Raw genomic sequence first — 71,056 nt, forward strand, 5'->3', positions numbered from 1 at the left:
GGTAAGGCAGTAGTGACTGCAGACCACAGTGAGGACAGGTCGGGTGGTGAGAAGCCATAGGACTAGGGATGGATTCTGACGCCAAGGCCAACACGATTTTTTGACACACTGAATATAGGGTGTGAAAGAAGAGGCAAGGATGACTCCGGGATTTTGGCCTGAGCATCTCAAAGCACGGGGTAGACCCTTAATGAGATGGCGAACACTGTTTGGTGGAGCATGCTTTTGTTTTGTTTTACGTTGGACCGGGAGCCCGGTTGGGACATGTTAAAGTTTGCGGTGCTTATTAGTTATCCAGGTGGGGTGGGCAGCCGGATTTCGAAGCTGCCTGGAGAAGTGACTTTGTGCACATCTCTAAAGCCTCAGAAAGTAAGACCCTGCGGAGGTACTTCTAGAAGTAGCCACGTTCCCCTCCCTTCCGCTCTCCCCAAGGACAGAACATCCCTGGAGGGCAGCTCGTCGGGCAGCATCCCCTTCAGCTGGCAAAGCCCTTCATTTTCCTCTTTAGGGAATGGCGAGAAAAATGAACAGAAACGACGTGCCGCAGCAAGGCCACCCCCCAACTCGCTGTAGGGAAACGACGCCCGTTAGGGTCGAAGGGGAAACCGACTCCCTGCCTCCCGCCCCGCGCCGCACTAGCTCGGGCGGTGGGCGGGGCCTGATGGGGGCGGGGCTGCGGCTCGAGCGCGCGCTACAGAGGGGGGCGTGGCCGGCTCCTCGAGCGCATGCTCCCTGCGCAGCGGCTCCCTCCCTCCTGCCCCTCCGCGGTGATCAGCTGGTCTGTGCTCCCCTGACGTGAGCCTCTGCACGTCACCGCCGAATGGCAGCCTCCAGAAAGGCACCGCGAGTAAGGTGAGGGGACTCTGCCAGGGAGCCGGCTTCCGGGCAGCGCGCGGCTCCCGGCCCGGGCGCGCGTGTTGCACCCCGGAGGGTAGGGACGAGCGGGTGAGGAGCGGCGGGCGGCCGCCAGCTGTTGGGCGAGGGCCCCTGCTTGCCCGAGCCCCCGGAGCGGGAGCAGGGAAGGGAGCCACGCAGCCCGGCAAGTTCCGGTGCGTTTCCGGCGGGGCCGCGGGCACCCCCGGCAGCCAGAGCCCGCCTCCCGGGCGAGTGTCCGCGGAGCGGCCGTCGCCGCCCCCGGCCCGGCTGGAAGGCCCTGCCGTTGCAGGAAGTCGGCCCCTGCTCGCAAGTGCCGGGGTCCGGGGAGGTGGGTGAGCCCTTGCCCTCGCTCCACTTCCCCGGGAATCTAACCCTCACATTGCGACCCGGACAGTACTGACACGTGCAATTTGCTTTACTCATCTGTTACCGCCACAGAACCAGGCAACCGCGGGCCTCTCCGTACTCAAATGGTTTCAGAGGCTGTGTAAAGAAATACTTGGGCATAATCTCCAGGAAAATCTCCCCGGTAACCTGTCCTGGGTTCTCCCTGGCTACAGAGAGGTCAAAAGGATAATGCCCGGCCTCACATTTAAACACGTTTCAGTCTCTTCAACCCCCACAACCACGATATACTTATCAGAGCAGCTAACAAAGTGGGAGACTGAGAGAGACGTTCTGAGTTTACAAAGGCCAGAAGCCAAACTCCCCGGTGATCCACACGGGCTCAGCCATCCTCTGACCGCTTCAGACTTGAATGAACACGCTTGGCAGCATGGCCAGCTCACTTACTGAACACAGACCATGGCTTGTCCCTTTGTTTGTGAGTGGACAGATCCCAAGCTGACCTTGACCTGGACTTGACCTTGCTACACATGTTAGGGATGAGTGCAGAACCAAACCTGCCCTGTGGAAGGGTGTGAAGTATGGCAAACCTGCATGTAGAAGGAGCTGCCTGTATGTTAAATGCTGGAAATGGAGCCAGGCATGTGGATAATGATGAGTTAGGCCCTAGGTGGAGATGAACCCTTTGAGGACCAAGGTGATCTTTGCTGGATTTATAGAATCACAACATTTTAGGGGCAGAAGGGTCCTTCAACATCAGCAGGTAGAGCCTCCCTAACCTCACACAACAGCCCCCTGAAAGACTGAGAGAAGAGAGCCTGTTTGCCCCAGGCATCTCCCCTAGTGGCGGACTTTGAGTGCTATTCAATGTAAAATGACTCAGTTTAGGTGATGGGAACTGAACTCAAAATTGACAAGTAAAAAGGGGTTGAGCTGGCTAGTGCAGCTGAGTCCAGGAGACTGACATTGGCATCAGATTTGGCCTCTCTTGGCTGTGATTTCTTTAGTGTTGGCTTCATTCTCAGACAGACTTTCTCCTCATGGCAGGTTATGATAGTTCTAGGCTGACAGCCCCAGCAGAAATAGAGCCTTCTTACCTAGTGGTTGGAGCAGAAATCCCACATTTCATTCTCACTGGGCTGACTTGATCCTTATGTCTATCCCTGAGCCAGTCATTGTGGCTGGAGGGATGGATTGACCAGGTCTGGGTCCCAGAACTTGATGGGTGAATGCGTGAGACTCATCTCAACTCTGTGGACTGAAAATGGAGAAGAGACATTCTCAAAAGGCAAACTGATCAAAAGGAGGAGGGATGGATTCTGGCTAGGCAAATACAACATCGCCCACTTCCCCACCTTAGAACTTGTTCCATTCTACCCTTGTCTCACCTCATGAGGTGTGATTGAACATCTTAGTCCTTGTTTTGCCCCATCTGGAGCAATAGACATGTGTGATTCTCATCTTGGACTGGGGGAGGGTAGAGGATAACCAGAACCCTCATGGGATTTCTTTAAAAAAGAGAGAGGGAGAAAAATACGCCTTAACTGTTTTATGCAAAGATTGAACAGGAGGTTCTCTGCACACTTCTTTCCTCTTCACCACCTCATGGCACATCATGACCTTGAGAAGGTATAGGCTAGAGAGGCCCTGGGAAGGGGAAGAGCACGGAGCTGGCCGTTGGGAGGCCTAGACTCTAGTTCTAGACCAGCTCTGTCACCAAATAGCTGTGAGGCCTTGAGCAAGTTGTTTGATCTCAGTTTCTTTGTCTAAAGGAGGGAGCTGAGTTGGATGGTCCCTGAGGTACATTCTAGCGCTAACATTTTATGACAGCTCTGCTTCAACTGAGAGCCTGAGAATGTATCTGTCCAAGTAAGTGAAGGGTGGATGGATCTTGGACTCTAGAGACTAGGTTATGACAGAGGCAGGACAGCTGATGTTTAGCTGCTTCCTGGCTCCTTTGATCCTGACAGGAGGGGAAGGTGGTGATGCTTGCAGAGAGAGCTTGAACTCACATTCTCTGGGAGCATCACCTGTCAGCCCTGATTTCTGGTCTTGACTTTGCAGCTACTGAGGAGTATGGGCTGTGGCAAGTTATCTTTATTTCTTCTCTTGTAAAGGGAACAAATAGAGCTACGTCTGAATAATCTCCCTCCAGCTCTCTTGTCCTATGTCTGAACTAGTCACTGGGGCCAGTTAAATTTGAATATATACAGAAAATGACTTCCTTGGCTTATAAACGTGCATATGAAGTTGAGGGAAATCAGGTGAAAATGTGATTTGTTTCTCTGTCCAAGAAAAAGTTTTCTCATTTTGTAAAATGTTGTAACAGCTTTATTGAGATACAGTTTATATATCACACGATTCACCTATTAAAATATGCAATCCAGGGGTTTTTAGAATATTCACAGAGTTGTACAACCATGACCACAGTCAATATTAGAACATTCTCATTACCCACAAGGGAACACTGTGCGCATTAGCAGTCACTCCTCATTTCCCCCTACACCACCTCAGCTCTGGGCAACCACTAATCTACTTTCTGTCTCTGTGGATTTGCCTATTCTGGACATTCCATATGGAATCATAGAATATATGGTCCTTTGTGGCTGGCTTTTTTTTACTTAGCATAACATGTTGTAGCATGTATCAGTACTTGATTTCTTTTTGTTGCCAAATAATTTTCCATTGTTTGGATAGACCACTTTTATTTATCCTTCCATCAGTTGATGAACATTTGGATTGTTTCTACTTTTTGGATATTGTGAATAATGCTGCTATAAACATTTGTGTACAAGTTTCTATGTGGACTTATGTTTTCAGTTTTCCATACCTAGGAGTAGAATTGCTAGGTCATATGGTAACTCTATATTTAATGTTTTGAGGAACACTGGACTGTTTTCCAAAGCCACTACACCATTTTATATTCCCACCAGCAATGTCTGAGGGTTCCATTTTTCCACATCCTTGCCCATACTTGTTATTGTGTTTTTTTAAATTTTTTTGAGGAAGATTAGTCCTGAGCTAACTACTGCCAGTCCTCTTTTTGCTGAGGAAGCCTGGCCCTGAGCTAAGATCGTGCCCATCTTCCTCCACTTTATATGTGGGACGCCTACCACAGCATGGTGTGCCAAGTCGTGCCATGTCCGCATCCGGGATCCGAACCGGCGAACCCCGGGCCGCCAAGAAGCGGAACGTGCAAACTTAACCGCTGTGCCACCGGGCCGGCCCCTTTTCTCTCATTTTCTGGGTTTTTTCTCTTTCTTAATGATATCCTTTGAAGCACAAGTCTTTAATTTAATGCAGTCCAGTGTATCTATTTTCTTTTGTTGCTTGTGCTTTCGATGTCATGTTTAAGAAATCGTTGCCTAATCCAAGGTCAGGCAGTTTTATGCCTATGTTTTCTTCTAAGAAATATTTATGTCTATGATCCATGAGTTAATTTTTATATATGGTGGAGGATAGAGGTTCAACTTCATTCTTTTGCATGTGGTTATTCATTTGTCCCAGCATCGCTTGTTGAAGAGACTATTTTTTCCTCCACTGAAGGGTTTTGGCAGCTTTGTCAAAAATTAGTTGACAGCAGATCTGAAGGTTTATCTCTGAACTGTCAATTCTCTTTTATTGATCTATAAGTCTTTCCTTATGCCAGTACCACACTCTTTTGATTACTGTAGTTTTATTAGTTTTAAAATCAGGAAGCGTGAATCCTCCAACTGTTCTTTTTCAAGATTGTTTTGGCCATTCTGGATTCCTTGCATTTCCATATGAATTTTAGGATCTCCCTGTCAACTTCTGCGGAGAAACTAGCTGGAATTTGGTAGGGATCCTATTGAATTTGTAGATTATTTTGGAGAGTATTGCCATTTTAGCAATGTTAAGTCCTTTAATCCATGAACATGGAATGTCCTTCCGTTTATTTAGGTCTTCTTTAATTTCTTTCAACAATTTTTTGTAGTTTTTAGAGTGTAAGTTTTATACTTCTTTTGTTAAATTTATCCCTAGGTGTTTGTTGTTTTGATGCTATTGTAAATGAACTTTTCTTAATTTCACTTTTGGGTTGTTCATTGCAAGTTTATAGAAATACAGTTGATTTTTGTATATTGATTTTGTATCCTGCATTCTTGATGAGCTTGTTTGTTAGTTGAAATTTTTTTGTGTGGCTTCTTTGGGATTATCTGTATTCAAGATAATGCCATTTGTAATTGATATAGTTTTACTGCTTCTTTTCTAATCTGGATGCCTTTTATTTCACTTTCTTGCCTAATTGCCCTGAATAGAACCTCCAGTACAATGTTGACTAGAAGTAGCAAGAGTGGACATCTCTGTCTTGTTCCTGATCTTAGGGGGAAAGCTTTAAGGATGATGTTTGCTATGGGTTTTGTCATATTCTTGGTCAGATTGAGGAATTTCTCTTCTTATAGTTTGAGTACTTTTGTCATGAAGAGATGTTGGATTTTGTCAAATGCTTTTTCTGTGCCTGTTGAGAAGATTGTGTAGTTTTTGTTCTTTATTCTCTTGATATTGTGTGTTACATTAATTTTTGTATATTAAACCAATCTTTCGTTCCTGGGATAAATGCCACATAGTGATGGTGTATGATCCTTTTTATATATTACTGGATTCAGTTTGCTAGTATTTTGTTGAGGATATATGCATTTATATTTATAAGAGATATTAAAGTGTTTTGCTTTTCAATGAAAGAATATGTGATTCCCCTAGTAAAGAATATCTTCTTCTGTCCAGTGAAATTAAAGTAGCAGCCTTCTGAGAGCAGGACTGGAGTGATTGGTGAAAATGTCTCGTATTCTGGTTTTGGCTATGTGGTAGACTGAGCTAATGTGGACCCCTCACCACCTACTAACTCATAACAATGTGGTAAAATTATAACAAAATTATCTTTAAGTTCATGGCTGAATAAAATCCAAGACCCTTTCTGTAGCCTACAACAGGCTCCTTTTTATCTCTCTAATTTTGTCTCCTAACCACTTACCTTCACATCTCCCAATACATGCAACTGTGTCACACTGGCCTCTTTGCTTTCCCTCAGGTATACCACACATACTCCTGCCTTTGGGCCTTTGCACTTTCTCTTCCTCTTTTCTGGAATGTTCTTCCCCTAGACATCCATATGGCTTGGTCCTTCAGTTTTTTTAAGGTCTCTGCCTGGCAACCTCATATAAAATAACCTTTCCCCTTACCTCTCTGACACTCTCTTCCCCTTGCCCTGCTTTACTTCATTTCATGGAGCACATACTCACTCTCTGACAGACTGTATTCTTGTTTTGTGTCTCTTGCCTCTCTTCCTGTATCCTTCCCTCCCAGCATCCCTCCCTGCCCTCCCCAACGTAAACCTCTTGAGGTTTTGTTCCCTGTTTTGTCTAGAATGGGGCCTGGATTATAGAAGATTCTCAATAAATATTTGTTGACTGAATGGACCTGAAAGAAAGACAGGTTTGTGCCAGAAATTTAGGGGAACTTAAAGCCTAATTGGTAGCTGGTAAGCTGAGCCTGGGGAGGTTATCAGACACTATAGGTCTTCATACCTGGGTCCAGGACATCAGATTATCCCCGTATGAGGACAAGAAATTTGTGGGCAAATCTCCTAGCTAAGAAATTAAAGTGAAAATTAGTCTCAGAAACAAATAGTAGTGACACTAGTTCTTGTACATTCCAGGACGCATCTCATTCTCATAGGTAAAAGTCTCTACTAAAGATAAGCTTTTAATAAAAGATTACAGAACACAAGGAATGACCCACCAAGATGGAGCCAGCAGACCGAGCAAAGTTGAGGATTACTATCCCAAGACCTTCTAATGGAAACTCTGAAATGAATTATAAAATAAGGGCCTCAAATAATTAAAGCTAAGAGAAGGAATGGGAGCCATAGTGAAAGAATAGGACACCAGGAAGAAAGAAGAGACTAGTTTGAAAAAGGACCAAATAGAACTTGTACATGTGGAAACTGTAGTCATTGCAAATAAAATCTTTTTAGACTAAACAGGAGATTAGGCATAGCTAATTCATGAATTAGAGACTAGGCCTGAGAGGATTTATGTGCCATGCTGATGTTTTATGTGAAACGTTTTTTTTTTATTTTGTTACTGACGCTGGGGTGAGAGGTCTTCCGACTCACAAGGAAAACTGCTAAGTCAAGTCGATGTCCTCTCTGACTAAATCTTGCCACGTTTGCTGTGGTCAAAGTCTGCAATATCCTGTTTTTTCCTCTTCTTAAGGGCGAATCACCAGGATTTTCTGCTGAAAAATTTAAGAATAATTGAACCTAACGAGGTGACACATACAGGAGACCCAGGTGTGGAAACAGGTAATAATTTTGCCTATTAATTAGATGGAACATCTCAAAAGGATTGTAGGTCCCCCCACCCAACCCCAAACTGGAAGAGAAAAGAGGGTAAGGGATTAATAATTGATCATGGCTAGGGGTATATCTGGAATTAAAAACTATTTTGTCCTTTGGCTTCCTGGGTAGTTGGTTACCATTTCTGTATATTTACCACTTTTTTTAGGTAGTATGTTAGAGAATTATACTTTTTGCACTTCCTACTCCTGGGGTGGTGGTGGTGGCAATAGGTTATTATTGAAAAAGTCCTATTCCAGCTTTTTAAATCTCTAATATAATCCTTTTATTGGCTACCTTAGAGATTAGCTTTCAATTTGCATCATAAGATTATGAAATGAGAAAAGTTTATAATGTATTATTGTGCTTTGTAAGTTGAATGTGCATTCAGGAAAATCTTTTTGGGGGACCTTTCTGGAATCATACCCTTTTCCCAGAACTGGTTAGTTGTCTCATTGGGTTGCCAGAAACCTGAATTCTGAAAAGTGGTGTATTACTGTATTTCTACCCCTCTAAGCCAGTGCTTTTCTATGGATTACGCAGGAGAACCACAGCGTTTCCTTTTAGCTGACTGAAAAAATTGATCCCTTGAAGCACATAAGAAGCCATGACTGATCTCCCTTTGGAAGATCAGTGCTATCATTACATGCAATTTTAGGTCCTTTTCCCTTAAAATTATAGATGTATCCAACACATTTTGGGCCATATTAGGTGGGAGGAGAAGAAGAAGGAAGAAGGAGTGGGAAAAAGAGAAAGTAAGGAAAAGGCAAAAGTAGTAGAATCGTTACATTTAGAGTTTGAAGAGAACTCTTTCTTTTTATTATATATGAAGAAATAGAGGTTCGGGGAGCTTCAGCTGTCTGAGATTGCATCCTAGCCAGAAACTGGAGCCCACTTATTTTGATTCCATAGACCTTAGAAGCCTTTAAGAGAGTGTTATGTCCCCTTTATGTTATGTCCCCTAGATAGTAAGGTGTGATAGAGCATGGACTTGGGAATTGGATAGACTTTGGGTCCTGGTTCCTGATGATCCAGTTGACTTGGGCGAGTATTTAACTCCTGTTCCTTTGTCTGTAAAATGGGAATGGTGAAACTTCCTTTGGAGGATTATTGTGAGAATTAACCACTAATATATATAAAGCTTTTGGCACTTGCTCACCACCACTAAAGCTATTGTTGCTGGAAGAGCAGCTTGGCATCTGTGCATGTGTTAAGATGCTGAAATTGGAGTAAACCAGCCCCTTCTATTCTTATAGCAAGGCATGTAGGAATCTCAGCTGGTGCTTCAGATCCAGATTCAAAGACTATTTCTTGAGCTCCTCCAAAGTGCTAGATGCTGTGTCTGGTGCTTTCACATGTTGTCATGTTAAATTTTCCTAGCCCACCCAATGAGGTAAATAGGGTGTGCTTTTCATGTACTTTTAAGCAGTGAAAAAAATCTTTATTGTTTAGGAAGTTTAGGAACTTATTTCTAAAAGCAGACCCACATATGCAAGAGACTTTTAAATGAGTCATTCTCTTTAAAGCATGATTTAAAAATACCTGGCAGTGTATGGGCTAATGTTACATCATGGACTAGGCTTGTTGCTCTTGGCTTCCCATTTTCCTGCACACCCTGATTAGCTCTTGGCTGCTTCTAACGTATCTGGAAAGTAATGGGAATGAGCAGATGCTATAATATGGCATCTTCTAAAATTCTAGCTTGCTTCTTTCACTGAAGAGTCATTACAGTTTATTATGTTGAGTCTGAAAAGGTCATAGACATAAAATTGTGACATTCATTCAGCCGTCTTTGTATGAGCATATGTGTGTCAGGTGCTGGGCTACATACGTGGATTTAGAGATGAGGATGACATGGTCCCTGTCTTAAGGAAAAGCAATATATACACCTGTTGCACTATTTATCACATTGCTTTCATGGTTAGTTGATTGTATATCTAACTCTAATAATTGCAAGCATATAACATTTAATTTGTGTTTACTGTTTCTAAGTTCTTTACATATAATAACTTATTTAATCCTCATAAAAATTACCCTACTGAGGGTTGCCAGCTTCAGCTTTCATCTTCTCCATCTTGGCTGCCTTTTCAACCACCGCTACCTCAATGACTGGGTCTTGTAATTGCTTCCACGTTGTCCCCTCCTCAGCGCTTGCTGCCCACCCATTCAGTCATTTTCAAGGCTTGTTGTCCTTGTGGCTACAGCTGCCTCAGCCACTTTTGCCCATTATATCCACCTCACTAGTAGTTGTCTCCACTGCCACAGCCCATTGCCTCAGCCACTGCCTGTTGCTGTCTTCTCTGCCTTTGCTGTTGCTGCCACTGCCCCTTACCACATCCTAGCTGTTGGTTGTGGTATTGGGAGTTCTTTCATTGTATCTGATAATGATGACAAAGAAGTGGCTGCATTTGACCAAGGTCACCGACCAAATGTGAAGAGCATGAGATGAGGCAGAAGGAGCCAGGGAAAGTGTTAAGAGTGTTGATTGGGTCACGTCGCATTGTGGAGGGAAGTGTGAAAATGCCACTGTAGTAGAGTGAAGCTGATGATGCTGGTGATTCTGAGGAGGCCAGTCAAGAGGAGGAATGTGATAATGAGGCAGGAGATGGTGACGAAGGTCGGAATGTGGTGATGAGGAGGCAGGTTATGGTGACCAGGAGGCAGAGGATGTCTTTGCCTGGCTCTGTTTGCGTTTGGTGGTTTTCCGTTTGTAATTGAAGGTTTTGTGCTTGCCATTGGTTCTGTTGACTGTATTGATGAAGTCAGTGACTGATAATGTTGATACATACTACAGTCAGTGCTGTAAACACCCAGTCAGTGCCATCAAAATCCTTAAGTCAGAATGTGCTCAAATAGAAGCCAAATTCTATAAGGAAATTAATGATCTTGAAAGAAAATATATTGGCTTCTACCATATATTTGCTTTTGAAAATTCCAGATGCTCAGGCTGCACTCCAGACTAATTAAATCATAAGTTCCCCAGGTAGTTCTAATGTGCAGTCAAGGTTGAAATACTGCTCCAAAGTGCGTCTACATTTTGGCTTGATTCTTTTTAATGTTAACTTGCTCAGAAATGTGGTTTGGAAATACAAGTCTATTCTGAAGCTCCTGAAAGATGTCATAATAAAGTTTTCAGATGCTGGCAAGCTTATGAGGTCACAATAGGCTTCATTTTGAACCCACTGGAGATGTTGACCTACAAACTTCAGTCAGATCAGATACTTCTGATCCCTCTTTCTAAAATAGGCAAGAAATTACAGGTTCAGTAGATCAGACAAAAGGAAAGGGTGCCCCTCTGAAAAGTATTCAGCAGCAGCTGTAATGCAAGGAACATGGACGCGTTTGAGTTGTGAATAGGACCGTTTCCAGTGACTCTCTCTTTGAGTACTTCTATCCTTCAGAGACTCCTGAGGTAGGGCCCTGAGGCTGGCAGCTACAGCTGCTCTTGCAGATTATGATTGGGGCACTTTTTCAATGAGTCCTAGGATCAGTATGGTACCTTATAGGGGAATCTGTTGGAGATAACCATAATGACTGAGGCTTCTGTAGCTTAAGGTGCTGGTGGTGATGGAGAAGCAGCAGATGAAAATGTTAAAGAAAAAGAACCAAAAAAGGATCTGTACCTAACAGAGTACAAGCCACAGTGAGTCAGGGTGTCAGTCCTTGAAGATAACTTGTAGTATAATGGTCTCAATGTAACTCTCCATTTCTTACAGCATTGTGCATTAGGATGTTTTTGGTTAAGAAAAGTATTATTTATTTGTTTAAAAAATGGGCTGGCAAATTCAAAACACTGATAACACCAAATACTGGTGAGGATGTGGACCAATAGGAACTTTCATTCATTAATGCTGGCAATGCAAAATGGTACAGCCACTTTGGAAGACAGTTTGGCAGTTTCTTACAAAACTAAATATACTTTTACCATATGATCCAGCAATCATGCTCCTTGGAATTTACCCAAAGGAGTTGAAAACTTGCGTCCACACAAAAACCTGCACATGGATGTTTATAGCAGCTTTATTCATAATGGCCAAAGCTTGGAAGCAACCAAAATGCTCTTCAGTAGGTGACTGGATAAATAAACTTGGATACATCCAGACAGTGCAATATTATTCAGCACTAAAAAATTGAGCTATTGAGCCCTGAAAAGACATGGAGGAACATTAAATGCACATTGCTAAGTGAAAGAAGCTGGTCTGAAGAGGCTGTATACCATATGATTCCAACTGTATGGTTTTCTGGAAAGGCAAAACTGTGGAGACAGTAAAAAAGATTCGTCATTGCTGGGGGTTGAGGTGGTGGGAGGAGAGATAAATAGGCTGAGCAGAGAGGATTTTTAGGACAATAAAAACTGTTAAACTGTTCTGTATGATACCACAATGATGGATACATGTCATTATACATTCATCAAAACCCGTAGAATGTACAGCACCAAGAGTGAACCCTAATATAAACCATGGGGGATAATGATGTGTTAACGTAGGTTCATGTAGATTATAACAAAGGTAGCAGTCTGGTGGGGAATCTTGATAGTAGGGGCGGCTGTGTGTACAGAGGGGTATGTGGGAACGCTTGACACTTTCTGCTCACTTTTGCTGTGAACCTATAACTGCTGTAAAAAATAAAATCTATTAGAAAAATGAGCTGGAAAAGCTCGTTCTACTTGAATTCTAATAGTATATGAGATGTAGTAAAATATGTATGATCATTGTTCTATAATTGGCTTTTTGTGAAGTTGTTATGTACCCATGGGACTATAGCTATGATCTAGTCATCTATCTACCTACCTATCTATGTCATATATCTGTAGTTATCACATAGTATGATTTACTGGAAATGTTCACTGATATCAATATTTTTTGAGAACTGGTTTTTTTGGAAGAACCAGCTAAAGTGATTTGATAGTCAGCTTGCATCATCTGTGCCTTCATCACCTAGAAGCTGTCTTTTGTACTTTTTCTCTTTTGATTTTGACTACTTAGAAATTAGTAAAAGTTTAAGGATTTCTAGTAGGACTACATTAATGTCCCTAACATTTTCTTTTTAATGATTTTTGTATTTCTGTTCCTATTTTGTATTTTCTAGAGCTGGTGACTCCAGCGCTAGTTTTATTGGGATGATAGGCTCCTTGGGACCCCTGGGACTTCTTGGGGGCTCAGTTTGAAAACCCTGGATCTCCTCTGCTCTTAGTGAATTTTAGAGGAGAACACAGAGCACTGAGGACCTGGTCCCCTTCTCCATGAGGTTGCACAGCCCATTGATAGTAGGTATTCACTAGAGCACATGACTTAGACTTTTGACTTCTAGTAGACTGACCTTTCTGCTAATCACTAATCTGTGGTTAGCTGTTTAACAAAAAATATAAAACATTTTTTAAAGCAGTCAAACTGAAGCAGTAAAGCACAAGAAGAAAATAAAAATCACTCCAAATCCCTGTAACCAAAGGTAACCACTAATTAACACTTGGGTGACTGGCCTTCAGAAAGTTCCCTCTGCGTATACACATACAGAATTTTCAGTAAGTAAGAACAATCTATGCATGTTCTTTTGTAATCTGTTTTTAATCACCCACCAGTGTTTTGGTTTTCTTGCTAGTTAAATAGAGGTCTGTGTAATTTTTAATGTTTTCATAGTGTACTCTTGCTTGTATTGTAGTTCATTTAACCAATTTATGTGTTTTTCCCCATTTTTTATTACTATAAACAAAGATGAACACATACCTTTGTGCATCTGTTTATCTCCTTAGATAAAATCCTAGAAGTGAAAGAGGTAACTGATATTTGGAAATGATTATTAATAGCTCAACTTTTCTTGCCACAAATGGCTGTTTGGAAGTGATATTTAAGAACTGTGAACTTCAGAGTTTCTGGCAGCTTTGCTTTTGGTCTGGTGGTGGCGTGGTCAGTTTGAAGACCCAGCTGGGGGTGGGGTAGAACATCGCAGATGCTTCTCTAGGGCTCCCTTTAAAGTAGTCATTGAGTTGCATGGGGCAGGCTGGTTTTGGAATAAACTTTCCTGTTGTTTCAGACAGCAGAATGGCTCCAAAGGTAACTTCGGAGCTGCTTCGGCAACTGAGACAAGCTATGAGAAACTTGGAGTATGTGACAGAACCTATCCAGGCCTACATCATCCCATCTGGAGATGCCCACCAGGTACTGAGTGGAGATGGGTCACTTATGGAACTCATCGTCCTCTCCTCTCTTTTCATTCTTTTCCTCCAGCCCCAGTGTGTTCATAGGATTCTAGTTGTCAGTCCACAACTAAGCATGTCCTCCAGGGCTTGGCACAGGGACCTTGTCTGGTAGATTCTCACACAGTACTTGTTGATTTGGCCCTGGCTTCCTTGTTTCCAGTAAATATAGCCAGCTTTCAGTAAATTGTGGGAGAATTAATGGACAAATAAAGGGACAGAAGTCTGGACCTTTCTGTCGTTGACATACTTTACCTCATCTTTTCTGTCACATCCTACCCCCAGCAGAATTGTCTGTCCTGCTTCCCTTCTCCCCATCCCTACTGTCTCATCCCTCTGGGACATGGCCAGAAGAGCAGCCAGAAAGTCATCATGGATCTCCATCCTAGCAGGATTTAGGGATGATTCTGTGTATCACTCCCACCTTTCCCCCAACTGCCACCTTTGATGGAAGCAACTCAGTAAGTGCCTTTTTACCTCTGAGAACACTAGTGATCGAAATGTGGGAGAGTTGGGTTTGGAGAGGTGGAGACTGCATGTGATGGGGCTGAGGGGCAGAAGGATGAAAGAATTCTAGTCTACTCTTTTAGGATGTTGTGTCAGCAGGTGTTTGAATGCCTACACCATGGTCATGGTACTGCAGGGTTACAAAGATGAATTTAAGATTGAATTCTGCCTTCACTGTGCTTATGTTTAGTAGAGAGATGAGACAGTATACGAAGTGCTGTTCTTCCAAAGAGTCATCATCTGTACATGTATTTTTTTTTTACAGCCTTTGCGTATGCCTTAGATATGGTACATGACACAAAGATGAAAATGGTCCTGGTCTCAAAGCGTACAGTGTAGTAATGCAGTTAAGATGTGCAAACACGTCTCTATTGCAAAGTGGAATGTGGAAATGGGATCAGTGAAATCTGGACAGAGGTGTGAAACTTCGAGGGTGAGAGCGGAGGATGATGAGGGCTCCATGGGCAGGAGAGGCATTTGAACTGGACCTTGAAGGATGAGTAGAGTTGATAATTAGAGGAGGGGGAAGGGATTCTAGACAGGAGGATTAGTAAGGGCAAAGGCAGAGAAGCAGGGAAGCTTGGAGTGCTTTTCAGAAACAACATGGCAAGTTCCCCTGGCAAAAGCCCGGGAAATAAAGAGCAATAGTGGGAAATATGGTTGGTGTTCTAGGATTCTTTAGTTGCAGGTAACAGAAACCACCTGAAGGTACTTTGAGCAATAAAAATGGTTTATGAGGGTTTAGGGGCAGGGCCACTGCACTGGCACAACTCTAGGTTGTGAATGGTGGTCCCTTGAGTTGTGCAATGTCAGGGCCTCAGATAGGGTGTCTCATGGAACCCGAGGGCTGGAGTGCAGCTGGCTCTTATGAAGAACTTGGATGGGAGGAGTTTCATCTTTTGCTGCAGATCAGTTTCTCTCTTTCTCAGGCAACAAGGTAGATTGTAAATTGCTGGCCACCCAACAGTTCCCACATGTATATCTCTTTATTTCTTACTTTCAAGATACTAGGTTGAGCTAGAACCTTAATCCCAAATCCAGAGGCCTGGATGAGGACTTGATTGGCATACTAGCTTGGTGTTTACCCTTGGTCCTGGTTAGCATGTGTGTGTGTGTCTGTGTGTCTGTGCATACGGTATATGAGATAGCCTGTGGCGCAGATGTGACTGATGAGGGTCCACCCTGATGAAGAGGGTAGCAGATAAGAGTATCACTATAAGTTGAGCGAAGTTCCCAAAAGATGTCCACTTCACTTGGCCTCCTTTCTGCCCTTCCCTAAAGGTGCCAGACCACATGGTAGTGACAATATCAGGCTGTTGTTAACCTGGGGACAGCATCAAGATTGGACTCCTGCCTGGAGACATGAGATTGCCTGGCCTTAAGGGCAAATGAAGGGCCAAAATGGATAACCAAAGGGATTGGGTGATTTGAGTCAACAGCATGAAGTTCAGGATGCTATGATGTTTAGAACGATGTTCCCCAAATTGTATTCTACAGCATTCCTGTTGGGTCTTGTAAGCTCTTTTGCAAAAAATGTATTCAGTAGTCAAGAAAATAGTGAAATGAGTTGAGCCCTTTTTTTGTGTGGTAAGAAAGTTTAACATAAAATTTATTATCTTAACTATTTTAAGTGTTTAGTACAGTAAACTGTATCCATGTTGTTGTGTAACAGATCTCTAGAACTTTTTCATTTCACAAAATGGAAACCCTGTACCCATTGAACAACCCCCCCCCCCCACCTCCCCGGCCAATCACCATTCTACTTTCTATTTCTAAAAATTTGACTACTTTGGGTACCTCATGTAAGTGAAATCATGTAGTATTGTCTTTTTGTGACTGGCTTATTTCACTGAACATAATGTCCTCAAGCTTCATCTATGTTTTAGCTTATGATAGAATTTCCTTCTTTTACTTTCTTTTTTTCTTTTTTTTTTTTTTTAAAGATTGGCATCTAGGCTAACAACTGTTGCCAATCTTCCTTTTCTTTCTTTTTAAGGATTGGCACCTGGGCTAACAACTGTGGCCAATCTTTTTTTTTTCTTTATTTCCCTGCCCCCCCCCCCCCCCCCCACATAGTTGTGTATCTTAGTTGCAGGTCCTTCTAGTTGTGGGATGTGGGACGCCGCCTCAACGTGGCCTGACAAGCGGTGCCATGTCCGTGCCCAGGATCCGAACCCTGGACTGCCGCAGCAGAGCGCATGAACTTAACCACTCGACCACGGAGCCAGCCCCTCTTTTTTTCTTTTTGGAAGAAGATTAGCCCTGAGCTAACGTCTGCGGCCAATCCTCCTCTTTTTGCTGAGGAAGATTGGCCCTGAGCTAAAATCTGTGCCCTTCTCCCTCTATTTTATATGTAGGACGCCTGCCACAGCATGGCCTTATAAGTGGTGCATAGGTCCATGCCTGGGATCCAGACTGGCAAACCCTGGGCTACTGAAGTGAGCATGCTAACTTAACCGCTACACCACCAGGCTGGCCTCTGGATTTCCTTCTTTTTTAAGGCTGAATAATATTTCATTGTGTGTATATACTACATTCTCTTTATCCATTCATCTGTTGAGAACATTTAGGTTGCTTCCACCTCTTAGCTCTTGTGAATAATGATGCAGTGAAGATGGGTGTGTAAATATCTCTTTGAGATCCTGTTTTTGATTCTTTTGAATATTTACCCAGAAGTGGAATTGCTGGATCATATAATAATTCTATTTTTAATTTTTTGAGGAATCACCATGCTGTTTTCCCACCAACATTGCACAAGGGTTCGAACTTCTTCACATCCTTGCCAACGCTTATTTTCTGTTTTTTTGTTTTTGTTTTTGATAGTGCCATCCTAACAGGTATGAGGTAGTAGCTCATTGTGGTTTTGATTTGCATTTCCCTGATGATTAGTGATGTTGAACATGTTTTATATGTTTCTTGGCCATTTGTATATCTTTGGAGATAGGACTATTCAAATGTCTATTCTTTGCTCATTTGAACAGTTTCTTAACTGCGGGACTTCTCAGGACCTTTAATATACTAAAGTGCTCTGTACAACTCCAAGGAGAGGATGTAGTATTCAGCATTTTCCAGACTCAAATGTCCATAGAATTCCGTAGTCATCTCAGAGGTCGTCTAGGGGACTCAGTGTTCCATGGAATTCCTTGGTCTATTGATCCACAATTGTGCTTTTCATATCATGATGGGTTAGAACTTGCTCCTCAAAGAGGTGAGAGGAAGGAGTGATCAGTGTGTGGAGAGGACAGACCACTAGAAATGAGGGTTTTGCTTATAAAAGTGGGTGAAGGGGGAGGTGAGAGAGTATGAGGTGTGGGTATAGGAGAATTAGAAGATTGAGCTGGAAAAGAGGTTTGTGGCACATGAAGAAGCTGTGAGGGCTGAGTACATTAATATTAGATTTAGTAGGCAGGGGGAAGGTGAGGAGAGACTGGTGAGGTTTAGGGTCAAGCTGATAATGGAATTCTTTCGTTCACCTCTATTCTCTAGAATAAACGAACAAGGTTCACCATCTTCATAGGAACAAAATTTCACCTCCATTAAGGACTGGATGAGTAAGTAGGTTGGCCCACACAACTTGGGCCTGAGTCGTAGTAGGAGGCATAGGTAGCAGAGGAGCTGGGCACCCCTGCCTACCCCCCATTTAAGAAGGGCAGACCCTGGCCTTGTCCTCAAGGAACTCCATTTTTCTTCTCCTGCCTGAGCCCCTCTGATGGGCTCTTCCCCACCTCCTGTCAGTCCCAGGCCTCAGTCTTTGGACTTGTGCTCCATGTTACGTGGATTCTCTGTTGGATTCACCAGTGGTGCTTTTCATTTTTCGCTTTTCAAGCATCAGGCAGTTGCCCTGGGCTGATTTGATTGCAGCTGTCCTATCTCATTATTGAGCAGAATGGTGGTTCCTGTGGCTGGAGCACCTTATGGAGCAGTTGGTTTGGGGTCTTCTCCTAGTCCCTGATTGGTCATGGTTCTCCAGAGAGACAGAACCAATAGGATATACAGATGGATATCTATATATAGAGAGAGATTTATTCTGAGGTATTGGCCACTGCAGCATCAGTTGCCCTGGTTCTCAGGCCTTGGGGTTTGGACTGGAACTACACCGCTGGCTCTCCTGGTTCTCCAGCTTGCAGATGGTGCCAGTGATGTAAGTCTCCATCTGAGTCTGAAGGCTTGAGAACCAAGAATGCTGATAACCGAGGGCAGGAGAAGATGGATGTCGCAGCTCAAACAGGAGAGAACAAATTCGCTCTTCCAGCGTCTTTTTGTTCTATTTAGGCCCTCAGTGGATTGAATCATTTCTACCCAGGTGGTAAAGGTGACTTTTACTCAGTCTACCCATTCAAATGTTAATCTCTTCCAGAAACAACCTCACAGACACGTCCAGAAATAATGTTTTACCAGCTAGCTATCTGGGGAATCCCTCAGTCCAGTCAAGTTGACACTTAAAATTAACCATCACAGCCCGCTAGCACACTGTTGACTGAAATTGAGTCTCTCCTCTGAAAGGGGTCTCACAGGCTGTCTTGGAGCCCCAGCCAAAGATTCCTCATAGTTCTGCTTTACTTATGACCCTTCACCTCCAGCGGAGGCCTCATTGTACAGGAAGATTTGACCTGTGAGTATTGCTTGAATTATAAGTTAAAGGTTTCCCGTTAAGGGTGTGTTAGAAGCTTTGTAGTGTTGAATTTCAGTTTCAGTTTTCTTTTGTGAGGAGTCAGGCTACAGTCTATCTGTTTACTAGTAGGGGAGTTCTTGTACCCAAGCCAAGCCAAGCCAAGCTTATCTTGATATTGGTCCTGGGTGCTGTTCCTGAGCCAACTTTTTTTTCCTCATCATAAGACTGGTTTTTGGTCCAATCTCCTGATTTTTAAGAATTCCCTGTCTTTGACATTCGGGTGGGGCCTAATACACCCACCCACAGCAGTTCCTTGTTAAACTTTGGGAATGGCAGTGAGGCTGGCCAAACCACAGGTGATGTTCCAGGCTTTCCCTCAGTGCTTCATCTCCTGGTAATGATCCTGGAATATCAGAGTTGGATGGCTCCTCCCTAGACGAGGAAACTGAGGCTCTAATCCCAGAAAAATCTTTTCCAGCAACATCCTGAAAACACAAAAAGTTAAGCTTGCTTCATATTAGCTGTCACTCTTATAGCAGAAGTCACTGTTTAGGCTTCACAAACTTGTATTATTGTACTCTTGCTGTCCTCCATCCCTTCACCCCCATCATTTTTCTTTTTAATCTTTAACTGTCATTTCTATTGGTGTAGTTTAGCCATCTGCCTTGCAAGGTAGGAGAAGTTGTGTTGTGTTTGACTGGCGCGTGTTTCATGACTACCTGCTCCGGGCTAAGTACTGGGGCAAATGCAGAGGGCAGGCGGTTAGCATATAGGTAAACATGTGCTCTGAAGACTCTCTGGGTTCAGATGCCAGATTTGCTGCTTAACTAGCTGCTTGACCTCAGGCAAGTTATCTCAAATTCCTAAGTGACGGTTAAACTCTCTGAGTCTCCTTTTCTCATCTGCAAAAAGGAGATAGTGACATATCCACCCCCTTGGGCTTTTGTCAGGTTAAATGAGTTAATAGATGTAAATGCTTAAAGCATGTCTTTTACCGAATAAAGCTCATTATATTAGCCGCTATTATAGTTATTATTACTATTATAGAGGTGAATGAGGGAAAGCATCCCCTTAAAGAGATTAAAGAGTAGATAAGCCACGTCACAAATTCTAATACAAAATGGAAACTGGTAATTGTCATAGGAAAGGACTAGATCAGCGCTGTCCAGTAGAAATACGTGAGGCACACATGTGATTTTAAATATTCTCATAGCCGTATTACAAAAAGCAAAAAGAAACAGTGCAGTTAATTTTCGTAATATATCTTATTTACCCCAATATGTCCAAAATTATCGTTTTAATATATCATCAATATAAAAAATTAATGAGAGATTTTACATTCTTTTTTTTTCTCCCCAAAGCCCCAGTACATAGTTGTATATCCTAGTTGTAGGTCGTTGCAGTTCTTCTGTGTGGGACGCCGCCACAGCATGGCTTGATGAGTGGTGTGTAGGTCCACGCCCAGGGTCTGAATTGACAAACACTGGTGAAGCTGAGTGCGTGAACTTAACCACTTGGTCTTGAGGCCAGCCCCTACTTTCTTCTTTTTTATACTAGGTCTTTAAATCTGATGTATATTTTGCATTTACACATCTCAAGTTAAATATGAAATGTTCATTGGAAATATTTGATCTGTATTTAGATTTCACAAAATTTATAGTTGAAAAAATGGACTTACATACCCAAGGTGTTCTAAACATACTTAAAACTTTTCTAATAACTGAATTTGAGCACAGTTTTAAAATTCACATTTAAATTAATTAAAATAAAATTAAACATTCAATTTCTTGGTCACATTACCCACATTTTGAGTGTTGAGTAGCCACGTGGTTGGTAGCTTCTGTAACGGACAGCACAGATTTAGTTAATGTGTGGACAGAATTCATAGGTGAGAGGGCACATTTTAAGCTGGCAGGATCAAGGAAGGCTTCATGGAAGAACTCTGTTTAAACTGAATGTGGAAAGGTAGAAGTTAGATGCTTGTAGATAGAAAGGTACAAGAAATACCATGAGCAAATCCATGGTAATAGGAGAATAGGAATAATGATACCTTGAAAAAGAAAGAAAAATAAGGGCCTGGTTAAGGCCACTCATGAGTGACCCGTGACTGGTCATGGGTGGCCTTGACCACCGGAGTCAGGAGTTTAGGTTTTTGTCAGATAGTAGGGACTCATTGAGGGTCTTTGAACAAGAGAGTGACATGATCAGTCAGAGGGAGCAGTGTTTAGTATGGCTTGGGGAAGGGAGACACTGGGAACTGAGAAACCTTTAGGAGACCATTTTGGGGTCCCAGAGTCAGGGTACAGAGGGCCTGGACTTGGGTGCTGACCTAAGGAGCAGAGAAGAAGAGAAGGGTTTGGAGGAGAAGCAGTAGAACACAGATGGAGTGTGGATCCTGCAGGCAGATGGCAGAGGGGATTGGGAGGTTTGGAACCTGAGAGTGTTTGTGCTGCCGTCTACAGAAAGGAATGAGAAGTCTCCATTCCTTGTTTTGATTCCTGTGGAGAGGAGGGGCATAGTTGGGGTGACTGTTAAGTGAGTTTCTGCCAGTACTCTGAGGACAAAGAGGAAGGCTTCATGTGTGACCTGCCACAGCAGCCTCCTCAGTAATAGAGAGGCTGCTGTTCTCTGTGGCTCTTGTTCCTAATTGTTTCATTTCAGGCTAGATTCAGGGCTGATGGAATTTCTCCTATGGATAGGGGAGGGAGGGAGTTGGAGAAATGAAGGGGAATCTTGAATTCTTTCCTTTGTGTACTTTCCAAAACACAAATACACACACCCACACAGTGTTCCATGCTACAGAGAAAACGCACCCCAAATGCATAATTGCGCAATGACTTGGCACTTCAGGGGTCTGCTTCTCTTTGTCCTCTGCAACTCTAAGGGTTTTTTCTTTGTAAACTCAGCACAAGTGTTGTGGTATTAATGAGTCTGGGCCCAGGGGGACTTTTACAGTGAGGATTTGTCCATTCTCTCTGGGAATCTGGATACTTTCATATATCATCTAAATCAAATGTTGAGATGTGTGGGTACCACTGGCCTCAAACCAGGAGAATCGTTGGTTGGGGCTAGAGCTTTGCCAGCACCAACTTGCAGAAATCTGAATTCTTCATCCTCCCATCTGTAAGGCCCCATATTTCCACTCTTAGGCTCAGCTTAGTCAAAGGGTCACGCTCTGTCAGGGGTGACTCTGCCAACTTGAGTTTTTGGCTGTTTATGGTTCCTCCTACTGGAAGACATGAGTCAGATTTTCCCAAACTCTTTGGATCCTACTCCCATTCCTCCTGGAGTCGGCTTCCTGTTTTGTTTTGTATTTCTTTAACAGGCTCTCTCCTGGGGTAGAGTAGTGATTTTTATCCCAGAGTGATTTTATCTATTGTATTAATTAGAGTAATGCTAAGTGTGTTAACACAGCTCAAAGTTTCAGTGGCCTGGTATCATGGAGCCTTATTTCTTGTTCATGTAGCAGTCTAGAGTAGGTGTTCCTGATTGGTGGGTGACTTTCTTCTACTAGGAAGAAGGTGATTCAGGGATCCAGGCTCTTTCCATCCTTTGGTGCCACCATTCCAGCAGGAGGAAGGGGAAGGAGTATGGAGAGGGCATACCCATTTTTAACTTGCCGTGACTCAGAAATCATCTCCCACCCACATTCCATTGGTCAGAATGAGTCGTGTGACCTCAGCTAGATGTAAGGAAGCCTGGGAAATGAAGTTCTGGATGGGAAACCATTTTCTAGTAACTGTACACTAAGGAAATGTTTGGTGTGAATGTTTGGACAGCTGTCTGTTTTTCCCACATACCTTGACTAGGTTTCATTTAAGACAGAAGAAAATACCAAAGACTGGGAGTTACCTGATATTTAGAAACAGGTAGCCCTTGTCTTCATTCACAGTCTAACCTCTGGGACTTCCTGTGGACACACAGCCATTTAGTCATTTGGTTTTGTTTTTGTTAAGAACCCAATATGTCTGAGGCCCTGTGCCAGGCTCATGGCTTACAGGGGTGAAGGGTTGGAGAGGTGGAAAGATGTCACGCCAGCATGGGCCCTAATAACTTTAGACACGCTTATTTTGACACTCAGCCATCATCCTTGCTTGCCCTATTCCATCTGCGTGTGGCCATGTTGGCCCACTCTTCTTAAAATCCAGCTCTGGTCGTGTCATCACCCCCTCTTGAAGTTTTATTCTGTCTCTAGAACTTGCAGGATAAAGTTCAAGCCTCTTAGTTGTGATGTGTGAGGTCCTTGACCATTGTCTTCAGCCTGCCTTTGGCAAGAATCTCTGCGGCCACTCCCTTCAACTTTCTGCCCCAGTAATCAGGCTTATTAGCTCCCTGTCTCCCTACAGACCTCTTGCTTCTGCACTTTCTCACACCTTTCCCTTCTCTGGATTGCCTCCTGCTTCTCCTCTCCTATCTGTGGTGGCCCAGGTCAAAGCTCTGAGCTCAGCCTATCCATGGATTCAAGGCAGATCTGAGCATCCTTGAAACGATAGCAAATACCGTATCGCATATTCAGCATAGTTTATGTGACTCTTTATTAGGGCTAACGTTTCATGGATATCTGACTTATTTTGCTGGCTGATTGTCTACTCTGAGAAGAAAACTTTCTTATGTTTCCTGTGGAATCTAACTCATTGCCTGGTGCATTACTAATAAGTGCTGCAGTTTATCAAAAGCTTAGTGTGTGCTAATTGCTTTATGTCACAACTCAACCCTCCAACGTGGGCATTATTATCATCCCCATTTTACAGATGAGGAAGTTGAGCCCTAGATTTACCCAGCTGGTAATGGGGGGAGCCAGGCTTGAACATAGGTTTGACTCTTGAGTCTAGGAGAGTCTATTTTGTGGTTGACGCAGGTAGAGGTAGATACGGAGCATACTTGTGTTGCTTGTTCTCTCAGAGTTCATAATCCAGTTGTGCAGACCAGATGTGCACAGTCTCTGTACAGAATAACAGGTTGCTTGGCAGCATGGCAAGGGCCTGGGCTTTTCAAAGTCAGACCTGAGAGATCAAATCTCGACTCTGCCACTTGGAGCACTGGTGCCTTGGGGAAGTAAGTAATTTACTCTGAGCTTCATTTTTTTTCAATCTGTAAGTGGGGAGGATGATACCTTCCAGATCTGCTGTTAGGATTAGAATTAGAGGAAATGAATATAGTTACTGGCAACTCATAGATGTTTAACACATCTTAGCCAATATAATTGGTTATCATCATCGAAGGCAGGGCATGGATAAGTGCCAGTGTGGATGGCCCTGTAAAATTCAGAGATGTGGGATGTCTCTGAAAGCTGGAGTGGGTTAGAAAGCTTTGTGGAAGAGGGCGCGTTTGAGCTGGGTTTTGAGAGGTAGCTAAGGCTTTTCTTTCCCCCCAAAGTTTACAGATGTGCTTTATTTGGCTGTGTATTATTGATTGTTTGAATTAGATGCCAACATTTAAAAGCTGGGTCATCTCTCATAACACACATATTTTTAGCTGCTCCTGAAATACTGAAGGTTGGCAGTGTGTGGCCTGCATTCCAGCATGACAGGAATCATAGCTGAGTAGGAGCAGCTCTCTAGGAAAGATACCCCCTTGTCCTGCTTTGCTTGTTCGGTTTACCTGCCTGTATGCTAAGTCATTTAAGTTTGAAACCTCGGTTATAATCCCTTCTGGTCCTTTCCTATTGGATAATGTATTAGTTTCTTATTGCTGCTGTAATAAACTTAGTGGCTTATGACAGCACAAGTTTATCATCTTATGGTTCTGGAGGCTTGGAGTCTACAGTGGGTCAGCAGGGCTTCGTTACTTCTGAAGGCTCCAGGGGGAGAAGCCATTTCCTTCCCTTTTGTGGTTTCTAGGCTTGTAGCCTGTCCTCCATCTTCAAAGAGATGGCTAAGGTTTTAACTAGGTTGCAGGAAAAAGGCTCATCTCTCCTTCTGCTTGTTCATTTATTCAGCAAATATTGGTCGAGGACCTACTTTGTGTTAACTGTGCTGTGTACAGGGACAGTGACAAACAAGACAGACAAACACCCTGATCTCATGGAACTTACATTCTGGGGAGTGGGAGGAGGCAGGGCAATACAATAACAATGTCAAAAAGTTCATCAAGAAGAGAAGCATCTAGAAAAATATGCTATACAGAGAGGTGAAAGAGGCCAGGTGGCTACTTGGTTGGGTAGTCCAGGCATATCTCACTGCAAAGTTGATATTTGATCTGAAATGTAATGTTGAGAAGGAGCCATGCCACGTTCCAAGAGAGACTTTTATAGGCACAGGAAGAGATGTGCAAAGGCCCTGAAGCAGGAATGAACTTGGAAAGTGGGTGGTGTAGCTGGAGCATTGGGAGTGGCAGGAGAGTGGGAGGAGAGTTCTGAGAGGACAGCAAGGCCAGATCAAGTGGTGCCTTGGAGACTGGAGTGGGGTTTGGATTTTATCCTAAATATGATGGGAAGCCATTGGTGGGTTTTGAGCAGAATGCTAACATGATATGAGAGAGACAGATATTTTGAAAAGCTCCCTCTGAGTGAATGTGAAGAATGGATTGTAGGGGCAGTGGTCCAGGTAGAGATGTGGAAGCTTGGACTGAGTGCTGGTATTAGAGATGGAGAGAAATGGATGGTTTTGGAGAAAAAGCCAACAGCTGTGCTTCTTTATGCCTTTTTCCTGTCATGCTACAACTTTGGTTCATTTTAGACCTTTTGCTCTTCTTTAGAGAGAATATTCCTGGGCTTTGCCAGCTTCATGGCTGGGGGAAGAAGAGTGGGAGGCCTGGGCCCAGTGCTTGTTTGGCTTCTGCTGAGCCTGTTGGTGTGGAGGTGACAGCTTCAGTCAGCGATGTCTTTCTGGCATGTTGACCACTTTAGGTCATGTCTAGACATTCTTGCCCCTGACCTCATCTTGATCCCAAACCAGACATGTCCACCTGCTGTTAATTCCACCTCCCTTTGGAGAAACCCGCCTCCTGCCTTTGCTGATGGGCAGCTCTAGGTAAATCCCTGTGGGTGCCCTTTGCCTCTGCTCAGGCTTGCCCAGATAGGGGTGGGGCATTCCCCAAGAACTGTGTCCCTGAGTGGAAGAGTCCAACTGGGCCAAGATCAGCAGTATCTTCTCTGCTGGCCGTTTGCCAGCGTCCTTGCTGTGTGTCACAGGTGGGAGAGCCCCAAGCCAGGGGAGCAACCTCCTTGTTGGTTGCGAGTGTTATCTCTGTGTCTTTCCCATTGTGCACTATGATTTTTAGCACAAGACTTATTTTTACTTGTTTTTTCCCAGCCTCTTTGATGCTTTTTCACCATTCGGGAAGGAGAGGTTAATAAGCTCTCTTCCATTGCGTGTACACAGCACTTTCAGGTTTCTGGTGAGCTGTTTTAAACATTAACCTACTGTTCCTCACAACTATCCTAATAGAAGGGTGAGAACCCTCCTCCCGCCCATTTTTGCCTTTTTTTTCAGTCTTGCTCCCAGTGATTCTTGGGTTAATAACCAAATGAGGATTCTACAGTTCATAAATGATGCTGGTGACCATTTCTTTCTGTGTCCTTAGTGCTGTCCATTAAATGTCCCTGTATGTTTTGGGGATAAAACGTGTACCTGCTGTTGCTTTTAGCAATCTGAAATGACCCGTTTTAGAAACGAGGAACTGAGGCTGAGAGAGGTAATGAGAGTTGTTTCAGACCACATAGCTGGGCTGCTAGAGGGCAGGTGTGGTCCAGAGCCCTGTCAAGATTCTTTCCTGGCTCTTTTAGCATCTCCAAGGTTACTGGTCCTGTGGCTGGTGTGAGGCTGTGATTGCAGCTGCCTTGGTAAAAGGGGCATTTCTCACCTACACGGCAGGAATGAAACTTGGGCACCTTTGTATTCCTATATCATGTTGGCCAAATGCCTTGGGGTCTATAGCAGTGTCATTCTCTATGAAACATTCTTAATCTTATAGCTCGGGAGAAACCTGCTAACAGTAGAAAGAGCAGTGGCTCTGGTCTAATCAGACCAGATCCTGGCCCTGCTATTCGCCTGTCAGAGGGCAAGTTACTTACTGATTCTGTCTTCACACCTTGGTTTTCTCATTGTCCTGGAGAGGCGTTATGACAATGAGAGATGATTTGTCACATGGGGGCAGCATGGCCTAGGGCTTCAGACTCGAGGCTTTGGAGCTAACTGCCCAGATCCAAATCCTGCCTCTGCTGCTTACTAGCTTATGACTTTGGGCAAGTTACTCAACTTGCTGTGCCTCACTGGCTGTTACCAAAATCTGCACGCCTGGGCCTCCTACCTCTGCCCAGGAATGAGAACCTCCTACTTTCTTTAGTCCCTAACCCCCTTCCATTCAGAGGCCAGGGATTATCAGCTGGGAAGGACCTGGATTTGGACATGACGTTTAATTTTGCTGAAGCCTCCTGGGTTGGAGGAAGTGTTTCCCCTGGTTCCCTAACAGGAAGGGACAGGATCAGTGTGGGAGCAATTGGTGATGCTGCTTTGGATGGAGACAAACAGGAAGTTCAGAAACAAGCTAATACCTGATTAGAGAATTATTGACACTTAAAACAGAAATACAGCCTTACTTTTCAGAAAAATAACAGATGCCTAAATGTCAGTGGCAAAGAAGGGAGAAGGCTCTTGGTTTGTTTTTTGAGTAAGATCCCAGTGAGGAAATAGAGGCTAAAGGCTCAGCTCTTTTAGCTTGTAATTAATAGGGTCTTCTGCTGTGTGCACTAATTTTTGTTTTCTAAATGTTCAGCTTGCCTTTTCAGCTAGACTGTCAGTTCCTTGAAGGCAGGTGCCAAGGATTCACCAGCCTTCTTAGTCCCTCCTGGGCCTATAGTTGACACGTGACTGATTAAGGTCCAATTTGTCGTCCTGTTTGTTTTCCAGAGTGAGTACATTGCTCCGTGTGACTGTCGACGGGCCTTCGTTTCCGGATTTGATGGCTCTGCGGGTGAGTCGCTAAATTCGCTCTCTGTTCTTTATATACTTTTGTTCAACTCCCAAAAATAACTGTCCTGAGTTTCAGCCTGTGATTTGAACCGAAAAGAAAATGCAAACGAGACGTTCCCCATTGAGCCTCTGCAGAAAGGTGTGAGTTCCCAGCATCCCCCATCTCCCTAAGGTCACCTTTTAGTGACTCTTTTCTCTATGCCTTTGCTTTTAAGGTTTTAAAAAATTTTTATTTAAAAAAATGTTTTTGAACTTTTTGTTGGATATAACATACATACAGAAAATCATATCAAATAAACTGAATATACCTGTGTAACTAGCATTCCAAATAAGAAATGGGACACTAACAGCACCCCGTAACACCCACCTTAGCTTACTGGTCCTGTGTAATTCTCCAAGTGCTTGGCTTTGGTTTTTCTGGTTTCACTTTCAGTTTAGATGACAAAGGTTAACGTTGGCCTACACTGGTGCCCCATCCTAACTTTTCCAAAACTCTTGTGCCCTTGAGATTTAGGGTCACTTTCTCCCCTCAGACTCCCATCCCTGAAGCTAGGTAGGCTTGGTGAGTGCTCCTCTCTCTCACAGTTAGCCCACTGCTTCCTTTGATGTAAGTGGTTTTGTTGGTTGGCCCGTCAGGATTGGTTTTGCCTGACACCTCTGCTGAGAGCCCTGAGTTCTGCCAGGTCCCTGGGAACTGAAGGCAGGCAGATGTGGGAGGCATGAACTTCCTGCTGGTGACTGCAGACTCACCGTGAACTCTCACAGGGTCTGGTTGGTCTGTTTTGGGAAAGGCGAAAGAGCCCCTTTAGGGTGTCTGGTGGAGCAGATCACTGTGATCACTGCACAGGAACCATTTCCACCTCTGTCTTGCTGATTATGAGGCCATTTTGGCCATACGTCTGCAGTCCTCTGTTCTGGCCTTGACTCATGCTGTACAAGTTGGGTACTAGGCTGTCTCAGGACTGTTTTCTTCAGAGCTTGACCCACACCCGGTTCTCAGTGGTGGTGTCTTTTCTTGCCTGGAGGTTTCCTTGGAGTCAAGGCCCCATCTGCCCCACTAGAGTAGTGGTAGGAGGCTTGGAACCACACAGGACCTGGTGCCTCTCACTGTGCTTGCCCGCCTGCTGCCATTTTGTGCAGCTTCTGGGTGATTGTCTGAAACTTTTCTCTTTTTTTTTGGTCCCCTGCTCCAGGCACGGCCATCATCACAGAAGAGCATGCAGCCATGTGGACTGATGGACGCTACTTTCTCCAGGCTGCCAAGCAGATGGACAGCAACTGGACGCTCATGAAGATGGGTGTGTAGAGGCATGGCCAGCCCAACCTTAGTTGGGCAGCTTTAGGAAGGGACCCTAGAGCTCCTCAGGGTGTCTGGATCGTAACCCTTGTGTGAGGTCATGGACCCTTTTAAGAATCCAAGGTGTCTTAGTGTGCTTGGGCTGCCATAACAAAATAACACTGGCTGGGTGGCTTAAACAACAGAAATTTATTTTCTCAGTTCTGGAGGCTGAAGTCCAAGATCAAGGTGCTCCCATCATCAGGTTCTGGTGAGAGTTTTCTTTCTGGCTTGCAGACAGCTGCCTTCTCACTGTGTCCTTACGTTGCAGAGAGAGAGAGGGATCTCTCTTTCTCTTTTTAGAAGGCCACCAGTCATGTGGAATTAGAACTCGACCTTGTGACTTCGTTTAACTTTATCTCCCAAAACCCTTGTTTCCAAAGAGAGTCACTTTGGGGATTAGAATTTCAACATATGAATTTTGAGGGGACACGAGGCAGTTCGTGGCACAAGGAAAACCAAGAAAATGGTGTGCATGCTTGTATATACACACCACTGTGTGTTCAATTTTGGAAGGTCCTGGTTCAAGATACTCATTTTAGTGAGGGGAAGCCTAGGGCCAGAGAGGACAGTTGATGTGCTGCAGGTCGCACAGTTTGGAGGGCATTTGACTTGTGCGCTGGGGGCCTTTCCACTGCTCTTTCCTGCCTCGTTTCCGAGTTAGATAAAAATGAGGGGCCACTGGCAACAGAAGCTAGGAACTTGTCCCCCTGAGGATCTCTGTGAGGTCAGGACTCGCTTCTGGCAGCTCAGCTTTGGCAAAGAGCAGTGCGCAGGACAAGAGCAGGGGTCTGGAACTTTCTTGGGTAAGTTACTTCACTTTCAGTGCTTCAGTTTCCTCATCTATAAAATGAGGTGATAACAGTAAGTAGCACATAAAGTGGTGAGGATTAAAGAAGTAATATTTGGAAAGCATAGAGCTCAGTGTTTATAAACTAATAAGTGTGTGTGTGTACTCTGGTTTTTCGTTTAATTTTGTGCTGTGTGTATTTTTCCTTGTCTTTAAGATAGTCTTTAGATACTTGGTTTTAGTGATTGTACAAAGGTCTCTTCTTCCTGAATTTTGAACTTGAGGAACAGAAGATGAGGAGGGAAAAAAGGGGGCTACTAGGCTGAGGGAGGAAGAGGAGATGAGGCAAAGCACCTCATGTGTCTTCTTTGTTGTAGGAAGTAATGAGGAAAGCAGGTTGTCACTAGACTCTCAGTTCGGGGACAGAGGACTGTTGACACTGAGATGAATTGAGACGGAGATGCAAGCAGCTGGCCGACAGGGTGTGTGTGCACCCCACACTCTCCGTATACGTAGATATCTGTTGTTTGTCTCAGGGAGGAATTTGGAATGTTTTTGTCCTGGCAGTGGACTGATTTTAAATTTTTATTTCTCAAAAATCTTTTTAGAAATACAAAATACCAAAGCTACAGGTGGATTATTGCCACAACTAAATTGTCCCCCCTACTTGCTCACTCACTGTCTCACACACACACACACACACACACACACGTACACACACACACATACATGCAGAGGCATTTGGGGCTGTGGGGCTGTTATAAATGGATAGGCTTGTGGCCTTTAAACTTTTTGATTGCATGCCTCTGTTAATGGCCTATACATCCTCAACATATATGTATATTTGTTTATATGTTATATATATGTGCTAGTGTCCATCTGTATTTCAAATATGAACAAAGAAAAAATAAATACAGATAAATGTTCTAATGCTTTCTGCTTGTACCCCAGTGGATCATTTAGTGTGCCCCTGGGGTGTCGGAGTCCCTCTTTGGGGCCCACATCTCTGGCTGTCAGGTCTGTTTGCTCTTTGGGGGTCAGAGCGTCAGAGGAGCAAATACTGTCAGTCAGCCTGTTCCCTAAAGTGGTATGTGGCAGCCCCGGAGGGTGAGTCCTCCTCCCTTGAAGCCCCTCCCTAGTTTGCTGTCTCTTCCCTAGGCCCGCCTTTCCTCAGGCATCTCTCCTGTGTGGGGAGATTCTGGTGGGTTTGGTTGGTGAGTGATTCATCCCTGGGGTTGACAGCCAAATATCTGTCTGCGAGGAAAAGACATGACTTCAACCTGTGAAAGTTGTACAAGGGACATTAAGAGAAGCATCATTAATAAATGGCTTTATTTAGTGGTTTGAAAAAAAAGATGAAAGAATCAAATAGCAAAATAACAACTCAGTGCCAGCTTTTGGGCAGGTTTTTAGAACTGAGATTCATGAGATCATTTCTTTATAAACCTTGGCACTTCCCTTCTCTGGTTATGTGGTTATCAGTAGTAGTCAGTAGAGAAAATAGTAATGATAAGTACTATTTTAGAATATTTGAACTTTCACTCTAAATATACATGTATTTCACCAGGATTTTTTTCTTTTTTAAAGAACCCATGGCATTGGCCAACACCAAGTATTGCTAAGGAGGAATTTTTGTGTGTGTGTGTGTGTGTGAAGATTGGCCCCGAGCTAACATCTGTTACCAGTCTTCCTCTTTTTCAAAGCACCCCGGTACATACCTATATATCCCAGTTGCAGGTTCTTCTACTTCCTCTACGTGGGATGCTGCCTCAGCATGGCTTCATGAGTAGTGCTAGGTCCGCGTCCAGGATCTGAACCGGTGAACCCCGGGCCTCCAAAGCACAGTACACAAACTTAACCACTTGGCCTCAGGGCCAGCCCACACACCAAGATATTAATTGTTTAGTAAAAATCTGATTAGGTAAAAAGTATATATCCCAAACATAGAAGATGTTGGCTTAGATTAAAGAAAAAACTGGAATATAAAAAATAACTTGAGTTCCTTCCTTGAAGCTTGTTTGGTGTCCTATGACTAGGCTCTTAGAAACAGAAGGGCTGTTTGCTCTTGGGAGTTGCGGAGTGCAGGGAGCCATGTTAAAGATGGTAATTGCGGCTGCCTGTGTGTCCTTAAAATCTTTGGGAAGATTTCTTTGCCGCCAAGACTTCTGTTGAGTCTTCCAGACAGGCTGGTGGTGGGGCAGGGGCCTTCTCTCTGCTGCTGTGCCTTTCAATGAGGGGAGGGTACCCTGGCGTGTGTTCCCCTTACCTGGTGTGAGATGTGAGGGAGGCCCCCAATTCCAGCCTTCACCAAATCACCCCCGAAATTGTCGTCAAGTGAGTAGTAGTAAAGTGACCAAAGGCTGGTGAGATGATCTTCGAGATGACACCATGTACCTATGCTTCGTTGATTCGTAGGATGTCGTTTTTATCAGGAGTCAAATGAAAATCTTTCCTTTTTTTTTTTCTTCTGTCTTAACCTTTACCTTATGCTTTCCTTATACACCGTTTTACAGTTCTTGGAGCCTTCCAGGATTAAGGGAGATTCAGTCTTTCCAGGTGCTGCCAGTCTACCTTAAAGAAGGTGCTTAATAAAGACCCCACTATCAGGATCTCAGTGAATTGCTTCTTCCTGGGCAGGACAAGGAGCTTGGGCCCTCTGGGAGTTGTTTCTTATCAGTTCCTCCCTCCGTAGGTCTGAAGGACACACCAACTCAGGAAGACTGGCTGGTGAGTGTACTTCCTGAAGGATCCAGGGTTGGTGTGGACCCACTGATCATTCCTACAGGTGAGTGAGCTTGGGTCCTTCCAGCTTGGGTGAGGAAATGGCTTCTAGACACCTTTCCATCCTCCTTGTTTGCTTGTGGGGTGTGAAACATTTGGGGGCTCAGCATGACTTGATGTCACGATAAAGGTCAAAGTGAGGAGAAGAGTTCTGACCTAGAGGCCGGAGAAGGTCGTTGGTGGTGATGTCCTTTTACAGTTACTCATCCTGCACAGCCAGCTCTGGGCCACAGGAGGATGCTTTCAGAAGGCGCCAGGCTCTCAAGGCTCTGCTGCCTGCCTCAGCTGAAATGGGCATTCAGTTCATGTGTGGCTGGGCCACGTGTTTCTTCCCAGATTACTGGAAGAAGATGGCCAAGGTTCTGAGAAGCGCCGGCCACCACCTCATTCCTGTCAAGGAGAATCTTGTGGACAAAATCTGGACAGACCGTCCTGAGCGCCCATGCAAGCCTCTCCTTACGCTGGGCCTGGATTACACAGGTCAGAACTGTGCTGCACCCAGTGGGGCCCCCAGCCATCGTCCCCTCCACCTGTCGCCATGGTCTCCATCCCAGACCTGTGAGTCAGCCATGCTTGAGCTGATGGGAGGATTTTGCCATGCACCTCCCTGCCCCCCATTCCGCCCCCCCCCCCCCGGCAAGGTGGGGCATTTGATGAAAGCAGGCCACTTCTCCACTGCCGTTGGCATAGTTGATTGTTGCACTGTTCTTTCGGGCAGACCTTTAGTGCTGCTGAGAGGCTTTTTTACCACTTAGTTGCTAACTGCCCCTGTGACATGTCTGGTATGGAAACAGAGCCTAGAGTTTTCTAGGTTGCATTTCATTTTCTTCTGCAAGTTTTTGTAGGTTTACCTTCCGAGGCGTCCTGCCCTCCCTTTTGTACGTTCTGCTTTAGAGGCTTTGGGGCGTGGGTGGGTTTCTTTGGCCTGTGTGATAGTGGTAGGTGAGGAGCAAGTTCTGTGACCCATTTGCAGGAGACCAAAGTGAGGATTTATGGAACAGTGAGGGGTGCAGAGAGAGGCCTGGGAGATGGGGCTGCAGGGGAGGGAGCCTTGCTGTAGAAACAGAAGAGGAGAGGTGGATGGGGATGTCTGGAATGTAGGCAGATTGCCCGGAGGGATCCTGGGAAGAAAGCATTACAGCCCAGACTCTCAGCCAAGTTTGAAACAGCATTCCTGAGCTGATCTTCAAAGCAGCATTTGCTTGTCAGGGCAGTCCCCAGCTTGCCTTCCTTGTGGCACCCTCACTGGAGGGTATCGCAAATTAGGGGGGTAGGTCCAGTGAGTGGCCCAGGGTCAGCTACACATTTTCCATCACCATGTTTTGAATTCTTTTTAACTGAAGCAGAGGCTCTGACCTATTGTTTGTAGGAGAGAGGCGAGCACATATTGCTGGTAAGACTTCTGTTCGGCAAACACTTGAGCGCCTGCTACATGCAGGATACCGTGCTAGGTGCTGGGTGAATAAGATAGATGCCTACCCTGTTCACGGGTGGCTATAACCTGAATCACAGGTGCTATTTCGTGGTGGGCTGGGATGGTGTTGGGGTGAGCTGCTCTAGGGCCACAATTTCATCCTGGGGAGCAGCAGGGAGGCCCAGCTGTGTCTGACAGGGCAAGTGTGATTTGGAAGTAGTAGTCACAGTGAGTCAGACTGCTGGGAATTCCTAGGTCTTAGCACTGAAAGAGGAGTCTTATGACTCCCAGAATGTAAAGTAGTAAGTGATATTCCCCTGACCTCTAAGGCCAGGTGAGTTTTCTCTTCTGGGTAGTATGTTCTCAAAGCTCCCTGTGCTTCCTCTGTTGCATCAGTCTTTATATAAAAGTGTAAACAATTGTTGGTTTAATTGTCTGTCTTCCTTTCTAGATAGTAAGCCCCATGAGAGCAGGGACTGGGTATCACTCAGAGCTGTAATTGCAGTGACCAGCACAGTGCCTGGCAGATATCTCTGCCTGCGAAGTCTAGATGCTTCATAGATATTTGTTGGGTGAACAAATGAATTAATTTTTCTGGTGAGGCAGTCAGGACTCTCAAAAGTCAACTGGCTTAGGGAGAGTCACACCTCTTGTGTAGGGTTTGAATCCAGGCCTCCTGTCTGCTCAAGTAGCATGTTTCTTTTAAGATGTGGTGCTGGTTAAGAATGTTTGGGATGGGTTCTTTCACTTGGCTCCCGCAGGCCCCTGAGACCCAGGGCTGGAGTCACAAGCACATTTGTTTCTTGCAGGCATCTCCTGGAAGGACAAGGTTGCAGACCTTCGGTTGAAAATGGCCGAGAGGAATGTCGTGTGGTTTGTGGTCACTGCCCTGGATGAGATTGCGTGTGAGTGCTCTGGTTTCTCTGTTTGGGCATGTTACCCAGTCTCTCTTTTGGTGCTCTGGGAATCTGTGTGGTCGTGCCATTCAGCTTTTTGAGTGGCCAGAGAATAAGCCAAAGACTGTGGCACCAAATAGGTATACGATATATAGATAGAGGATAGAGACAGAATTTTGGGGAAAAGGGGAAGGGAATGTAGCCTGGCCTGGAGTAGTTGATGTTAAATCTGTGGTGATGTCTTCCTCTAGCCAGTCTCTTCAGGACTGTGACATCTCTGAGGAAGGACATTTCCTCTATTTTGTGTCTGTCAGCATTCTTGTCTATAGATGTAGAAGTGGGATCATAGGAGATTCTTTTTCTTTCTTTATTCTTTTTCTTTATACCTTTCCCCAAGTTCTTCACAGTGAGAATGTTCTAGAAATATTTCTACCACAGAAAACTCAGCAACTGGAAGTTCTTCACCAAGCCTTTTGATACAATAGCAGTTTCTCAATCTTTAGACCTTAAACCACCCTCATGCAGTTATTCAGTACCTTTTGTCATCTTCTAGAATCTAAAGGAATCTGGTTGAACCTTCCTATTCTGTTTACTGTTTCTGACCGGGTTTGACGCAGGGTTACTGAGAAGAGGGACTGCCTTATCTTTTTATTTTCTCACTGGAGAAAGAGACTCTACCACACAGTGTCCTATTTCTCCAATCTCCAGCCCCAAAGCTTTGTCACATATGTCAGTGATTTATATCCCTAATTAACTTAATAACCTCAGCATCAGAGAAAATAACATATAAAGTTAATTTCTCTCTTTGATTATTGAAAAAACACATTTCCATCGTGGAAAATCTGTAAAATGCAGAGGAAGTAGTAAGAAGAAAAAAAATCACCTATAATCCTGTTACCCACTGTTAATGTTCTGTGCATATATAATTTTGTAGTTTGATTTTTTTAAATGTATTAGTATACTCTAAACATATATAAGCATAATTTAAAGTGAATAGTAAAAATCCCATCATATGGTTATGCCAAAATTTACTTAACCATTCCCCTGAGGATGACTTTTGGGTCATTTCCAATTTTCTCATGATTTTGTTACAAATCTTGGTGCATCAAAATCTGTGTCTTAGTTTCTGATGATTTTCTTCTTCCTATTTCTTGTTGGTTTTTTAGGGGTGGTATTATGAGTTAAAGGGTATGAATGTAGTAGGGGTTTTGACCTTCTTGCCATTTACCTGCCAGAAAAGTTGTTCAGTGGTATATGAATGTGCCCATCTTGCCACACCGCCACCAACCCCAGGTACTATCATTTTTAAAAAAGTGCTAGTCTGATGGGTTAAAGATGTTGCCTCATTGCTTTACTTTGAGAAGCCATTATTTGAAAATAGAGCTTGTACTTTTTACACCAGGGTCTTTTTCACACTCTGATCCTCACTGGAGAGCAAGCGTTAGGCAGCTGGAAGCCCTGGGACCAGAGCTGTGCTCTCTGCTGGCCCCTCTACTTTCTCAAACATACAGTGACCTCACCAGAGGCCCTGACACTGGCTGTAGGTGGGTCCTCCACCCAGCCCTGGTACCACAGCCGACCCAAGGGTGGGCCGCAGGCTCGAGTTTCATTCATGGGCCAAAGCTCCACTGACTCACGGCTTTTGTTCCTCTGCCGGGAAGCTCCGCCTCCGTGGGCGCTTTGACTCTTACTGAGAGGGCCTCATTTGGCCTCCCTCGTGGGTGGGTCTCCGTTTTTCTACTCTGGATCATTTGTCTCAGAAGAGAGAGTGCTTGGCTCCTTTCCCTTTATTTGGGAGCACCAGAGGTTTTTCTGCTGCAAGCTCAGGCCTGGCAGGTCACCACCAGGCGGACCATTTCAACTCTTTGTTTGGAGAGCGTTTCTGGTGTTTTCTGACTAATAACTCTCCCATTCCCTTCTTGGGACAGTGATATGGAGGCAAAAGAAACAGTTCTGATGCCATCATTTGGCCGACATGAGCAACTGCAGCTCAGAGGTGGAACCATGAAGTAAGGCTCCCTGCTCTTCTGAGAGATGACACCAGATCTTTCCATAGCAAGCTCATCCCTCCCCCTACCAGGTACCCCTTAAAATCTCAAGTCAGGCAGGTGACAAGGACTTGTTTTTTTCTTGTTTTTTTTTTATTTTAGGGCTGTTCAATCTCCGAGGATCAGATGTCGAGCACAATCCAGTATTTTTCTCCTACGCAGTCATAGGACTAGAGACGATCATGTGAGTGTTCGCCCCACACCTAAAAGTCCTTGCCCATAGCTCCTCGGGGCCCTGGGCTCCCCTTTCTGGTCCAGGTCTGCCAGTCACTGCCTGACTGATGTGCTGCTCTCTTCCTGCTCTTTCCCTTTCCTGCCTTTTTTCCTTCCCCTTCTTGTCTTCCTTAACAGTAGGTATTTATTTATATCCTGTTTCTCTTTTGATCCCCCAAATTATATGAAATCTATGAAAGTGTCTATAGTTCTATAAGATAAAACAATAAGTAGGTGAGGACATCAGAACAAAAGAGGAGAAAGTGAGGTTAGTTCACAAAATTCCTGCTGCAAAGCCTTGTTCAGGTCACACATTTGATTCCAAGTTTTCTAGCAGCCAGTGCAGAGGGGTATATAGGTTCAGTTATTCAGTCTTGGGTTCACAATGCAAATAAACCCAGTTGTTTCAAAGGTCGTTGGAAATTACACAGGAAAACCCCGAGTCATGCCTTATTGAACTGTCACTTTATCTTTTAAAGTGTTGCTTGGGGCCTTTCTGTCATTGTTATTCTATTTGGGTGGCTTTCTGCATTCAGACAACGCATTTATTGAGTGCCTGTTGTGTGCTAGGGTCTCTGTTGGGTGTTGATGTGAATGAGACAGACAGGGTTCCAGGTTAGAGTTGGGGAGATGAGTGTCTCCTCGGGGGATTCGGACACATAAGTGGGCACTAAGTGTCAGTGGGATGGGTACTGGGTTATAGGAGGGGCCTCCCTAGACTTGGTCATAGGAGCCTCTCAGGGAAAGTAACATTGAACTAGAGATTAAGGGTGCGTATGAGTCAGCTAGGTGAATGGGGGATGAGGAGGCGGGGGAATGGTGATCTCAGCGGAGGGTATAGCATTTTCAGAGGCTCTGGGCAGGAGCGAGCACAGTGTGTCTGGAGAACCCGGAATGGTTCAGTGTGGTCGGGACATGGAGTCTGAGGCCAGAATATGAGCTGAGGCCATCTAAAGGAAGGCCTTGTGAGCCAGGTTCAGGAGCTTGGGCTTATCCTAAGGATACTGGGGAGCTATTGAATGAATTTTTCACAGGGAACCATATGATCAGGTTTGTGAGTCATAAAGAATGTTATGGTTGTGAATAAAAGGATGGCTAGGGAAGACTGGAGGCAGGGAGGCCAGTTAGGAGGTTGTGGCACTAATCTACGTCTGAGATGGTAGTGGCTTGAACCTGGGCAAGGCTACCGCTAAAGCTGGAGAGATTTGAGGGGGATTTAGGCTATCAGTCCAAAGATCTTAATGAAGGAGGGAAGAAGGGCCATCAAGGAGGACAGTGTCCAGGTCCTGGCTTGGGGGATTGGGTGCTGTTGACAGCATACACAGGGACAGGGAACCCAGTTTGGAGAGCAGGATTTGGGAAATAAATGGGAAAGAAGGAAAAGCTGCTTGGTTTTGATTGCCAGAAGATAGAGCCTGTTGTGTATGTGTGGGTCCATGTTCTCACCCTCTCACTCCTGCCTTCCTTTTTCTGTCACCTCACCTCTGGCCCCTCTGCAGGCTCTTCATTGATGGTGACCGCATAGACACCCCCAGTGTGAAGGAACACCTGCTTCTGGACTTGGGCCTGGAAGCCGAATACAGAATCCAAGTGCTTCCCTACAAGTCCATCCTGAGCAAGCTCAAGGCCCTATGTGCTGACCTCTCCCCGAGGGAGAAGGTGTGGGTCAGCGACAAGGCCAGCTATGCTGTGAGTGAAGCCATCCCCAAGGTTGGTATCCCCACTGAGGCCCATCTAAACCCTGGCGCCCTCCAGCTGCCAGGCTCTTCAGCTTCGTCTTAAAGGCAGATCTTGTTCAGGCAGATCTCCAGGATGGCTGTTGTATCAGAGATGTTGTCTCCCTGGATAAGCCCTTTGGGCTGGAGCCGTATTGAGAGTCTGAGGGACTCTGAGAACCCATTGAGTCCTGTGTTTTGCAAAATGTGGCATGAGAGACGATTTTAGGTGGTACACATTAATAACCAGGTTTATTTAAATATATCTATTTTAAAAGTGTTTGTGTATACAAGAAACAATACAACTAGCATATGAAACCATATATTATAAAAATTGTTTCTTAAGAAGAAGTTGAATTTAATACACTAAGTTGATTTAAAGATAGCCTAAAGAAAAGTATTAAGTAAATAAGGGTCCAGGGGTAGGCAGCTAGGTAGGAGCTGGTAAGAGGATGTCTGAAGTCTGGGAAACGCTGCTCCACACCCACCTCCCTCACCACATTTTATAGCTAAGGAGACCTGAGGCCCAGAAAAGGCTTCGGGAGTAGGGGATTTGTCAAAGGTCAAATGGTAGTGATAGCCCTGCCCTTGACTGAGCCCCTACCAGGTGGTGCTAAGCAGCTGACACCTGTCCCCTCGTATTAATTAGGGCTTCAGGCAGGGCTGGAATCCAACCACCCTAGATGTAACCTTTTCAACTGTCCTGCCCTGGGCCTCTGGCTGCCAACTGACTTTTGGCAAGGCCATCGTTGTCTACTCCACTAAGCAGTGGACCATCCTGGGAGGAGCCCCGGCCTGGCCCTCTAGACCTGGCTTACCATTGCACCCCTGTGACTGTCACACTGTGTGACACTCAGTTACTCAGAGCTTTACTTCCGTGACCTGAGTGGGGATTATGTTTGCTGCCTTTGTTTCTTATGTGAGAGAGAGAATAGGGAGGGTGGAGAGAGGATGAGCCCTTTGAGAAGCTCTGTACAAGTGCAGGATGGTGCTAAATCCCCCTCCCTGTATGCAGGGCTGGATTCTGACTGTTCTCAGATTGGGAAGGGTCTTCCCCAGCCCTTGCAGATGAGACCGTTAATAAATAGTAGCTGATGCGTGAGTCCTGAGCGAGACGGGGGAAGGAGCAGGAGCCCTGCCTCATCAGTCATGTGCATCCCCATACGGTGGGAAAAAGCCTCCTTTGTGTAGCAAGAACGGGGTTATTTCGGTCAAGCTTTGATCCGTTAGTGAACTCTAACCATGACCATGAAGGCTTGAAAAACAATATCTTGCTGATGGCTGGCAGCCAGCAGTCTCAAAGAGCTAACGGGATGGGGTTAGAAGAGAAATACCTTGTTTAATGTACTTTATCTTTTTGGATGAGCTCAAACTCTTTTTCTCATGTTCAGAGTTATCAACAAAAGGGGCAGATCTTCAGGCCCCAGGGGACAGCTGGGTGTGTCCTGAGTGGGAGCTCTTCAAATGATTTGTCCTAAGTGTGATGGTAAGCTGAGTGAAGAGGTGATTGCGAGTGGGGCCAGGCTTTCTTTCTCATGCTACTGCCCTTTGCCCTAGGATCATCGCTGCTGTATGCCTTACACCCCCATCTGCATTGCCAAAGCTGTGAAAAATTCTGCTGAATCAGAAGGCATGAGGCGAGCTCACGTGAGTAAAGCAGCCTGTGCAGAAGAGGGGGATGTATGGTGGTCGGGAGGCCTGGGTTGCTCACCTGCTGTGTGCCCTTAAGCCTGGCACAACGTCGGAACCTCTCTGAGCCTTCTGGAGAGAGTTAATGAGAATGAAATAATGTACTCAATGGGCTAGATCTTTACAAAATATGACATACAACACCAAAAGAGATATTGATGATGGTAGTGTAGATGAGGGTGATGATGTTGATAATGATGAAAATGACGAAGATGAAGCCTCTTAGAAGCCCAGATTGTGTTTCAAGGCAAGCAGTGGATCTAGAAAGATTTGGGGCCCAGAGAGAGGTTTTGATATTGGCCTGTTTTCCTGCTGCTGTAGGGTAGGCATAAACCCTTTGAGGGAGCTGTGTGTGCTCCATGGCGGGCCCCTTTCTGATCATGCTTGAATGACTAAACAGCAGAGGAGCCCTTTCTCTGTTATGGGAATTGCTGCAGACTTGTTTGCAGGAAACGCCTGGATGGTGAAGCCCTGATTGCTGATGCCCTATAGGTGCAGCCCTCTCAGTATCACACTAGGTAGGAATGGGTTCTGAGTCTGTCCACCTGATTTTCAGTAATAACTTTAAAAAATGTCTCCATTGTTTGCACAGATTAAAGATGCCGTTGCCCTCTGTGAACTCTTTAACTGGCTGGAAAAAGAGGTTGGTTCTTAGTCTTTAACACATGGAAATAGATGATTCAGAAATTATCTACATGTGATTCTAACCATGGCATCTTCCGTGCTCTGATAACCACGAGGTCCAAGATCTTGATCTAATTTTACTATTCTCTGTTTAATAGTTCTTTGTGGAAATTTGGTGTGCATGCATTTAAAAATTTTTTAATTTGGAAAATAGTAACATGGATGAAGGAATTCCTTAACAGAGTAGATCCTTTTTGGGTTAAAGAATTGTAACTAAGTGTAATGTCATTATAAGGAAAAAATTATTTTCATGATATTATAGGCAAGCTGATTGTATTAAGAGAAAAAGATCTTTGTGTACATTTTGAACTTCAATTTAAGGCATAAAACTTTTTATATTACATTGACTCTTGGTCATTAGTTTCTTGCCCTTTCATTTCTTGTATCTGACAGCAGGGTGATTTCTTTGTGCTGTTAGTAAACAACATTATATTCCCTTTAAATGTTATGTAAACAACTCTTTAAAAGTAGCTTAAATTGGAAAAAGAAAATATCACACTTATTCCCATCAGTGTAATGATATTTTCCCCTCTGGCTATTATTCATCTGAGATATATGTTTCCCATTTGTGTAAATCATGTTTTCAATGATTTTTTTAATTGTTACATGTCTTTCAGCGTACAGATAGGATTTTGTATTTTGTTTATTTTATTCACTTAGTGTCATAGTGTGAGCATTCTCTGTGTGCTTTGAGGCCTTAAAAAAATGATCCAAATGCAGACTATGTTTAGTGGCTAGACTGATTTATTTACTCATTTCTCCTATTTGGAAATTTTTAGATTGTTTTTAATTTTTTTCCACTTATCAGTAACCCTGTAATAATATTTTTGCATTTATCTTTTTTATTTATTTAGGATGACTTTCTTAGGATGATATCCTAGGAGGGGATGCTTTTGACTGTTTAAGCTTAGATTTATTAATTTTGGGACGTCTCAGGATATAATACTGAGGCAAAATAGTTGAGTGAAAAATTAAATAGATAGAAACTCTTGTACTTTAGATAACTTTGGTGAGAGCCTTTGGAAATTCCCTACATGTTAAAGATGAGACGTAAGCTGTGTCCTGTAGGTTGGACAGTTGGGACATGGGAATTGAGGAAAAAGTCAGCTTTTAATGTACTTTCTTTAGCATGTAGGAGACACATGAATTCATCACACCAGATGATTTATAAGCAACTTTCTTACAGGTCCCCAAAGGTGGTGTGACGGAGATCTCAGCTGCTGACAAAGCTGAGGAATTCCGCAGGTAAAGATCCATCTGGGGGCCCATGAACCTTGTACTCATTTCCGTGGTGAGTTAAACGAGGCTGGAAGGGCCCTGATTCTCAGCACAAGAAGACCCTTTAAGCCACTCTGCTCTGTGTGTCTTTCTGTTCCAGGCAACAGGCTGACTTTGTGGATCTGAGCTTCCCAACAATTTCCAGTACGGGACCCAACGGCGCCATCATTCACTACGCGTAAGGCATGCGGAGGAACACCTGGCTTTGCTGCTGCTTCTGCACAGGAGCCTGAGCAGGGGAGAGACATTATTTTGCCAGAGGCCCCAGCACCACCTCCATGTATCTGTTGAGATTGTTCTTATATGGGAAATGAGACCTTTGAGGTCTTGTTTTCTCTAAATTCTCAAGTCTCTGCCTTTTGGGAGCCTCCTCTTAGGGTCAGATGTGTGGCATTGACATTCTCCATGATGTAGTCAAATGGGTTGTCTCTCTTTCCTTCTGAGGTTGCAGTATTTGTATTTAGAACCCTTGAATCTTGATGATTAGAAATTTTTAGTGATTTTCTTTCCTGATAATGGCAGCCTTCTTGATGCACTAGTCCAAACATCTTGTGAACTCCATCACCTCCTTGCCAAAAAAACTTATCACTAGGTTGTAGAGCACCCTGTTATGGTTAGGAAGATGATTGGCACCCTATCTTAACCTCTCCATAGGCTTGAAGCCTGGCACCTTAGTTTATGGGGATTTTTACCAGATGACCTAGAAGAGCCCATGGACCCACACAGCCAAGCATCCCTGCCCTGTGAAACAAAAGGGGCACTGATAAGTTTAGTACTGATAGATCTGCCTGTGGAGATAGCGGGAAATGAAGCTAGGCTTGGCCATTGGGCTTCAGCTTCACCCAACTCAAATGGTTTTGCCTTGTGTTGGGCATTTTGAGTTCTTTGCTCCCATCTGTGATGTGCACAGTAAAAGAACATGTGGTCTATCTCACTGTGCTGTGCTTGGACACACATATTTTTCTCCCTTTTTAAATAATTGCTTTTGGAGTTTTCAGTCTTGGGGCAAATTTTGAAGCCGTGTGTGGGAGACAGTCACAGATGTCACTGTACAGTTCTTTTACATTAATGCTTCTGTTCCAACATTAGAACAGCAAAAGGACTTCAGTTTTTGTCTTATATTTAACTCAGGTGATGAATTTCCTGGCTGGATACTATCCTAGAATTTTGCATATAATTAACAAATTGAATAATTTCAGACCAAGAGAGGAGAAATTTGCTTCTCTTTGGTGTTTCTTCATTGTGGCTGTTGGAAGCCTGTTGAGAGGCAGGGCGCTGGAGCTGGGCCATGCCTGGTTGTCAGTTCAATCATTCGGCTTGAGTGCCCACTGGTCGTCCTGTTGCTGAAGAGGGGGTGGTGCCTGGAAATGAAGGAGAACCTCTCTCAGCTGCAGAACAGAGACGTGGAATGCTCTCATCCCTTGTAACATTTCACAGCACAGTGATAAAGTCTGGAAAAAGGCATGGGGAGATCAGATCACTTTATAAAAATACCTCATGTTCATTTGAAAAAAGTGCTGTAGTATAAGAGCATCATAATCTACTCCTTTTCCCAGCAAAAATCCCTTTAGTTTTTTTCCCAAATTGAGACATTCACCTCCTGGCTATCTGGTGTTCTGGGAATCAAGTGGGGAGACACCTGATGGGGTCAGGACTGTGGGAGGGATGTGGAGGCTAAGGCAGGGGCCTGGGAGCCCCCTTCAGAAGACAAGTGACTCCAGGCTGCTCTTCCCAATTCCCAGAGCTCTAGCTTGGTCCTATTGCTTCTGTTGATTATTACTTTTGTAGCTCTTACAATGATCTCATGAACACGTGTTTTGTTCCAGATACAAATGGAAGTATAAAGAAATATGTTATTCTTCCTTCTCTTGAGCTCTTTAGTAGTAGGTCAATATTAGTTGAAATAATTAACTTATTGGGTGACTTTATTTTGGTATTATTTCAGACTTACATAAGAATAGTACAAAAAACTCTTGTGTGCCCTCCTTCTGGATTCAGCAAGTGTTTACATTTGTGGAATAATTAATTTTTAATTACTTCCTTAGGCCAGTCCCTGAGACGAATAGGACCTTGTCGCTAGATGAGGTGTACCTCATTGACTCGGGTGCTCAATACAAGTAAGTGAGCTTGGGCTGCCACGGAACTTGACTCCGTTGAGTCAAGACAGTTGAGTAGGTGGACCAGCCAGGCTGCAGCCAGGAGCGCTCAGCTGGTGATCTCATTCTGCGCCTGCTACTAATAGAATCATTCTCATGTCTTGTCCTTTTTTTCACCCCTAGTTGAAATAGCCCAGTTGTGACTATTCCCACAAAAGACTCTTTGACAGAAATGTTTAGACCTTGGCCGGAAGTTTCAAATACTAAATAAATAACTGAAAGTAAGCTTTTAGAACCATTGGAAAGTCTTCTGCCTCAGCCCGTAAACTGCCTGCTCACTCCCTGAACTTGTAGCGACCCCAGGGCCTTGTGAAGGGAGGGCTTAATTTTGAATGAATGAATGAGAAACGAGAGATGCCCCTGAATATCCGAATTTCCTTCTTCATGTCTTCCTGCTTTCACAATCAACCTCTAGAATAGTTTCCTCAGAGGAGAACCCCAGATTTCATTGGGTCTTGATGTGAAACTCATGGAAGGAGCTGAAATAGGTGTTTTCTGCATTAAGAGGGCAGGAGCAAGGCCTTTTAATGCTCCATTCCCCTCTGCAGTTGGGTCTGGGGCTGATGGAGAACCTAATTATTAGATGAGCTCAGCCAAGTAGGAAACCACAACCTAGCCGTGGGAGTTAATAATAACAACCTAGAGCTAAGGGTATCAGGATTGCTTGGGGAATGGTATAAACTTTGGGTCACTTCTAAATTTTATCAGGATTCTGGAAGTTATCCTTTCTATATTGGGTGTGGATTAAGGTGTTCTAAGAGATTTGCCTGGGTATTTTTAGGGTCTAGTAAACTTCTTGCCATCCTGACAGGAGGAATTGGAGCTTGGCTCTGTTTTGTTGTTTCCTTTGTCCTCCTCTCTCTCGTTCTTAACCCCAGTGATAGTGTCTCTTGTGAAACAGTCCTCATGTGGTAGACCAAGAGTGTGTGTGTCAGGGCCTGAGTTCACTCCCACTACATTGGACCATCCTTGCATTTACACTTTGTCTCATTTTATTTTTTATAACAACTTCACTGAGATATAATTCACATACCATATAATTTACTCACTTAAAGTGTACGATGAATGGTTTTTAGTATCTTCACAGAGTTGTGCTGCCATTACCATAGCCAATTTTAGAACATTTTCATCACCCCAAAAAACAAACTCCAGTGCCAGTAGCAGTCACTTCCCCTTTTCCCCTACCTAGGAACCATTGCTATACTTTCTAGCTCTATGGATTTTCCTATTCTGGACATTTCACATAAGTGGAATTATATGGCCTTCTGTATCTGGCTTCTATCACTTAGCATGTTTTCAGGGTTCATCCATGTTGTAGCATGTATGAGTGCTTTGTTCCTTTGCTGGATAATATTCCATTGTATGGATAATACCACATTTTGTTTATCCTTTCATCAGTTGATGGACATTGAGGTTGTTTCTACCTTTTGGGTATTATGAATAATGCTGCTATGAACATCCATGTACAAGTTTTTGTGTGGACGTATGTTTTCAGTTCTCTTGGGTATTGACCTAGGTGTGGAACGGTAGGTCATAGGGTGACTCAATGTTTAACCTTTTAAGGAACTGCAAACTGTTTCCAAAATGACTGCACTGTTTTACATGTTCACCAGTAGTGTATGAGGGTTCTGATTTCTCCACATCCTTGCCTATCTCATATTTCAGCAAAAGCTTATTTTGACTGAAAACTAATTTGTCTTTTCTTTTGGAAAGAGATGGAACCACAGATGTGACCCGGACCATGCATTTTGGGACCCCTAAGGCCTACGAGAAGGTAGGAGCAGAAAACTCGAGATGCCCTCTCTACTTTGTTAAGAACAGCATTGCTTTTTGAAAAGGGATTGTATAAATAAGTAAAAATTATATGTGGGATAGTAAAATAGCTCGTTACTGTGGAGGCAGGCTTATCTGCTTTGTGACATCCATGTAATTAATTATTGGAGAAATTTAAAAGCATTCTGTCTGCTAAGGTCAAAGCAGCTCAGATTCAAATTTAAACAGTTGGCCTTCTCTTGAGTCAGGAAGTCTCTTTGGGGATGGGAGTCGGGTAGTGAAATGTATGCTTTTTGCAAACAATGTCTAGATTTGATTCTGAAAGCCACTTCCCTTCCTTTTTCAAGTTCAGTGTCCTATTTATAGGCTCAACTCTCTAGGAGCCCTCTGAAATGACATACCCTGCTCAGTTTCCAGTCTCTCTGGCATGGAAAGGAGGAAACAGCTGTGAGATAGAGAGATGTGTACCAGGAGTCTGGAGACTGGGCTTCTTTTTTGCCGTTTACTGGCTCCATGACCTTGAGTGAAGCACTGAGACCCTCCGTGAAAACAAGGATAAAAATACCCGTCTCCAAGGCTGGTTGTGAAGGTTCCGTGAACCAGCAAGCTCCCAGGCATAGACGCTGCCCAGTGAATGGTGGTTGAGTCTCTGAATCTGTTTTTCCAGGGAGTGCCTTCAGCAAGTTTATCCAAGGGAGAGGATTTTATGCAGTGCAGGTGGCAGATTTCATAGTTTTGGTCTCTTGCCTCGTCCATTTGTAGGTGCCAGCACCTTAGAAGAGTTTTGACTTTGGGTCCGGATACCTTTGGTGTGGGACTCTTTTTGGGCTGTGGAAAGAGCCCCAGACCGGAGTGAAGAGTGTGGAGTTTAGTCCTGACTCTGCACCTTACTGGCAAGCCACTAACCTTCCAAACAGCACTTTTCTTGTCCGAGCAGTAGGGATAGCCTCTGAGTGTAGCATGGTGGCGAGGAGCACAGAGGGTGAAGGAGGACTGCTGGCTCCCAGGTCAGATGCTGCCACTGAAGCACTGTGTGAGCCGGAGCGCCCCTTCATGTCTCTGTACAGTGAGGGTGACGGGAGTGCCTCCGTCATGCAGTGTGGGGTGAAGCGTACAGGGCTTAGTGTTCCCGGCACAGAGTGGCTCAGTAAATGCTGGCCAGTGTCATCAGTACTCTTGCTTTCCCCACTCTTTCCTTTCTGGGGCTCAGAGGACATCGAATGTGTCAGAATGTTCATTACAAGGGAGACACCTGTGGGGTCGTCTCTCTGACAGTTCTCTTTTGCTAACGTTAATTTCAAGATTTTCTGGAAAATTGGCCCCAAGGCCAAGCTTGTTTTCCACCAGAGTTTTTTTCTTTTTACTCCGATTTTCTCAGTGGCATTGCTAAGAAGCCTTCAGAGGCAAGGTTTTCTGAACTACCAGAAAACTACAGGATTGGAGCATCTGTGCCTGTTCTGCAACATGCCCCCTGGGTTTTTTTTGGCAGGAATGCTTCACATATGTGCTCAAGGGCCACATAGCTGTGAGCGCAGCCGTTTTCCCGACCGGAACCAAAGGTAGGTGGTTCCTCCTGTCATATGGCAGGCTTTTTCTTGATCAGGCATCAAACATGTGTAAGTCTGAGTGGAGGAACATGTCCTTCCCAGCCTGGGCAAGCGAGGGTGCTGCATGGAGTGAGTCTCCTGGACCCGCTGACTGAGCTCAGAGGGCCTCCCAGGGAGCCAGGCTTAGGATGGGGCCCCGTGTTGGCTGCATGCCTCTCTCCTGACCACTTATGGTGTTGGATGACACATGTGGGTGGCTCTGAGGAGAGGGCAGCAGGGCGTGAAGTCTTTAGGGCCTGAGTGAAGTTGGTGCAACCTCCTGTCTGCCCTTAAGCGCTTGGCCAGTGTCTCCTTTCAGGACCCTTGGAATTTATTTTACTGGAAACCTGACTTCAGGTATGTACCTCTTTGAGGACTGGTGGATGGGGCATCAGGCAGGGAGTTGACAAGATCCGAGCCTTGAATCTGCTTAGATGGGGCCTGCACTCATCTTTCTGGGCATCAGTTTCCTCACCTCTCATGCCTGTCTGCCTGCTTGCAGTCTGGTTAGAGTCTCATCTTTGTAATTCTGAAACCATAGGATCCCAGAGCTGGGAAGGGAATGTCCACGTCATCTAATGCAGGCTTTCCCTGCTGTAGGTGACCAGCCCCTCACTGGCATCCTGGACAAATGATCCGCCAGTTTCAGAGTGAGCTCTGAGCTGCCCTCCTCAGGAGCTCTGATTGTTGGAAAGTTCTTCCTTGTGCCCGCTGAAATCTCAACCCTCCAGTAACTTTTACCCACTGGTTTCTGTTTCACCTCTGGAGCCAAACATAACAAATCTAATCTCTAAAGTGCTTTGCAAATTGAAAAGGACTGTGCAAACATCATCAAGTGGTTCTTTATATGTCTTTCAGGCCACCTTCTTGACTCTTTTGCCCGCTCAGCTTTATGGGATTCAGGCCTGGATTACCTACATGGAACAGGACACGGTGTTGGGTCTTTTCTGAATGTTCACGAGGGTCCTTGCGGCATCAGTTATAAGACGTTCTCTGATGAGCCCTTGGAGGCGGGCATGATTGTCACTGACGGTTGGTTTCCCTCACATAGAGGGTGTGCATAGATCCTCCTGCTGTTTTGAAAGCTCTTTGTTTCTTATTTTGTATTTTTAAAGTAAATTGGAAATAATTTCCTCCTCCTGTCACCTGGAATTAAACAACAACAACAACCTTTTATAATTATAAATGTAATACATGCTCATTGTGGAAAAAGTGAGACTATAGAACAGTATAAAGAAGAAAATGAAAATCATTTGTAATCCAACCACCCAGGGGAAACATGACTTAATATTTTGATTTGTTAGCTTTTGGTCTGTCATATATGTATGCATCTTTTTCTTATCACTGAGATCATACTGGACATATTGTCTATATTCTTTCTTAATGTATTGCCCTTTCCTATGCTATTACCAAGTCCTCGTGAATATATTTTAATGCCTGCATCATCATGACTTAGGGATAGGCACCATGTGGGTCCCCTGTTGTTGGCCTCCCTACCCTGCAGCCAACTTTCAGGAACTTTAGAGCCTTTCTCTCTGTACCTCAAGTGCCTGTTAAATGTGGCCATGTGGGAGGAGGAGGCATCTCTGACTCTTGCACCCGGATTGCGTAGGCCCTTCATCTGGCGGTAGGAGGCAGGGCTGTCATCCCTTGAGTGAAAGCTCTCTGTGCAAACATCCTCATTGTTGGTGGCTTCTCATTGGGGATCTGGTTTGTTTTAGAGCCAGGGTATTATGAAGACGGGGCTTTTGGAATTCGCATTGAGAATGTTGTCCTGGTGGTTCCTGTGAAGACCAAGGTCAGTAATTTTCTATTTATTTATTTAAAAAATTTCCTTATTCTTTAATGGGGTAAGATGAAGACTTTTGTGTTTGGACCCAAGACTGTGCCTTTCTGGGGCCAAAATGGAGCCTCCTTCCCCTGTTATCAGGGACTTTCCTGGAGTTCACTCTCTGTAAAGCCAGAAGGAAAATCCTTAATGAACCGGAACCCAGAGCTGGACCTCACGGAGCCACAGACAGGCCCTTGCTCGCTGTGCTTTGGGGCTCTGAGTTTACTAGAGGCAGCTTCTTGTCCTGACACCTCTTAAATGCTCCTCCGAGACCCTGAAGCAGAATCTCTAAGGCTGGAACCTGGAGACCGTATTTTCTACAAATACCCCAGGTGATTTTTGTCAGGTAAAGCTAAGGAATCCCGAGTTATCCTATGAGGGAGAGGCTGAACCACCTGTCTTATTGCCAAGAGTTTGCAGAGCTGTAGGTGCTGGGCTTTACCGAGAAAGACCTGTTTCCTTCCCCTCCACTGGGGATTATGGAAATTGCAGTTGGAGGGCAGTGGCTCCCTAAGCTTGCAAACCGATTGACTGCGGGGGGAGTCTGCTCTCTGTTCCCATATTGAAATCACTGTTCTTGAGAGTGGCCTCTCACCTCATTCCCAAAGGCCCCGCCAAGAACAAGGACCCAACATGCTGTTGTGTGCCCTGGCCGTTCTATACTGCATAGAGTGGACAGACCTGTTATCTGTCACTTGATGGGCCTGGCTGGGTCAAGGCAGGCCACATAATTGACTGTTAAAGTGATTTTTGGGACTTATACCCAGCAGAGTCTTAAAGACCAAAACCAGAGATGCCGCTGAGCCCAGATACATCCATGCCCTGCCCCTACTTCCTCTTCATCACAGTAAATGTCAGCTTTGTGGACCTGCTGCTCGGAGCCCCTCAGCAGCCTTTGTTTGGGTTTTCTGATGGCATGGGCTGTTTGCACAGCAGAGCAGCTCTTGGAAAGTGACACCAGCTGTGTTCATTGTGCCTCCTCTGCCTATTAAAAATGGTGACCAGCTAACCACTTCTTGATTCCTAGTTACACCTGTCTCTGAGGGGTGATCATGTCTGGTGGGAGTGACCTCGTGGTGGTTCATTGTGGTAAAGAGAGTGAAAACTTAGTTTTCTTTCTTCTCCCACAGTATAACTTCAATAACCGGGGAAGCCTGACCTTTGAACCTCTAACTTTAGTTCCAATACAGACCAAAATGATAGATGTGGATTCTCTTACAGACAAAGAGGTAAAGAGGGAGTCTAGGGGGAGGCAGAAGCATGTGTGTGTGTAGGGGGCTGTGTGGAGAGCTACCCCATGTTCTCCACTCCATTCTCACTTTTTGAGCTGGAGGTCTGGGCTAGCCTAGTCTGAATATCCTAGGTCTCCTGAGGACTGTAGGCGCTTGTCCTGTATTCGCTGGGCCTCCGCCTAGAGATAGTCCTGTCCCCGCTGCCATGGTGGGGCTGTGGGGTTTCATGGGTGGGAACAGTGTGCCATTGCTTTCCAGGAGGGCAGGAGTCATAGCTGTACTGAGGCGCGTTTAGCAAACAATGGGCCATGTGTCTTCCCTACGGAAAGCCAGATGGGTGGTGGGGCCTGTTGGCCATTGCACATGCCAGATTGTTTCTTGTGTTGCATGAAACATTAAGGAAATGAGAAGGAAAATCTATTATCATATGCCTAGTTTTCAAACAGACAAGGAGAGAGGTAGTCCCTGCTGTTCTGATCACTCCGGGCTGTGAAAGCCTTCACAAAGCGGGAGCACAACAGTGCTCACCTGTCAAGCACAGAGCGTTACAGGTCTTGAAACCCCTGTAAATTCTAGGGTGGGTCCCCAGGCTCATGAGGCCAGGTGAGGTGGCAGGCCTGGGGACCTGGAGTAAGGCTTTGAGGATCAGGCAGGTGATCAAGGTCAGAGCAGAGACAAGAGTCAGAAACAGGGCAGTAATAGCACTGGACAGACAAAATAGTCCCCGAGCCAGGAGGACAGAGGCCAGAGGGACACAAATTCCAGAGCAAGGCAGGTGGTCAGAAGTCCCAGCAAAAAGCAGATGATTGGCAGGAGCCAAAAGCAGGAGAGTCGTGGTGGTTACTTGAGGAATAAGAAGTTTCTGTTACCTGAGGCAGCTGCTGGCTTCATCCCAGGGCCCTCTTGAGGCAGGAATGCATCCTCAGTGGGGCCCACTTGGGCCTCGTGCTTGGCGCTAATGGAAAGAGCCTCTCAGGCCTGATGGAGCCCCCTTCTACAGGACTGTGGAACAGGATTCTCCCAGCTAGAAGCCTCTTCCACCTTACCCAGCTCGCAGATGGGTGACAGAAGAAGGTTATCCACTTCCTGCTTAGCTTTCCTCTCTGCTTGGGCACTTCTTCTTGACCATCAGTGCCCTTGGCTCAGCTCAACATCCCCACTCACAGGACTTAAACGGGCCCCGCCAGTGTGGGTTTATTCAGCTTGTAGATGGACACAGCACAGGAAGTTCAGCCTGTCAGCAGCACAGTGCCAGGTGTGTCTCTTCAATGGGAAGAGTCCCTCCAGGGCTCCCAGGGCTTCTCTCCAGTGCCTGTAGGGGATGGCTTAGGTGAAGGGGACAGGAACACGTAAGTGGGCATGGGGGCCACCCTGCTTAGAAGCCTTGTGCTCCACAGGAACCAGTATCTTTTGTAATGGCCCTTGGGCACAGTTCCAGGGTCTTGGCAAGGGGCTCTCCAGCAATAAGTCATTCCACATTCTTGAAAGCCCAAGGTTAAGGCTTCCTACCAAATAATTCTAGGTCACATGGTCGTTGCTGTCCACATAAAGTGTACTATCAGGAGGCATTTCTCCCGTATGACATTTCACTTTATCCAGGGAAACAGTGCATGAGGAAGATTAAGTGAAGCCATTTTTCCTTGAGGGAGAAAGAGTTTGGTTAACCTGTGGACCCACAGTCCATCCCAGGGCATTGGCTGTAGACCAGTGGGCTCTGTTGTATGCAGCGGTTCATTACTGTTCTTTGCATACCCAAATCACTCAACTATTCTTCTGGCCAATTAGTTTTTATAGGGCAGATAATATCTTCTTACCCTGGGGATCATAAACATTTTCCACAAATAACAGTAGATGACAGTATTTAATATACCAAGTAGAGTAAATTTATTATCTCTTTTAGTGAAATGGTCCCTTTCCAAATACCACTTAATAAATCTGGGGCTTCATTCTGTCTGAAGGCACAGTAATAACCCACAACAAGATTCTGTTCATTGGGCTTTTAAAATGCCTGGTCATTGCCTTTTACCATCTCAGACAGACTCTCATCAGTCGCTTCAGGGACTTTTTGGGTTGGGTCAGCATTCCCATCATTTGTCACCAGATGGCAGCAGAGGACTTTGGTCGGATGTGAACATGGGCAGCTCCAAGTCGACTGTCAGCGCCTTTGGGATTTTGCTCAGGCTCCCTGAGGCTGCCCCCACCTCTGCTCCCCCAACCCAAAAGGGCCTTGGGAATTTCACTCTGACCCCAGGGTTAGCTGCTGCTGTCACCCTCACTGTTGAGCTGCTTTGAACGGCAGCCTGCCTTGTGGCCCTGCCTGGCCTTGCTGCTGATCCATAGCAAGGCCTTTTGCTGTCCTTTTGACTCTGTCCCTGTCCCCGAAGCCCCACAGGGGCTAGTAGGCTCTTACCAGTGGGGAGTGGAGCCCTGGCTGTGTCAAAGCTGGTTGGCAACACCACACCATCTGTTTGCCCTCTGTGCCCATCTCGCCTTTGTTACCTGGTCCAGACTGTGTGTCAGTGTTGCCAGCTTTGCTGCAGCTGGGTGTCTGGTCAGGCCTACTTCATAGACAGTAAAGGGAGTGGGTTGTCCTCTTGGTAGAACTCACTTCACTCCATCCTTCAGCTCCCAAACCCAAGGGGGAGATTTCACCCTTTTATGACTGCAGGACTTTCACCATCAGGTCCAATAGATCAGTGCCCACCCCAGGCACCAAGTCCTGTCAGGCTTCCTTCCTTTTTCTCTCTTGGTGTGGTGGCCGCATTCAGTTGAGGGTCTGAAAGTCAAGCTTACTCCCTACCCATCTCTGCAGGGCCACAGTCCTTGACCACCAAAGGTTTTGGATTCATTTAGACAGCCACACTCACAGGACCCACATCTTGGTTTACTTAGCTTTGTTAGTGGATATGGGGTAGGAAACTCAGCGCATTGGCAGGACAGCTTCAGACGTGTCTCTCAGCAGGAGTCTTCACAGCAGATGAGCCACACGGGTAGGTGCAGTCACTCTGAGACCCCCTGCCCCATCTCTCTTGATATGTCCTGTCAAGGAGAACACCTGGTTACGAGTTACTCTGCCCTCAGGGAAGCCCATAGCCCTGGCTTGCTGTCAGGTATTTCAGTTCCCTCATAGTCATCGCCAGCCCACATGCAGTAGACTGTTCTGGGAGCATTGTCACCATAAGTGATGTGGCCTGGTCCCAGCTGTTTCCAGGGGAATAGAACACAAGGAAGTCACTTGTCCATGAGCAGGGAGAAAGGGTTTTGTGCTCCTTTGCTCTCATCTTGTGGTCTCAGCGTGTGGGGCCCTCCCCGTTGGCCTGTGTAGCCTCTGGTGAAGATGTGGTGCTGGATACCCATCCGTCTGTCTTCCCTCTTGCAGTGCGACTGGCTCAACAACTACCACCTCACCTGCAGGGACGTGGTTGGGAAGGAGCTACAGAAGCAGGGCCGCCAGGAAGCTCTCGAGTGGCTCATCAGAGAGACGCAGCCCATCTCCAGACAGCATTAATGCCTCCCTGGTTTTTGTTTTTGTAAAATGCTCTGGGGAGAGGCAGAAGCCTGGCAGACCCCTGACATCTTGCCCCTTTTCTCTCCTCCTTTCTTACCTCCCCTTTTTACTTTTAGACTCTAAGAAGAACTGACAATCTTCTCATCCTCTTTGATATTTTCTTGCAAACACTTGATCTTTTATGATTTTTTTTAATTGTTGAGAACAAGCCAAGAATAAAATTGCTGTACCGGAAGGAAGGTCCCCGCAAAGCTGAGCACTCGGTCGGGGCGACGCCCCAGGCAGCTGCAGTGACTCTGGCCAGTGATGGAACAGTGAGCGCTCTGTGACGGTCAGGTTCCAGGTGCTAGTGCATTATTCATGCTCGCCTTCATGCTCATGGGACTGTATTTATGCTCAGTGAATAAAGTGTCGAAGCAGCATTGTCTCAGCGTCTTTCCTCATGGCCCTGCCCACCGTGCGGGTCAGGCATGCTCGTCTCCAGGGCAGGTGGCCTTGGGGGAGACGTTTTTTGGGTGGAAGGCCCCCTTTGAGAAGAGATCCCTGCCCTCCCTCCCTATTTTCTGAATCAGTTGTAGGCCTTTTTTGCTTTTCTCTAGAAAACCTAATATTTTGGTGAGTGTTTTTTTCTGATTTTAAAATGTCATTGATGTACTAAAAACAACAAAAAGTCATAAATGTTGAAAGTGACAGTCCTCCGTGATCCACCGCACCGTAGACCTTGCAGATGTCGCACCCGCACCACAGCACTCACCGTTTCCCTACTGTAGACAACCTGCTAGGAACGGCGCGTGCCTGCGACTCCCTGTCCTGGGCCTTTCTCTCTGCTTGCATGTTGGGCAACACCAGGGGTCAGCAAAGCTAGTGTCCCTGTGACCTCAGACCATCATGGTTGGAGAGGGGACAACACTTCCTCACCTCTTGGCTGGGATGTCTGAGGTGTGATCTGCATTGTGTCCCAGGGTTTCCCAGGGGTACTGAGCCCCACTTGCCCACCTCGTAACTCGTTCAATAACACACCCTTTATTTTCTTCCTACCCTTTTGTGTCCCACTTTCCCTTTCTCCTACCAGTATTTCCTGGTGCCATCTCCCAATAAACCGTTTACATGCAAATCTTTGTCTTATAGGGTCTGTTTCTTTAGGAACACAACCTGAGACATACCCTGTAGATATAACCACTATTATCTGCTATCTATTTTTGCTGATTTCTTTCTTCATATTCAATATTCGGTAACATAGAATGAGTATGTATGTGTGTGTATAAAAGAATATATATGCACGCACACACATCACTTGCATAAACATTGGGTCATTTTATGTATATGCAGTATGCTTTCTTGGCAATATATCCAACTTGTTTTTCCATATTGGTACATATAGATGTAATTATTTTTTACTGACTGTAGACTGTTCTGTTGTATGGCTATGTTTTTAAAACTAGTCTCATTAAATCATAAGCTATCTCTTGGATTTGGATGGCTTTGAAAGATGAATAAATATAAGCAGACTTTGGCCATTCACCAAAGCATGGCTGGCAGCGTCCATTGCTTTCTCCAGTGGGGAAGCACAAAATGAACCAATCCATATTTACCATACAGAACCAGGATGGCAGCAAAGAAAATTTTACTAATAGAGTGAGTCTAAATTGTCAGCTTAAAAACAAACTTGCCAACATTTCCACTGCCCTTCCTGCCTCCTTTTTGCTCAAGGATCATTGATTCCAACTTGCTCTGCAGGAGAAAGCAAGATACATGGCTGGTTCTCAGGTTATATTTGTAACGCAGCCTCACAATAACGGGATATATTTTGATCCACTGAAGATAGATCAATTCTTGAATGCCTTTGGTTCACGCTTGCTCCCATTTCTAACATGTTTCATAAGATAGGCCTGAAAAGAGACGTTTCTCCCCAAATGATAGGATATATTAGTCATGTTTCTCATCTCTTATCCCTCTAAAAGTCAGAAGTCCTCCCCTTTCGGACTCAGACCGCAGTCTCTCCTGTGATAGCTTGAAGGTTTCCCTCTCAGGAAGTGGGAGCCGTGAATTTCAGTTGATTTGAAGTTTAAACAGACCGTGACTTAAGTGTGATGGCAACTCCACTGTTTGTTCATCAGGCTGTTAAGCCTGTCACTTCCCCAGGCAGCCTCTGAGCCAAGTTTTAATTGGCTCAAGCCCAAGAAGCGAAGTCTCCTGGTGCCTGGAGCTTCCTGCTCAGACCTGCATGTCTGGGCCTTACGTCCAAGAGACGTACACCAGGTGAGATCGCCCCAGAAAGATTGAGGACTAGAATAAGACTAGTGTGCAAGAGTGCAGTGGGAAGATGGGGAGATAAAAATGTGGATCAAAAGAATCACTGTTTTAAATAAATGATAAAAAAAAATTGGGGTGCAAAATAGGCGTTATGCTAAATTTATGAAGTAACTCCAGGGAAGTGGATCTTGTTTCTTTGTCTTGCTCACTTTATCCCTTCGAGACATTTTATATGCAAGATAGGATTCAAGGAAGAGTATAAGATGAGGGGCCCTGGCTGTGAACACTGAGGGGCTGACTTCCGGAAGCTTGTTCACCTTCTCGTAAAAAATCCATTTGTGACGCTTGTGCTGGGAGAGTGGCCTGCCCCACCATGCCAGCTCTCAGCACTTGTCTCCCTGGGGTCCATCCTGGCATCTAGCTGTCCGGCACTAACAGTCATTTCTCATCAGATAGGAGTGCCTATTGTGAAAGGAACCAAGGCTATACTTGCAGCCATGAGGGAAGTTTTGCCCTTGGTGTTTCCCAACAGCTGGGAGATTTATACCTGCAGTGACATGGAGACTCAACATGCAGCACTTTGTGACACCTTTCAGGCAACAGCTGGAGCACACTTGGCTTCTAGGGGGAGATGGCAGGGAGCAATAGGAAGATGGGAGAGTGGAGGAGGGAAGCATGGCAATTTTAATGTTTGCGCTGGTTGCTAGTTACTGAAAGTAGTTGGAACACAGCAGAATTAAATTCATAGGATCAGAGTTTAAAAACAAAATTGCAGATTCTGGCAAGGTGGTGGCAGTTGTGTCATAGTTTTTTGAATTTCTCCTAATCACTACAAAAACACAGAGAAGGGGCCAGCCTGGTGGCATAGTGGTTGGGTTTGTGAGCTCCCATTGGTGGCCCAGGGTTCACAGGTTCAGATCCTGGGAACAGACCTACACACTGCTCATCAAGCCATGCTGTGGTGGCATCCCACATGCAAAATGGAGGCAGTTTGGCACGCATGTTAGCTTGGGGACAGTCTTCCTTGGGCAAAAGGAGGAAGATTGGCAATAGATGTTAGCTCAGGGCCAATCTTCCTCACCAAAACCAAAACCACAGAGAAACTGGGATAGCAAAACTAAAACTCATGGATGAGATCTACCCCAAACACAGGTGACAAGTATCCCCTAAAACCCTTAATATGAGCAGGTGCAGGGTAACAAGCGTGTTAGCGTCTGTGCAGGAGGAAGTCAAAGGAAGCAATGGGGTGTGTGATGGACCTGAGAACCCCAAAATAACCATCAGGAACTCAAAATCTCAGTGAGCCAATTTGAGATGGCAACTGAAACTGGGAATGGTTTGCCTTCTCCAGTAGGTGAGTGGGAAAGATGTGTGGTAAGACGCGCAGGGGCTGGAGCAGTCAATGTCCCAGGAACTCCTAGGACAAACTGAGGACAAGCTGCTGGGAATAGGATCCAAGCGGGAGCAGGGCAGGTGCAGTAGACACAAAGGAAAGAGGATGTTCAGTCAGAGGGAACAGAGCCAGGAGATTGCAGAAAGTAAGTGCTGTGTTTCTGAACACTTTACAAACTCAATAGAAAAGGGGTTCTAGAACCCTATAAGAAAAAATATCCTGGTTTGAGTCTCTCTTTCAGAAGGTCAGGAAAATTAATTTCACATAAAAATAAGTAACAGAAAAAGAGATAAAATGCTATACAAACTTGAGGAAAATAAGGTGCGGAATGACACGCCCACAATGAAAGCACATCATAAAGACGTGCCCATAAAACAGATGAAAACAATATTCCAAAACACATTTACAAATTTAAAGATAATATATACAAGAATGACATAAAACAATTAGAAAAGCTGAGAAATTAAGTGAGTGAACTTAGGAAAGAATTAGAAAACAGCAATCATTGTAAATATGAGGACTAAACCGGAAGAAACACGAGAACAAATAAACACGAGACAATGTCTTAAATAGAAGATGAATAAGAGGAACATTGAAAAAAATCAAAACAAAATGAGTAAAAGATTTAAGAGAAAGTGACAGATAGATAAAAATTTAACATTTATATAGTAGGTTTCCCCAAGGAAGAAAACTAAAGCAAGGAAATAGAACAAATATTAAAAACGGTAATTCTAGAAAATATTTGTGAGACTAAAAAAACAAGAAACAGTTTGAAACTACTCATTGAAGGGAAACACCATGTAACTGAATAAATAAGCCCAGAGTGACCAACAGAACATATGATAAAATTATTGTACTTGAAAAAGAAAAAATCCTTTAGTATTCAGACAAATGATCCAGTAACTTACGGTAGAAAAAATACTAGACTGCCCTTGGAATTTTTCACAGCAACATTTTAGGTCAGAAGAAAATGAAATAATGTGGGTTGTGGTTACAAGGGTGTTCATTATAATTTGTTAAGCCTCACATTTGTTTTGCGGTTCTTTGTGCTAAATTTAACAAAACAAAGTTAAAATACCAATGGTGTTCAGGTGGGCAAGTTAACTGAGTTAGAGCCGGTGAGATTGGGTGTGATGGAGGAGACAGCAAGTGCCCTGTGTGAAGGAGGCGGGAGCTGCCCATGTGCAGCTGATTTGCCATGTTGTTAGTCCAGACCCGGCCCCAGAAGATACTAACCACCACCTGCTCAGAACGAGCCTTACGTCTTACCTTCGGCTTATGGGAAACCACAAAGGGAGGAAGAAGAAGATGGCTGAGACCTATGGTCAGGACCAGTTTAAACCAGTTGAAGGCAACACGGTGGTCTGACTTGACCTGACGTGGACCCCAGCTCATTATGTGTTCATTGTAATACACTACCATACTAAATGACACACCTACTCATGGCCATGGCAGGAAACACCAGCCCAAATAAGGAAGGAAAAGAGGTGGCATCCTATTCCCCCAAAAAGCCTGCCCAGTTCCCTGAATAGCTATGAATATTCCTCTCCTTCATTACCTTGACCCCTTATAACAGCTGCTTGATTGCCCCAAGAGCTGAGAGGTTGATTTGTGACCTTTGTTGCCGCTTCTCCATTCTTTGGCCATTTAATAAAGCTCGTGCTGGTGGACACTCCGCTTCGGTTTCATTTCAACTCTGTGACACTGAACCCGAAAGAACCCTCTGAGGAAGGGGCAGATGGTGGGTCTGAGGCGTGCCTGTGGGCCCCTCCTCGGAGCCTCTCCCAATGTGGGTCAGAGTCCCACAGGAGTGAGGCAAATGTGTAACGATGTGATGAAGAGGGCTCACAGGAGAAGCATAAAAACGTGATTTTAAAGAGGAGCTGAAACTCCTTGTGTGGGACATATCCCCGTTTTTAAACATTTCCAGCCAGTTTAACACTGAACAAAACAAAAACATGTGTGGGTCCAACAAAACACATGTGTGACCTGAAATTGGTTCTTGGGCAGCAGTTGTGTCTCATTGGAACGTAAGCTCCTTGAGGGCAGGCACGTAGCCACCACCCTCTCCCAGCAGCCTTGAGGCCAGGTGTCTGCTGCTGAATGAAGGGACGACTGCCAGCAGCACTCAGACACCTAAGGCTTAGGTGTGCCCACTGTGCTCTCTTTGAAAGGAGATGCTGCAAAAGACACACCAGGTCACATAGTTGAGAATCTCTTTCTCAGTCCAGAATGCTCTGTATTCTAATTGTTAGGGAGGACTTGTGTGTGTGTGTGTGTGTGTGTGTTTAAAGATTTGGAAGGGACCATATGAGGAAAGTGAGGTCCAGATTGAAGGCCCAGACCGACGTGCACCATTTCCTGGTCTCCTGGCTCTCAGGCCAGGGCTCTTTCCCCCAGGGAGGGCTTCTTCCCCAGTGCCAGCCCCAGGAGCAGGGAGAGCCCCTGGCTCCAACCTCCCTGCCTGAGGGTCCCCTCCTGTCCTTCATCCTTCTAATTCCTTCCCTTCTTAGAGTCTAGTTCAAGTTCCCATGTTTCTCCATGAAGTGTTTCCCAATTGCTCCAACTGAAAGTCCTTGCTCTAAATTTCTTTTGCCTTTACTTTCTTCACCAACCGTGATAGATATTCCCTTCTTAAAAGTGAACTTTTCCCGTGTCTCTCCTACTAGACTTGTAGCTCCTTGTGGTCCAACACTAGCTATTGCTCAGGACTGGGCACACAGTAGGTACTAAATAAACATTTATTGATTGATATAATGGATGAAGGCATTCCAAACACGTTTACAGCAGAGTGGATAATGCGGGCAGAATTGAATCCAGTCCCATCACTTATTAGCTGGTGACCTTGGACAAGTTGCTTATATTCTCTGACCTCCAGTTTCATCATCTGTAAAATAAGTGTAATAATGATATCTACTGATAGCATATTTGTGAGGGTTAAATGAAAAGATGTACACAAATTTCTCAGCCCACTTCCGGACAAGTAGGAAGCACTCAATTAGCTGTTTCTTCTTATGATGGGGCACCTATATTTTTAAACAGGAAGGAAGGGTGCCCATTCTGTTTTAAATTCTCTGCTTATTGTCCCCGAATTTCTTAATTATTGTCCCTTAATTTCTTCCTTCCCAAATACTCCCCAATTATCCCATATCGTTATTGGTTAAAATAAACTTTATTGTTTAGAACAGTTTTAGATTTACTGTGAAGAGAGTATAGAGAGTTCCTTTATACCCTGCACCTAGTTTCCTCTAGTATTAACATCTCATACTGGTATGGTACGTTTGTCACGATACTGAACAAATGCTGATGCATTATTAGTAACTAAAAAGGCCATACTTCATTCAGATTTCCTTAGTTTTTACCTAATGTCCTTTTTCTGTTCCAGGAGCCCATCCAGGATGTCACATCACATTTGGTTGTCATGTCTCCTTAGGCTCCTCTTAGCTGTGACAGCTTTTGGGCTTTTTGTCTTTGGTAACTTGATAGTTTTTGAGGAGTACTGGTCAAATATTTTGTGGAATTTCTCTTTATTGGAATTTTTCTCATGCTTTGAGTACAGTTATAAGTTTTGAAGAGGAAGATTACAGAGGGAAAGTGTCGTTTTCATTACATCTTATCAAGGGTACAGACTATCAACATGATTTTTCCTCCTGCTGTTGACCTTGGTGACCCGGCTGAGGTGGTGTTCGTCAGGTCTCTGTACTGTAAAGTTACTCTTTTAATCCTCCATTTGCAAAGCGTAGTCTTTGGAAGGAAGTCACCGTGTGTACCCACACTTAAGGAGTGGGAAGCTATGCTCAATTTTCTCGAGGGTGGACTGTGTACAGAAATTATTTGGAATTCTCTTGCACAGGAGACGTCTCTCTCTTCCCACATTTGTTTATTTATTCAATCATTTCTTTATGTCTGTATAGACTTAGAGATATTTATCTTAGAGTTTGCAGTATAATTAATACCATTTTATGTATTTTGTTGCTCAAATTGTTCGAGCTTTGGCCATTGGGAACTCTTTCAGTTGACTTCTGTGTCCCTTTGACACACTCCTATGTATCATCGTGTGTGTGAGTGTGTGTGTGTTAAGCACTTCTTTACTTTCTGGCACTAGAAGATGCTCCAGGCTCATTTTGTATATACCTTGCCCCAGTTCTGGAATGAGCCATTTCTCCAAGGAGCTTTAGTTGCTTTTATTGGAGAAAGGTATTTAAAACCACTATTTGGGCATTACGTGCGTTCTTTGTTACTGGATTGCCATTGCTCCTAGGCCCTCTCAGCTGAGAGCAAGGAAGTATATGTATGTATACTAACATATATGTATTTCTCTATGTAACCATCTGTATCTATATTAAGCTAAACATGAGTTCATACTGATGTCTCCAACTGGAATCCATTTTCCCTTCCCCCTGCTTATCTCCCACTCCACTAGTGAGAAACCCGGCTCCCACCATCCCCCTCCGTTCCCTTAGTTGTTCAGTTGCGGTGCCCATGTGTAGCAGTATTAGGACTGTTAACCTGTACCCCAGGGGGAAACGACTGCGTCAATTCCAGTACAATGTTTACGTGCAGTTCCTTTTGCTTTGGTTTCAGAGACTCCACTCATTTCCAAAGTTACTTAAGTCAGCGCCCTTTCCTCCCACTCCCTTCAGTGAGGTCGCTTCGTACATTTTAATGCAGTTAGATTGTTTTGTCACATTCTGCATTCCCTCCTGGGATTCCCTGAACTCCTAAATGGGTTTTTTCAATTTGCATACGTTAAGGTTCCCTCTGCCCTGTAAGGTGGAGTGCACAGTGTCGGGTATCCACATTTACAGTATCATACAGAATCGCTCCACCACCCTGGAAGAGATGCCCTGTGCTTCACCTGTTCGGACTTCCCTCCTCTGCCCCAAGCTCCTGGCAATGCTTACCTTTTTATTGTCTCTTATAAAGCTTTGCCTTTTCTAGAATGTTAAATAATTGGAATCATAGAGTATCTAGGTTTTTCAGACTGTCTTCTCTAACTTAGCAATATGTATTTAAGATTTGTCCATGTCTGGGGCCGGCCCCGTGGCCAAGTGGTTAAGTTCGTGCTCCACTTCGGTGGCTCAGGGTTTCACCGGTTCGGATCCTGGGCACAGACATAGCACCACTCATCGGGCCATGCTGAGGCGGCGTCCCACATGCCACAACTAGAAGGACCCACAAGTAGGAATATACAGCTATGTACCAGGGGGCGTTGGGGAGAAAAGGAAAAAACTAAACCTTAAAAAAAGAACAACAAAAAGATTTGTCCATGTCTTTTTGTGGCTTGCTAGCTTATTTCTTTTTATCACTGAATAATATTCCATTGTATAGACTCACCAGTTTGTTTGCCCATTCTCCTATTGAAAGACATCTTGGTTGCTTCGTATCATAATTTTTTTTAAATAGGAACTTTTTTTTCTAAGGAAAATTTTGTTTTTATTTATAGAAGTAGCACGTGAAAGGCAGGGTACTGTAGTGGTTAGGAACATCGTTCCAAAGCAGATGGCACTGTGTACTAGCTGTGAGTCCTTGGGCAAGATTACAACCTTTCCGAGCCCTTGTTTCGCTCTCTGTAAAGTGAGGTTAGTAGTGGCCTCTCCCTGCCATCTGGTCATGACGACCGAATGAGACAGCTCCTGCAGAGTGTGTCCCTGAACATTAGCTCGGCACGTATGCCCATGTCTTCCAACCCAACCTGGGATGCTTGTTTTTTAAATTGCAGCTTTATTAAGATATAATTCATATACCATACCATTCATCTATTTAAAGTGAGACACGTTGATGCTGGTGCTTTCTTGATCTCTCCAGAAGGTGTCAAAGGTTTTCACACAGAGACATTACGACTCTAAGAAGCATCTTCATTTCTGAGTCAGTAAAATGTGAAACCTACCTTGTTACAGAAAAACTGACCAAACCAGCTTGGGTGTTGTGGTCTGGGGCTGCAGTGAGGCTCCTTGGAGAAGGACTGAGTGGAAGGGGTCTGGCTCTCTCCACCATCCCATGCTCTTTTTCTTTCCTCTGAGGGTCAGAAGAGTCTGCAATATGCCCAGGTACGGTGGTGGAAGACATGTGTTTCTGAACAAGAGACAGATTTTTGAAGACAAGAATGATGAATGCAGGGAGATGCTTGAGAAACCACAATGGAGAGATCCTAGTCTTCCCACAGCTGACACTGTCACATGCCAGGGGTTAGGAGGGCGTTACTCTGGGAGTCAGGCATTGGGACTTTCCAGCAAACCCCTGCAGGGTGGGCACAGCTGCATCTGAGGCCTCCTGTGTGTTCTGCCAGCAGATGGCAGTGTCGTTCTTCGGAGAGAGCAGAGACCACCAGCGCCAGAGGAAGCGAGCTGAATTACAGATATGAAGTAAGACCTGGGAAGGACCCTCATGAACTCTCTCATACTGGTATGGAGGCTGGCATGTGGCTGCCACTGAGTGTCCTCTCAGAGGTCCTTGTACCCAGCCCATGACTGTAGGCAGGAATGTAGGTAGAGTTCAGTTAACAAAGATGGATTGAAATGCCAGGTCTGATGGGACCCTCAGCTGCGTATGATGGGAACAGAAAGACGCATCCCACGGGGCCCCTCACAGATCGTGTGCTCTAATGGAGACATGCCATGTCCAAATGTGACTACAGCACAGGGTGGGTTATAACGTGAGCGGAACAGACAGGAGGCTTCTATGGAACCTCTCTAGAGCTTCCCAGGTGCTCTGTCACATTGGCACATCCTGTGCCTGCCTCAGACCTCCCTGGGCTGTGTGAGTCCATTTGGTTAGAGCGGCCTACCTCTGGCCTCTGCTAAGATGGCTCACCAGGATAGATGCTAGAAAGTCAGCACAGCCTCACTCTCCAGGCATTTTTTTTTTTTTTAATAGATTTTACTTTTTTAGAGCAATTTTTGCTTCACAGCAAAATTGAGGGGAAGGTAAAGAGATTTCCCACGTACCCCTGCCCCTGCATATGCATAGCCTCCTCACTTATCAACATCCCCCACCAGAGTGGTACATTCGTTACAATTGATAAACCTACATCGACACAGAATCACCTAAAGCCCGTAGTTTACATTAGTTTCACTCTTGGTTTTGCACATTCTATGGGTTTGAACAAATGTATAATGACATGTATCCATCATTATAATATCATACAGAGTATTTTCATTACCCTAAAAATCCTCTGTGGTCTGCCTACGCATCTCTCCCCCTATCCATCCCTGGCAACCACCGACCTTTTGCTGTCTCCATAGTTTCACCTTTTCCAGAATGTCGTATACTTGTAATCACATAGTATGTAGCCTTTCAGATTGGCTTCTATCACTTAGTAATATGCATTTAAGTTTCCTCCATGTCTTTTCATGGCTTGATAGCTCATTTCTTTTTAGCACCGAATAATATTCCACTGTCTGTATGCACCACAGTTTATGTATGCATTCATCCACTGAAGAGCATCTTGGCTGCTTCTAGGTTTTGGCCATTATGAATAAAGCTGCTATAAACACTCATGTAGAGGTTTTTGTGTAGACATGAATTTTCAACTCCTTTGGGTAAATACCAAGGAGGACAATTGCTGGATCTTATGGTAACAAGATATTTAGTTTTGTAAGAAACCATCAAACTGTCTTCCAAAGTGGCTGCACACTTTTCATCTTCACCGTCAGCAATCTTATTGCCTTTTCTTTTCCCTCTGGACTCTTCCTTTGCAGCCCCATGTGGCTTTCCCCTGACCATCCCATTTTGTCTCAAATGAGAAAACCCTACATAGAGTCCATTTTATGCAACAGGAAGTAGAAGGCTAAGGGTTCCCTTCTACAGTGCTGTTTCCTATTTAAACAAAGGCTTTGTGTCGTTATCTCACTAGAAGTTTGTATTCACTTGGACCCCAGGATCTTTTTCTGCCCCCTCCACGTGTTGTGCTTTGTATTCTGTAGTCTCAGTTGGTCTGATTAGTTCTGTGGTTTGGAGCTCAGCACTTATAAGATCAAAATCCTTTCTTGAGACCCCCAAGTGAGCCAGAGGGTTTCTTTTGTTCCATGATCATAGCCAACACCATTAACGTTGTCCCCTTTGTCATGGTGTCCTGGCTTCTCTTCCCCCATCCTCATCTCTTCAGTCCAAAAATGAGGTCCTTCAGCTTCACTTTCAGGGCGAGCCCCACCCAGACTCCAGGACCACACCCATCCTCTGTCAAGCTGCCTGCTGAGCTGATTCTGAGCCCTCTTCCTCTGGGTCCCATTTCTCCCTCGGGTCTGCTTCTAAGGCAGGGCCTGGGCTTCTGAATGATCCTCTCTACCTGAGATCTGCTCTGGTTTCCCACTCAGCCCTCTGGTGGCTCCTGGCCTCTGGGATGGCCGAAGTATTCACCTGGTGGGGTGGGGCTTACCTATCACTTCCCCACTGTGTGAGCTTCGCTTGGTTCCCTGGCTTCTCTGAACCACAGTTTTTTTCTTCCCTAAAAGGGACGTGAGTGGTTAATAATGCTGCCTTGTATAAATCTTATACAAAATAGGTGTTCAGTCCATGCTGGTTCCCATTTTTCCACCTGCTCCTGTCTTTGCATTCCTGAGGCCTGGAAGGCCCTAGCTTGATTGATGCCAACTGTTTGCCTGTCTATGTTTTTCTCATCCCCAAATTACAGAACCCCATGTTCCTTTATACCTGGTGGGACACTCCCCTTTTGTTGGACGCCTCAGAGGTGCCACCAGCATGGAACAGTGCCTCCCACCCCCTCTCCAACACCACCGCTCTGTCGCTGTGTTTGTGTTGCTGCCTGCCCCAGGGATGTTTAGGTTCAGATCCCTGACTCTGCCAGGCTACTTCCTGCTGTGGTCTACGCTTCTCTTCCCGGGCAGTCAGGAAACACATGGCTTATTCCTCTGTGGTACAGGACTTGGTCGCAACCGGGTGAAGGAATGTGGACAATAGTGCAGCCCGTTACCATCCTGGGCACCTGGTTCAAAGAGCATCTGGTAAGGAAGGTGGGTCACTTGCAAAAAATCAAAGAAAACAAAGAAAACAAACAAAAAAAGCCCCACTGCTGATGCTCGGGAATACTTGAGTCTAAGGGACTGTGTAAAGACGGGCAGAAAGGTCTCTCTGCTGTGCATATGTTGGAGGCAGAGTCAGGGCAAACACTTATTTTACTGAGTACTTCCCAAGTGCCAGGTCCTCTTCTAAGGGCTACACATTTGTTGTTTCCTTTAATCCTCCCAACAACCCCAGAAGGTGGGTGCTATTAACAGTCTAATTTTATATGTAAAGAAGCTAAAGCTGAAATGAAATGACTTGTTCAAGACTGCACAGCTAGTAATGATGGAACCAGGAATTTCCCCTGCAATCTGACTCCAGAGACCGTACTCCTATCTGAGAGGCGCTGTTGCCCCCGCTACCCCCACCCACTCCCATCCCCATGCTGATTTCACGTAGGCAGCGGACATTTGCAGATTTGGACACACTCCTTGAATAAGCAGGACATGGTGGGAAGGCTTGGGGAGCTGGGGGAGCACTCTTGGTGATTCTGTTATGAAGGAGATTGTATTTGGCATGATCGTGGGTCAAGGAATAGCTTCTACAGACACAGATGTACATGTTGCAGCTGTCCTTTGGCAGGGAGGTGACAGAATATGAGGTACTAATGGGTGAAAAAATCCATGTGCATAAAGTGAAAGGGAGGTTATTACTGTCCACCTCCCCACCCCTGTGTGCAAGTGCAGAATTAGAGGACATATGTATGAGAGATAGACCTGATGTTAATTGGCAGAATGCTCTTCATTGCCTTATGGAGCAAGGTTCATTAATTAAAACATAATGTTCAGTGTGACTTTAAAATTAAATACCTAAGACATAATGTCTCATGAGGCAGACATGAAGGGGAGTTATTTATATTCTTGCACTTTAGTGTGTTAACTTATTGTATTATTTAAAACTAAATCCACTCTAGGAGATTTGGGGTGATTCTGTTTGGCCTCTTCTCAGTGAACTTCATGCTAAGTTTTGATACCTTGACTTGTGAGGTCACCCCATCCCTTTCTCTTTCTTTTGTCAGTATCAGTTAGTGTCACCAAACCGTTTCATTGAGCATCTGTTTCGTGGGTGGAATGGGAAGAGCTAATTGATCGTGTGTCTACCACTGAAGAACCTGCAATGTATTGGAGGTAGAGTTTATTGGGCAGACATATCGTCACATTCTACATGTGATAGAAACTGTACCAGCTGTGTTGTCATTTGGAAGAATTAGAAACTGACTCTGCCCATATTTAGGAAAAAAGGTGGGTGGGGGAGGGATGTATGGAAGGTTGTTGGTGGCATTGGTGTTGGGCATCAGGAAGAGTTGGTGTCAAAGGGCTGCAGACACTGCTGAACCCACCCTGCAAACCTTCCCTCTGGCTTAGCACTCCTTGGCCAAGTCTCAAGGTCCCAGGAATAAGCATCTGATGGGTCAAGCCTGGGTCACTGGCCTGCCTCAGGGGCTGGTGTAGACACAATATGTCCTCTTGACTTTGGCTAGTAGAGGAATCAGTGCGAGGTGGCAGGAGCTGGGACTTACTTTCTGCCCAGACCTGGCAAGTTGGGGAATTCTCCAAACAGGAGATGGAGGGGCTAAAAGAGTGGTGAGTGTTGAAGGCTGGAAAGCCCAAAACAAGACAAAACTGCCCCCTGTAGACACAATGGCAAAAATAACCAACTATAGAGAGATGCTTGTATGTATCTTGCTTTATGCAATATTAAGGTTTTAACAAAGTTATGTTTGCAAGGAATCCTATGTCAGATGGACACAGGCACTGCCTATTCAAAGGAACTCTTGGTGCCTCCTTTTGCAAACTAGTGATACAAAATACAGCCTCGGATTGATTTGGTGTTAGTGGCATGGTCCGATAATGGATTGTTCTGAAGCAGATTCAGCTGCCTGGGTAACTGCACAGCCCTGGGGAAGGAAGAGCTGAGAGTTTTCCCTCAAAGGCCTCTTTCCTTGAATAAATCGTGATGGGAGATTCCATCACAGACTCCATAATCTCACCAGACAATTCTTCCTTAAGAACTGGGTACATTGGGATTCCCTTGCCTTTCTTTTTTCATGTTTATCTGATTGCCTCTGTGGCTCCTTCAGAGCAGGGAATGAGTCTGAATGATTTTCCTTTGAAGTTTTCTCGACAGGGTGCGCGTTGGATGGATGCTGTTGCAGATGGACTCAAACTCCATCACAACTGGTATTGTTGGCTGGTATGGTTGGTAGAGTAGGTGATTTTCTTGCTCCTTTGCCAGGGATGTCAGTGTAACAGCATTTTTTTAACTGAGTGCCTACCAGGAGGCCCTTCAGTCTCCTCAAGGTCCTGCATTGGCTCTGAGGGCCTCCTAAGGACACAGCCCAAGGCCCATCCTCCTCTTGCCTGAATTCCACAGGGGTCCTGAGTTGAGGACACTCAGACACGTTTTCTTGCTGCCTTGCTCTGTTCTCTGGTCCTGTCCTGTGAGTAGGTTACCCCCCATCCCTCCCACCCCCAGCCCAGACCTCCATGCTGCCTGACAAAACCTCATCTGGTCTGTTTTAAAGGGAAGTTGAAACTATTGTCCACTGTCCCTGTGTGGACACACTGTGTGGGGGCTACAAGACTCTCCTCCTTCTCTTTTCTCTCCTCTTAAGAAAAGTCTGGAGTTTTAGTTCTGTGACTTCTCAGGCACCCTTGAGAGTCTGTAGAATTCTGTCCTGTCACACTCGGCCATCAGGGGGCTTTAATCAGGAAGCTGAGTCTCAGAGCTCTGCCCAGGAAATCCCAGTGCCCAGAATTGTGGCGCTCCTTCAAACCAGCAGGGCCCACATTCAGGGATTTCCTGGCCAAGTGAAATTTCAAGACAGCATAATTTGAAGATTGAATTTGCTAAATAGGAACAAAAACAAATATAGCAGCAAGAAAACAAAACAAAAAACCAACCAAACTTCCAGGGTATTTTATTACAAAGTAGATGAAAGAACATTATCTCCGAAGAAAGACAGTCATTTAACTTAAACACACTTGATCCGATGAAAAACTCACGGTATTGACTTCATCTTTCACATTTTTGGGAATGTATTCTTTCAAACATCTTCATTTCACACAGCGCCGTGGATGATGCTGAGTAGAAGAAACCAGGCACAAAATAATACACATTTTAAGCATCGTGTAGAGACAGGCAAACACAGGTGAGGCTCATCCATGTGGCCAGAGGGCAGGATATACTTACCCTGGGTGGGGGGTTAGTGGCAGGAGGGAGCATGAAGGGGCATCTGGGCTACTAACAATGTTCTGTTTCTTCATCTGGGTGTTGGTTTCATAGCATGTCCAGTTTATGAAAATCCAGAGAATTATACACTTATGAAGCATGTATATATTATACATATATGTATTACACTTGAATTAAGTGTTAAAAACACACACTTCATCATTGTCCACCCTGGGCCTTTAGTCTTTGGGACTCACTGATCAAGTTCAACCTCTGCATTTGACAGAAGAGGAAACCAAGACCCCGAGAGGGGAAGTACCTGTTCCAGGTGACAAACTAAGTCAGTGGCCAAACTGGGAGTGGATCCCCTGCCTGATGCTTGGCTCAGGGACTCCTCACTGCTTCAGGCTTCCCAGTCCTGTGGTAACCCCAGAGCTGGAGGCTGCGCTAGTGGGAGGGTCCCGGCTGCCTTAGGGGGACCTGCTCAC

The 71,056-nt window shown here is 45.0% G+C and overlaps 1 protein-coding gene and 1 long non-coding RNA gene across 5 annotated transcripts; both read left to right on the forward strand.

Moving 5' to 3' along the window:
- Positions 1–588: 588 nt before the first annotated feature.
- Positions 589–55,150, forward strand: XPNPEP1 (X-prolyl aminopeptidase 1). Of its 4 annotated transcripts, XM_070221206.1 has the most exons (22): positions 589–852; positions 7,455–7,543; positions 13,607–13,731; positions 27,738–27,801; positions 28,994–29,098; positions 32,619–32,711; positions 33,044–33,187; positions 34,931–35,026; positions 37,168–37,249; positions 38,778–38,988; positions 40,551–40,640; positions 41,275–41,325; positions 42,553–42,611; positions 42,745–42,822; positions 44,690–44,761; positions 46,514–46,574; positions 48,063–48,132; positions 49,018–49,191; positions 49,881–49,957; positions 51,121–51,219; positions 52,210–52,264; positions 54,587–55,150. In XM_070221206.1, exons 1-22 carry the CDS (start codon positions 821–823, stop codon positions 54,754–54,756), a joined length of 2,097 nt encoding a protein of 698 aa, XP_070077307.1. In that variant the 5' UTR covers positions 589–820; the 3' UTR covers positions 54,757–55,150. The 4 variants fall into 4 exon arrangements, with proteins under 4 accessions (XP_070077307.1, XP_023495483.1, XP_023495485.1 ...); XM_023639715.2 differs by lacking the exon at positions 52,210–52,264 and having other exon boundaries at positions 54,602–55,150; XM_023639717.2 differs by lacking the exons at positions 7,455–7,543; positions 52,210–52,264 and having other exon boundaries at positions 696–852; positions 54,602–55,150.
- On the forward strand, positions 17,479–19,733 carry LOC138915352 (uncharacterized). Its single transcript, XR_011421160.1, has 4 exons — positions 17,479–17,624; positions 17,763–17,827; positions 18,780–18,888; positions 19,540–19,733. It is a non-coding gene; the product is annotated as an uncharacterized lncRNA (long non-coding RNA).
- Positions 55,151–71,056: the final 15,906 nt, after the last annotated feature.

This window comes from Equus caballus, chromosome 1 (assembly GCF_041296265.1).
Source record: "Equus caballus isolate H_3958 breed thoroughbred chromosome 1, TB-T2T, whole genome shotgun sequence".
Lineage (NCBI taxonomy): Eukaryota > Metazoa > Chordata > Mammalia > Perissodactyla > Equidae > Equus > Equus caballus.

Coding starts and splice junctions, on each gene's coding strand:
- XPNPEP1 (XM_070221206.1), top strand. CDS start 821: ATGGCAGCCTCCAGAAAGGCACCGCGAGTAAG. Junction 33,188..34,930: donor GCTGGGCCTGGATTACACAG/GTCAGAACTGTG, acceptor TGTTTCTTGCAG/GCATCTCCTGGAAGGACAAG. Junction 38,989..40,550: donor TGAGTGAAGCCATCCCCAAG/GTTGGTATCCCC, acceptor CCTTTGCCCTAG/GATCATCGCTGCTGTATGCC.